Here is a 72,089-nt window from a genome sequence, read left to right as displayed (position 1 = left end):
CATAGACTAAGAACTTGGGGCAGTACTGAACAATTTAGAAAATTTTGGGTACAAACAATTGATGTAATTTAAATGTTAGACTGATTAGCTTCAATATAGTAGAGGTAGAAAGATACTGTTTACATGCCTGGATATTTTTCAAAGTGTTTAATTAAAATTTTTGCCCTAAAATTGGAATGTGACATACACATATCAATTCCACACAAGGAATTTATCATATGCCTCCCCTCAAAAAGAAAGGGATCAAGAGATAGGCGGAGAAGGAGGACAGGGAGAATGGGGTTGAAAAAGGAATTAAAATTTGTTATGCACATGTATTAGCAATCCACAAGGAATGAAATAATATAAACTTTATGTACTATACTCATGTACAAACTAAAAAAATTCTAAAAAATTATGTGATATAATAACTTTCAATATGAATCATTTGCTGGAGAACTTTGGGTATTTATATACCAAGGGCCAGGTTTTCCAACATGAAAATAAGAAATATCAGTTTTTTCCTATAAGTTCTAAAATCTCTTGTATGGAATAGCAAAAGACTCTAAGTAGCTAACCTAATTTTCAGCCAAAGTACAAAGTGAAAGTATTCCACTACCAAATCCTCAAATCAACGCAAAACTATAGTAATCAAAACAGCATTACAATGGCATAAAAACCAGCACATAGACCAGTGTAGCAAAACAGAAAGAAATGAATCCAAGCATTTATGACTGTTTTTTAATAAAAGTGTCAAGAGCACACAATGAGGAAAAGAATAGTCTGTTTAATAAAATGTGCTAGAACAATAGAATTTCAATGCAGAAGAATGAAATTAAACCTTTATCTCACACCACGTAAAAATATCAGCAGGCTAATTAAAGATTTAGAACTAAATGTCTAGCATTACTGGAAAAAAATAGAGGGAAAGCGCCTTGACACTAGTCTAATCACTTTTGTTTTGTTTTGTTTTGTTTTTTTTTTTTTTTTGGATATGATCCCAAAAGTATGGGCAATAAAAGCAAAAACAGGCAAATAAAATTATATCAAACTGAAAAGTTTCTGTATAGCAATTGAAAGAATCAAGAGAATGAAGAGGTAATTTATGGAATAGGAGAAAGTATTTGCAAATCACATATGTAATAATAGTCAAAATATAAAAGGAAAACAGATAATTCAGTAACTAGAAAACAAATAACCAAAATTTAAAAAGAGTAACAGAATTGCCTAGACATTTGTTTAAAAATACATGTAAATGGTTGAAAGATGCATAAAAAAAATCACTCAATATCACTAATCATCAGGGACATTAAAATCAAAATGAGATAAAACTTCACACATGTTAAGATGGCTCAAAACAAACAACAACAACAACAACAAAAACCCCAAACTAAACAGGAGATAACATCTTGGCAATGATGTGGAGAAATAGGAGCTATCATATACTGTAAGTAGGTATGTAAGTTAGTGTAGCCATAAAAAATACCATCTAAATTCCTCAACAAATTACTGTGAGAATTATGATAGGATCTAGTTATCCCATCACTGAGTACATATCCAAAAAAATAAAACTAATATGTTAGGGAGATAGTTACACTTGCATGTTTATCATGGTATTCTCAAAAGCTACAAAATGGAGACAAATAAAACTTCCATCAATGAATGAAGAAAATGTAGTTCACATGCTCAGTGGAATATTAGTCAACCTTAGAAACAGAAATCATGGATGAATCTAGGACATATTATGTGAAATGAAAAAAGGAGGCACAGAAAACAAAACCGCATGACCTCATTCAAATGTACAAGCTAGAATGTTAACTCAGAAACAGTAGAATGTTGGTTACCAGGAGGAGTTGGGAAATGTTGGGTAAAGATAAAATTTCTGTTAATAAGAGAAATAAATCCAAGAGATCAACATGGAGATTATTATTTTTTAAACATGTTTGTAATCTTTAATATATATGTACAAAATAAAACACAGAGAAATTAATAGTTTCTTTGAGGGAAAAAAAATGAGTCATTTTAGGATCCCACAGAGATCGATGCTTTCTTCAATTCATTTTTCATTGGTCTTTCCATAGCATAGCTCTGTCTTTTACAGACATTCTACCTCATAACATAGGTTAAGCTTTTGAATTGGTAAAACCTAAAAGAGCTACTGAGATGCTCTGGATCTCCCTGGCTTTCTTTCTTTTTTGTTTTTAATTTTATTTAAAAGGAAAAAGAGAAAAAACAAAACAAAACAGTGTAAGGGTACAAGTAATACAGAACTACAAACAAACAAACAAAAAAAACCAGTAAGAAATCACCAATTAATAGATTACACATTATCATCTTAGAGATAGTTGCTCAAGCCACAGGATCAAAGCATACAAAGTAGACATTCAAACAGTGAGACTACAAACAGTTGTGTTCAATGATCCAACCAAAAACATTAATATGGTCATCTATCTTAACACACCTAAACACACTTGCAGTTGTATCCTTTAGAGCACTTTTTTTCCCCTCTCTTTTTTACATCCAAATTTACACATTTTGGCTTTTATTACTCCCATAGTTCTTATTACTTTTTTGGGGGAAGAGAGTAAAACCAAATATGACAAAACAAAGCTGTCAGTCAAAACCAAGGATAGACATAGCACTTGATGTAAAAACAGAGTACAAGGTTATCAACAATGGTTACCATAATGCCTCTTGCTTCCTTAAAAAGAATTGCCTATATCATTAGGTATTATAAAGTTAAACAAAAACAGTACAGAACAAGACCAATAAAACCTAAACATTGTAAATATTACAGGACTTCAAAAGAAGATAATAGTCAAACCAGAATGGGCATCATAGTGAATCTTATTGCCTTCAAAGTAGTTGCCTATACCCTCAAACTTGGTACTATCAAATAGAGAGGAACAGAATCTAATCCGTCACAACAAGACAGTGGGAGTAATACAGCACTTCAAGTTAATAGAAAATCAAAAAAGTTACTATAATATATCCTGCTAATTAATTTCCCCTTAATTAAAAAATAATTTAAAAAACTAAATTTTTTTAATGAATAAGGGAGAGATTGCGCTAAAAGAGGACATAAAAACATAACAACACAGGTCAAAGCATGACAATTTCAGCAACCTAGTGCTTCACCACCAAATAACCCGACTTAATAGTAGTTACCATTGTGGCTTTTTCCTTGAAATATTTGAATATAACTTCGTATACTATAGCATCAAACATATCAAGACAGTGTAAAAGCATTCAAGTGGATGAAAGTATTGTAGAGTATTTAGAACCAGCTAACAGAACATGAACAATAGTTTCTATATTATCTCTTTGGCTATAACAATTTTTGTTTATACTATCACATATAATAAAATCCAGCAAGATACAACATGATAAAACCAATGGAGACAGAAGAGCCATAGTTTGGTGGGTCTTCAAAACAAGATGATATTAAATCAGCACTAGCTATTATGATGTCTTGTTTTCTTCAAAATAGCTGTTAATTTCATCACAGGCAATAACAAGCAGCCCAGAATAAAGCCATTCCAATTTATAAGTGAAAACTTTATAAGGCTTCAAGGCCACATATTGGGGAATCATGATTACCACATACTTTTATATATTTGAATCATTTCATGCACTAAGGAAACTATTTGGTATTCACACATGCGATTTTGATTTATTTCACTTATGAGTATGGTCTCAAGCTGCGCCCATCTATTTATAAAGATCTCAATGTGATCCTTCTTTATAGCTGAGTAGTACTCCGTTGTATAAAAAATACCACAACTTTTTTATCCATTCCTCAGTTGATGGACACGTGGGTTGTTTCCAAGATCTGGTTATTACAAATTGTGCTGCTATAAACATAGGTGCACATATATCACTGTGGTATGATGCTTTCAGTTCTTCTGGAAATATGCCTAGAAGTGGAATAGCTGGAACAAATAGGACTTCCAATCCCAGCTTTTTGAGAAATCTCCAGACTGATCTCCACAAAGGTTGTACCAGGAGATTAGGATATGGCAAGGTGGCTGGGGAAGTAAGTGTGACCTGTTAATTACAAAATCCCAGGACAAGTTCCTGGGAGTTTTCAAAGCACTGCATGTGGGCTTCTTGTGAGAACTAGAGCAGGTTTCTGAGAGGATGGCCCAGATCTGAAGTCATCCTAAGTAGTGGATGGCACAAAAATGACAGTCACCCCTGAGTTTTTGCCACTGTGCCCTCACACTGTAGGCTGTGCTTCTTTTCCTACTTACTCTGGCCCAAGCTTGTTCTGCAGAGCCTGTTTCTTTTCCTTCCTCTAATAAAGCTGTGTTGCCACGTGGGCTTATCTTGATCAGGACAGAAAGAACCTAGAAACCACCTCCAGAAGGAGACTGGAGTACTCCAAAATTCAGTGAAATGTCTGTAGATTTTGTGTTCCCAGCATAAAAAATAAGCACATGAGAAAATGCGTATGGAAGTTAGTTTGATTTAGCTGTTCCATAATGAGTACATATCTGGAAACCTGCTACACATGGCACTTATAGTGAGTTTTTGTTTGTCAAGTAAAATTAATTAATTAAATCGCTTCAGAAGCAAGTTGTTACAACCTTAAGATTGAATTAACACTTCTTCCATTATTAAGGTAGGCCATGAATCAATGGTTTTCCAAAATATTGATTATATTATACTTCTCTATGAAAAGGAAATATTTCTTATAGATAGTTACACTGTGGTAAAAAGAAAGAAACTAAATTAAATATACTAGCAACAACAGTAATAAAAATATTCTCCAACTGAAACCAAGCCAAATTAACAGAAGTTTGACCTTAAATACTCCTTTTAGTTATCTGTGCTTTCATCAAAACTCTGCTTTGGGTTTCTGTCCCTTAGGATCAAAACACAAAAAAACAAATCAAAACAAAGTATAGCCTAACTTAACTTTCACCTTTCTTTCAACTGTTTAGAGCCATAAATTTTAGCTAATTGGAAGGCAGTGAAATTTTATTAATTCATCCGTTGTCTCCAGAATTATTCTTCTAAAAGGATTGAAGAGAACTTTGTGATAATCTGTAAGAGCAAAATAAGACCTTGAGGGCATGAGTTAGTGGGAACCAAAGCTCCAAACTGAGAAAAAACAAAACTTCTATTACATTAAAAAATAGAAGAAGCCCTGCCGGGGAATCAGCACCATGCACTGGCCACCAGCCTAGTGGGGACAGCCAGATCCAAACCTTTCCGCATGAGTCAGCCATTTACAAACTGTCTGTGTGTGGTGGCAACAAGGCCACACCAGAAAGCAAGCCCTCCCTAGGAACCAGTGCCATGTGAGGGCCACTGCTGGAGTGGGGACAGCCAGCCCCCAATCCCTTCTGGCATGCAGGCTGGCAAACTAGAAGTACCAGTCCCTCCCCATCCACCGTAAGTGACTGGCTGATCTGGAGAAACACAGGCTGTGATAATAGCTATTGATGTGAAATGCAAGTGGATGCCTGTGGTGCTTCTGTGTTTCACTGACCTTGCAGGACAAGGGTCAGTGGTCTGGTCATCAGTTCAGAGGACATTAAAATCAGTGTGGCGTTTAGCAAGGGATCTCCTTCTGAGGGTAGTAGCCATTGTTGACTTCCTGTCTTTTTATTTTTTTTTTTGAAGTCCTATATTATTTTCATAGTTTTGTTGGGCTGAGTTTTATTCTCTTTTGTTTTGTTTTGATTACGTTAAATCCAATGCCATGAGAAGCTACTTCAAAGATAGCTAGATATATTATGGTAGCCATTTTGGATTTACTGTTGTCTGTTTTGAAGTCCTTTACTGCATTCATTGTTTTGTTTTTATTATTTCTATTTATTCTGTTCTGTTTGAGTTTTACTATGTCCAAAGCTATCTGCAGCCATTTGGAAGACAACAAAAGGCATTATGGCAACTACTGTTGATTTCATATTTTGAAGTTCTATATAATTTACACTAGTTTGTTTTGATTGGTTATATTGTTTTATTTTCCTTGATTTTATCCTTTTTCAAATAAAAAAAGAAAACAACAAGAGGGGGAGAGAAGAGAGAGAGAAGAAAGACCTAGAAAACTGACGGGATCTTGGTTTATTTTTCTGGAGTTGCTGTCACACAGAACTACTCAGTGAGTGTCTAAATGTCAGAAATTTGCCATTTGTATTTCTTCATCTGAGAAGTGTATATTCATCTCAGATGTCCATTTGTGGATTGGGTCTTTGAATTTGGGGGACCTAATTTTTTCATTTCATATATGTTCTGGATAGATGTCCTTTGCCTGAGTGACAGTTGTCTAAAATTTTTTTCCCATTCTCTGGGCTTTCTTTTCACCTTGTAGGTGATTTCTTTTGATGTGCAAAACCAAATGGCAAATAAATGTGTGGAAAAATGTCCAGCTTCATTAGTCATTTAAGAAATGCAAATTAAAATATTGAGATTCCGTCTCATCCCCAGAAAGAATGGCTGCCATCAAAAAATCAATCAATAGCAAATCCTGGCAGTGCTAGGGATAAAAAGGAATCCTTCTCCACTGTTGGTGGATCTAGACTGGTACAACCATTGTAGAAATATCTGTGGAGAGTCCTCAAAAAACTAGAATTAGAGGTCTCATTTGATGCAGTTATTCCCCTTCTTGATATTCACCTAGAAAAATTAAAAATGTCATGCTACAGTGATATATATGCTCCCATGTTTGGAGCAGGGCAATTTGTAATAGATAAATATTGGAAACAACCCAAATGCCCATCAACTGATGAATGAATCAAATGATGTGGTATTTTGTATAATGGAACACTGCTCTACTATAAACAAGGTTAAATTCAAGGCTTTTATAGGTAAATTGACACAGCTAGAAATCACACTCATAAGTGAAGTAAATCAAACTCAGTGTTTAAACTTTGTATTGTTTCCCTAGTGTAAGAAACTGGAAAAGTAAGTAAGATTCAAAATCATCAATAGATATTATGAAAGGGAAAGAAATTGTCCAAAATGAAAGAACAACTGTGATGAGGAAAAGGAAAAACGAAGGAAGGAAAAGGAAAAAACTAGAAAAGATACCTAAGATAGTTATACTACTTATATCATTTAGTTCATTAAAGAATGGTTTGTGCATATTGTTTGATCATTTTTTCATGCCTATATCTTGTAATCTGAGCAACTACTTTGAAGATAACCATATGCAATACATTAATCATTGTTAATTTCCTATGATGTTGTTTTGAAATTCTGTATCATTGTTTTTACTGTTTTTCTTTAAAATAAATAAATAAATAAATAAATAAAATAAAAATTATACACACAATAAACTGCAATAGGTAATGAGGGATAATGCTGTCACAAATGAGCTTTGTAAAAATTCTGTGCACATTCTTAAATATTTTACAGTAAAAAACTATCACTTTAAAATAAGAACAGTAACTTTGAAAATTCAAAAATATTTAAATTTAAATCTCAGAAATTTGTCAGATCTTATTATGCAGGCTGGAAGTCTGAGATCATGGTGTCAGCGGGGCCAGGTCCTTCTGAGGGCTGTCTGAGGCAGAAAAGTGGAGAACCTATTTCACACCACTGTCCCAGCTCCTGTGAGTTTGCTTGAGTCTGGCTTCTACTGCAGCTCCTTGATCTCTACTTGCTTGCATTTTCAGTATTGTTGTTTGTGTGTGTCTGTGTCCAAATTTCCTCAGTTTCTAAGAACACTTGTCATATGTTGTCATGGTTTATGTCGGTGGCCCCCAGACCTCATGCGCTTGCATTATGCATTTGTGATTGGTTCATTGTCTAGGGCTTGGATTGGGGGAGTGAGTGCTACACCGGCCTGGGGGTGGAGCCAGGATGTGATGTAATGGCAGGAGGAAGGTGTGCCTCACTCTCTTGCCGGTTTCTGCCTTGCTGTTTGCAGCCTCCGTGAACTGCGGCCCAGCCATGCTACCCTGCCTTGGAGCCAAGTGAGTATGGACTAAAACCTCCAAAAACTGTAAGAAATAAACCTTTCCTTTCCCAACTTTGGGCATCAGGTATTTTGTCTCAGTGATGAGTAAAAAGTAACTAAGACACATGTGATTTGAGATCCAACTTCTTCCAGTATTTTAATCAGTTACATCTGCAGTGACACTCTTTCTATGTTAGGTCTCATTCTGAGATCCTGTGAATCAGGAATTTAATCCAGAAACAGCAGATGGGCAGAAGAGAGCATAAGAAACAGAGCTGTGGGAATAGGTGAAAGATAATTTTAAGATTAAAAAGTCACTGGCTCTCCATCTTGGGAGTTGGTGTGGAAAGTCACATAAAAGAAAAAAAGAGATGTTAACTGAAATAATTTAGAAGACACTGTACCTGTGAACATGAAGTGACAATGAGAATGTAAGCATCTCGGGACCTTATGAGGTTCCTGAGAAGGATACTACACTCTTCCAGAGACTCAGAAATGAGTGTTAGATGCGAACAGACAGGTGGCTCCTCCTGACTTCTCTGGTAAATCATTTTAACTGATACACGATATTTATCTTTCTGGTATATTTTGAAGCCTGACTATAGAAATCTAAAAATTTTGGGTCACAACATTAAGTATAATTTATTGAATTAGCTTATGACTGAGGCAGCTGACTAGGGCAAGAGCCTGAGATAGAGTAGGATACTCAGCCATGTGGATGAAAATTGGAATAGGAATAGACAGTGAACTAGACTTTGAATCAAGGAGGAACTTCCTCAACCAGCATGGAATGCAGCCCCCTTTGTATTAAAGGGAGTTTCAGTCACTCCTGAGTTTTGAGGAATTTAAAATGCAATGAAATTTCTTGGAAAATATGGAATATAGCTCATTCCCTCCTAATGGGAAGTGCAACCACTCCCTACTAAACTCTTGTGTTCTGAGGAATTTAAAATCCAAAAAAACCAGTTACTTTTTCCTCTAAAATCCCTACTTCTTTAAGCCCTACATGTTCAAGTCCTAGGTTAGAAGCTTGAGTTGCAATTGGTCATTTTAAATTTACAGGTCCACTTGTGATAGGTGTCTATGAGATAATCAAGTGATTTCTGTGCTCTGGATCAAGCAACCATGCAGCCACCCCCTCGGGGCCCTTCCTGGATCTCAGGAGTTACTCTTATTATTATCTCCAATAAAACTCTCCTGACCTTGTCCTTTGGTTTGCAATTTCATTCCTAGATGTTTGGGACCATAAACTCAGTATATATCATGACAATAAAGGGTTACAGAAAATATCTGTGATAAAACTGCTCAAACTATGCTCTTAAGTTATACCTGAAACTTTTCTGCCAAGCAAGTTACTTACATGATGTCTCCCCTTCTTGGGCTGAAACAATATCCAATGATATAGTTTGGATATGTCTTGAATGTGTCCTCTAAAAATGTGTTTTTGGAAGCTTGACTCCCAGTGTGGCAGTGTAGGAGGTAATAAGATTTTTAAGAAATAGGGCCATCTGGGGAATAATTAGCTGATAGGGACACTACCCTTTGAAGAAGTCAGTGTAGCTCCTGTGGGACTCTGGTTAGTTCTCACTAGATGATTATTACAAAAGAGCAAGCCTGGCTTTTCTCACATCTGGCTTCCTGTCTTGCCATGATACCTTGATCCCTTGAAGAGGCTTCTGTATACCATCTGCCATGGGATCCTCAGCAGAAGCCAAGCAAAAGGAGTCACATGATTTTGGGTTTTCAGACCACAACACTGTGAACTCTAAATAAAATTCCTTGGTGTGGGTCCGAAACATAACTCAGTGGAACAATGCCTGCCTGACAAGTGTGAGGTTGTGAGTTCGATCCCCAACTCTTCGGTGTATACATTATTTGGTCTCAGGTACTGGTTATAACTTCAGAAAACAAACTGATACTTCTAGTAAAGTAGAAAATTTTCAACATACAAACTTTCAAAACATTGTTTTACCACACTTGTGAGAGTAACTTCTGCATACTGTCTTTAGTTTCCCAGAAACCTACTGTTCTTCAAATATATTCATTAGATCAGCAGTATTTTGTAATGCCCTGAATTTAATGTTGAAAGACACAAGAGAGGCTGAGGATGAGCCAAAAATAGCCGGCTTCCTCACTCCCAGTCCTATAGGTTCTACTGTTGTTTCCTTTATCTTTTTATCTTTAGCTCTATAGACTTACAATATAGCTCAAGGCTTGTTCTCTAAATCCCATCACTTATGAGATTTGTGAATTTGGAGAAAGTACAAGTGTCTTAGTTACATTTCCTGTTTTGGGGACAAAAAACCAGACACGTACAAGTTAAAGGAGGAAACGTTTATTTTAGCTCATAGTTTGTAGAGGTTTCAGTTCATAGTTGGCTGGCTCCAAGACAGGGTGACATAAGGACATAAGGACATGGCAGAGGAGAAACAGTCCACAGCAAGGCGGACAGGAAGCAGCAGCAGCAAACCTCACTTTTATCCCGTTCAAGCCACAAGCCTTTTGGGTATTACCACCCATACTCAGGATAGGCCTTCCTGTTATCCACAGCTAGAACTATGCTAAACCAATCAGTGGATCAATCTAGTTATCACACCTTTAATCCATAGTTACACATCCTTAATCTACATTCACATACTCTAGATCCAGTCACTTCTGAAAAGCTCCACCTGTGAGCATATGGAGCTCTGGGGGAACATCTAAACACAAGCCACAACAATAACATTTCCTTAAACTACTGTTTCTTTATCCTGATACAGATTTGAAGAACAGTAAATGTGCAGATGTATTTAAAGGACTCAGTAGGTATTATAAAATTTGTAGTTTCTGTTATATGATATCTAATATCATATTCTATGTGTATAAATATTAATTCTGCAGTTATACAGAAGTAGTTGTTTTGGAAATTTTTTTTTTATTCAACCCTCCCCTGTCGAGGAAGAGAAGAAATGTGAGAATAAATGTTCATATTAAAGTGGATTTAATGCTCTGCATTACATGCACAGAATTGTGCACCCACCACAACAGCCTGAGCACTCTCACTGTCCTGGCAAGAAACTCTCTGTCCATTAGTGGTGGCTCCTATTTTCCTCTATCCCTTGCAGCCCTACACAGTCACTAAGCTTTCTGTTTCTCTGTATTTGCCTGTTTTGGACATTGTGCGTGTTTTTCATGATACACTTCCTTCCCAAGGAAGCTATAAACTAAATCAGCCATCTTTTAATTTGTTCAATAATATTCCACCTAATAGATACTGAACATTTGACTACATCAATCAACAGTTTTTGCCACATGTCGGTTATTATGAGCAATGTTTTTCGAAACATTTTATGCAAGTGCTTGTGTGGATGTAAGTTTTGATTCCTAAAAGTAGAACTACTGGATCACATGATAAGTCTGTTTAAACTTTTAGGAGCTGCCAGACTATTTTCAAAAGCATGTAACAAGTTACATTGTCATCAGCAATGTTCGAAGATTCCCCCTTATCCAAATGACTGACATTTGTTGTTTTATTTTTTAAAATGTTTAGAAAAATTACAGCCCTTCTAACAGATGTGAATTAGATTTTATTGTGACTTGAATTTACATTTCCCTAATAAACAATGATGAGCCTGTATTCATGTGCTTATTGACTATTTTAATGTCTTCCCTGAAAGAAGTTTCCATTCAGATTCTTTGCTCATTGTTCAATTGGATTTTTAATCTTTAGATGGCTGAATTTTAAGTGGTCTTTATATATTCTGAAAATAAGTCACAAGCCAAATATATGACTTGTAAGTATTTTTCTCCCACACTGGGGTTGTCTTTTAACTTTCTTGCTATCATCAGTTGAAACACAGGCATTTTTAATTTTAAGAAGTCCAATTTATATTTTTCTCTTATGTGTTTAACAATGTGCCTAAGAAAACTCTGCCTAACCCAAATTCATGAGGACTTATGTTGTGTTCTAAGTGTTTTATACTTTTAGCTTTTACAGTTTGGTCAATGATCCTTTGTGCATTACTTTGTGTGTAGTGGAGTTCAGCCTATTATTTAGTGTGTAGATATCCTATGATTCTAATACGATGCTGTGATTTAAATATGAAGTGTCCTTCTTCAAACCTTGTGTACTGAAGGATTGATTCTTAATGCAGCAGTGTTTAATGATGGGCCCTAGAGAGGTAAGTGGATAATGAGAGTGCTAACATCATCAATGGATTAAACCACTGATGAGTTTATAGCTAAATAGGCCACTAGGAGGAGGGGCCCAGTTCTGAAGGGACACTGCGGTTTTGGAGGTTGTATCTTGTCTCTAGTCCCTTTCACTTTTTCTGGCTCTTTTACTTTATTTGCTGGTTGCCGTTATGTGAGCAACTTTTCTACCATGAAGTTTCTGCCTTGGAGCCAACTTATTGTGGACTAAAACCTCTGAAACTGTGAGTGAAAATAATCCCTTCCTCCTGCAGGTTGGCTATCATGGGTTGTATGTCACAGGAGTAAAAAGCTAATACAGAAAATTGGCACCAAAAAAGTGAAATTCTTGCTGTGATTATACCTGACCATGTTGTTTGAAGTCTTTAGTACTCTGTGCAGAAGTTCACAAAATTGGGGCCAAGGATTTAGCTCAGTGACACAGTGCCTGCCTGGCAAGCATGAGGTCGTCAGTTCAATTCCTGCTATCCCCTCAAAACAAAAGAAGTTTAGAAAATTCTGGTGTTATCAGCCTCAGAAGTCCTGGAATGTTGCACAGAGATTAATTGACAATTCTGATGTGAGCAGAAGAGACCAGAATCGTGACAGAGTTACAGAAAGTAAAGGCCAGTCTCAGGAGGTCTTCAAAGGAACAAGGGCTCTACTGGGCATCAGACATGAGGCCGTTCATGGTACATCCTGGCAAAGAACTTGTGTGTTCTGTTCGTGCTCTCATCTGCAAGAAACTGAATTTAAATGTGACTGGCTAGTTTGTCTGATGGAGAAATTTAAAGGGAGGATGACATTTAACCAATGACATGTATATTGTAGCAGCTAAATTAGCTGGAAACTAATATGCAGTCAAAGGACTGGGCCCTCAAGGAAGTCAGCACAAAAAATAAAGACAACAGCATTGTGGCTGAGTGTGCATATGAGGGAGGCCAGGCCTCAAAATAGAGATGGAATAGCCAGACTTCCATGCCTTGGTAAGAAAGCAATCGTAGCTTGGAGTTATACTGTAATTAGTGCCACCTGGTCTAGTAAGTCTGCTAGGCTTCTGTCCTCCAGCTCTGTGACCAGAACATCCAGGCCTATCTGTTTCCCAAAATGGTTTTGTTCTTTCCATGCACTTTTACTATGTATATATGGCTTGATTCCCTATTGGATTAATATTATCTAAATGGCTATACTTATAACCCTATAGGTTGATGATAATTTCTCCCATGTGGTACCCAGGTTGTGACAGATGTACAAATTATTCCTGACCAAGGGCCTCAGTGGCCACTCACTTGGAACTCCTCCTGTAAATCCAGAGCTGTTTATTCCCAGGAAAAGTCTCCTAAATTCTTCCTTTGGTCTTCAGCTTTGTTCCTTGATGCTGTGGAGCTATGAACTCAGCATATTTGACTCTAGCAGGTCAGGAGTTGTATTTTCCCTATGCCTTGGGACTTCTGGCTGCTTGGTCCAGATTTACACTGAAAACCAGGAGCAAAACACAGAGAGAAAGATTTAAAAAAACTTGTAGTTTGTCCAGAAGAGAAGGTAGTGTCCATTTAAGAAGGGCGTTGCTAAAGAGACTAACACCATTAAAAAAAAAATAAAGACAGGTACTTTGGATTGGGACAATGGAAAAAACATCTTGAGTGGTTCTCAGGAATTGGCTGACGTTATTTATTGAAGGCTCAAGGATGTATAAGGGTAAGCACATTTGAAAGATTCTTCGGTGAGCAGAGTACTCAGTCACCTTGTTTACAGAGGGATGCCTGGGAGATTATTTCCATAGGATTCATTTCATCACGTCCAGCCACCCAGGCATTTGGATGCTATTGTGTCATCAGGCAAGAGGGCCCAGCTACTGTTTGAGCTGGTGACAGACGTTGGCATTGTCCCCATGATGCTGGTTTGGCAGGTATGCAGAATGGAAGAATTATAGGGAATGGAGGCTTTTACCAAAATTTCAAAGGCACTTCTGGCAAGTCAGGCAATGTATGACAGGGTCAGATTCCCTGCAGATGGCCCCTGAAAAGGTTTGCACAAAGCTGTGAAAGTAATGTGAAACTGCAGCAGAGACCACAGGAAGTCAGAGATGCGAGGACTGTGAAACATCTGCTGAGGAAAATTGCAAGCAGTGAGCTGAGTCAACCAAAGAGAGAAGCTGTGTGGGTGGCAACCAGCAAGGCCACAGGAGCAAGACTGTCCCAGTCCTTTGGTGCTCACATCATTCCACCAAGTGCCCTGTTTACCAGAAATGGAGCTTTAGGAGTTAATGTTTTTCCTGCTGGGTTTCAATCTTGCTTTGGTCAAATTCCTCTTTGCTGTTTTCTTATTCCTCCCTTTGGAGTGAGCCAATTTACCCCTGTTTCTAACTTACTGTTATATGTTAAAGTATATAACTTTCTCTTGGAATTTTACAGGAGGTTATATTTGGGTCTTATAAAAGACTTTGGACTTGGAATTTTAAGATATCATGGTATTGGAACCACTGAAATTTGGCAACTTTTAGATATGGACTGAAGCATTTTGCATAATAAGGTGGAGATGAGCGTTTGTGGGGTCAGAGGTACAATGTTATAGTTTGGCTCAAAAGTAAGTTTAAATAAATCTTTCCTCCTTTAGGAGATTTTTCCCAGGTATTTTGTTAACATTGATGTAAAGCTAAGACATCACATTTGTTTAGAGCAATTTTCCCTCACTTTATAATCTTGCCCTCCTTAAAATCTGTTCATCACAAATAGGTTGATACCTGGACTACTGTCTCTACTCCATTGATCTGCATGTCATTATTCTGGGCCAATAATATCTGGGTTATTATAGCTTTAAATTTTAAAATTGAACAATGTGTGTTCTCCTATTTTCTCTTTGTTGTTTAAATGTCTTGGCTTTTCTTGGTATCCTTTCATTTCATATAAATTTAAGATAAGCTTGCTAATTTCTGCAAAAATTCACCTGAGACTCAATAGAGATTGAGTTGAAATTGTAAGCAAAACTGGGGAATTTTGCCCTTATTTTCTCACTTATTTGATTTTCTTTCTTTTCTTCAAACAGTGTTTTGCAGTTTTCAAGTTCTACTTTTATTCAGTTTATAAGTAAGTATTTTGTTCTTTTTCATACTGTTGTGAATTTAGTTGTTTCCTTAAGTTTTAGAAATTTTACTGCTTTTATCAGTTATACTTCACTAGAGGGATAGGTTTAATACAATATATAAATATTTATTCCATAGCTATATAGTGCCCACCTTTGGAACCAGAGGTAAGAATTGCAAAATGGCCATTGCTGGTGAACTGAGGGCCCAGTTGAAAGCTGAAGGCCTGGAGCTCACCGTAGTGCAGTCTGGGAAAACTGAAGGGTCTGCTCTGGAAGTCTGAAGGAAGTGTGACGAATGTCCAAAGGTGAACGTGAAGACAGAGCTCTGACAAAGATGCCAAAGAAAAGAATTCCTTTCTCTTTTTCTTCTTACTCTATCCAGGCGACAAGCCTACTAGTTTGTGCCACTCACGCCAGGTGTGCCTTCCCTCCTCAGCTTGTGCTTTCTTGTCAATCATCCAAGACATACCCACAACTGCACTCCACTAGAACTCGAGGCATTTGCTGATCTGTTCAAGTTGACATCACAATTAATTAACTATCCAACTGCTACTTGGAAAAGGACAATTAATTTTCATCACTTAATATATTGCAATCTTGCTGAACTTGTTAATTGGTTCTAATGCTTTTTTAGTGGTTCCTTAGTGTTCTTTACATATAAGATCATGACATCTATGAGTAGAGATAGCTTTAGCTCATTTCTGAATGTATTTTTTTTACCACTTTCATGCCTTATTATCTTAGATAGAAACTGTAATGCAGTATTGGCAAGAATCTTACCCTCTTCTTAGTGGAAGGCATTCAGTCTTTTACCATGAAGTATGAGGTTAATTGTGAGTTTTTCATAGATGTCCTTTATTAGACTGAAAAAAATTTAGCATATATCATTTTTATATCTAAGTTACTTAAAAATTAAACACATACATGCATATTTAATTACTCAAATAAGATTACATGGCTTCATTCTGAATGCAGATCTGTTTCCACTTTTAACTTCAAAGAAAAGAATCAATTGAACTCAGATTCTTTTGAGAAAGTAAGTAGAAAAATTTAAGGCTTCTTCTCTACTCAGTATTGTATAATTCTTTCTAACCAACTTTGTTACCTCTTTTATTCACCTGTTATCCTGATTGTCATTCTGTTGGCAATAATTTCTAATGATACAACTCCTCTAATGATGCTTTTAATGCTAATGCCTAGAGATTTTTTTTTCACGTTGTTTATTATCGAAGCCTGATAAGCTCTAGGTGAGGATTCAGGGCAGTTTCTTTAGGAAGTAAAATAGTAGTCATTAATGAAGGTTAGACATTTTAGGAAATGATGAGAAACTGATCAAATGGCTACTCCATAGGAGATTTTCTTCCAGCTTCCACTAAAAATGAGAATTCAGTTAGTATAAAAGGTACACCGATGAGAAACCACAAAACATTGTTCAGTTAATTTTAAATGAAACATATTGCTAACAGTATTTTAATTTTTATAAATAATGGGAGCTGAGAGAACTGGTATATCAATAACGTTGCCCAAAGTCAATTGGATAATTTGTATATATACATACAAGTGCACACACCGCATTCCTCTTTATTTTATTGTGGCTTATGACTTCCATATTTCCACTCTTTTTGCTGGCCTACTATTTGACAAAAAAAAATGCTTATTTTTTGTGCACCAAGCCTATTTGAAATAAGATACAAATATTTTGTGAAGTTGATTGCAATGAATCAAAGAAAGTCCCAAATGATGCATTTTAGCAGAGTTTGAAAAGAGGGAGATAGCTATCTTCTTAACATAAACATTTTTTTCTTAACATTAAATATGCAGCTTCTTAAGAAGCTTTATGAAATCATAAAGCAATGTTTTACTGTTCTATGTATTGTTGATTAAGTGAACAAAGCATCACATAATTTTTAGAAAACTATAATGGAGGTTTTAGGCCATCCAAATCGAAATTCTGGTCCTTAGAACTGACTCGGCATGGTGATGCCTGCCTGTAATTCCAGCATTCAGGAAACTGAGGCAGGAGTGTCATGCTAAATTTGAGGTTAGCCTGGGTTACAGAGAGAGTTCAAAGCCAGCCTGAACTACATAAAAGATCTTGTCTCAAAAAAAAGATCGTTTGGCTGAGTATTTCAGCAGGCAATGAATTTCACCTTCTTAATTGTGGCCTCGCCAGAATAGGAATACCATCTAGTCATATGGCTCATTTCCAAGGAGGAGTCATGCAACCTTCCAATTAATAGATGATACAGAGAAAGAAGAAAGTTTTAAAAATTACTGTTCTTGAATTATAACAAAAGCTCTTTTTTTAGTAGCTGTCTAGAAAATTCCCAGCCAACATCATAATTAGCTAGGCAAACGTAACTAGAAGAAGATTTTTTAGCATAACTACAAGATTTGAGATGACAGCCATCCTAATTTACATTTGATGTGAGTACACAGTTGTGACTCAAGTGTTAGCATATGCAGGCCCAATCTGCAAATCACAAAAGGCTGCCTTCAAGGTAGATTAGGATATTTCTTTTATAAAAGGTTTAAGAACAGGGTTTCTAATTAAGTGATCTTTGGATAGAATTCAAAGGGTGTATGAAATTGGATAATAAAAGCATTATATTATCATTTCAGTAATTATAACTGAAATTAAGTATTTTTAAAATTATGAATGAGGATAATAATCCACAGAAGTATTCACAAAACCTGTGATCATGATCTTTTACATTAAATGTTAAGGAAAAAGTACATGCAATTTATACCACAAATTTAATTTTAAGCTAAATATTACCTTAACTATTAATTCTTTAATTACATATATTTGCTTTTATTGATTTATAAATATGTGTCTGAGAGGTGGGTCTGTTGATATCACCAGACTGCCAATGGACCCATAGAACACCCATACGAACTCCTGGCATGGGGCTGAGGAAGCTCTTTATATGAGCCTCCTCTGAGGCAAAAGAAATCTGCTTCACAATATTTATTAGGTCCTTTGACCTGCATCTGCCTGGCCATTTTATATATCTCTCTTTTGATGGTTCTAGATGAGCTAATTAGGTTAACTAATGATTCAATTCAGAATCTTGGATCTGTTTTTCTCAGAGAAGTTAGATTCAAAATTACAAAAAAAAAATACAAACTTAAGTTTTTTTGTGTGATTACCCCCATTTAATTGGTATATGCTTTTGGTATGTGATTGTATTTGTTTAGGGAAATTGGCTCCCACACATACACCCATGTGTATATGGTGTATTTTGATCATTTTTGATACTCTTTCCTTATCTCTGTCTCTTCCCCTATTACCTCCCTGGCTCTCCTTCCCCTTCATCAAAAATCTGTCTCTATATTTTCTACCATATCTCCTTCTTCTTACACTTTAGCTCATTTATACTTTGGTATTCTCTTATAAGAGAAACCATGCAATACATTACTCTGGATTGGACTAAAGAAAAGTAAGTAACGCATCTGACACGTCCAGAGGTAGCACAGCTTAAGAAAGGAGATGGGTAAACTCTGGCTTTGATTCTGCACTCTGCTCTTTCCAGTGTGTCTTTCAACGTTGGACTGACAGAAAGAGGACTTCAGTGACACTTCATCACCTTGTATAGGTATTTCAATATCCAGAAGAGGAGAAGAGGGTGTCTCTCCCCATATTTGTTACTTAGAAGCAAGAGAATGCCTCATAGGAGAGTTTCCTCATTAGAGGGTCCACAAGTGCCTTTTATGTCTCATTGGCAAAAATTAGACTGTATTTTTATTTCCAAACTTACTATGGACAAAGGGTGATCATTATCATCAGTAACTCGGACTAATCTTTTCACAGTAGAATGCACATTGGAGAACCAATCTTAAAGATCAAATAGGTAGTTATCTGTATGATAAATATGAAATATGCCCAAAAGATTATGTGCTAAAGACTTAGTTATCAGATGATGAGTTTTTTTTGGAAGCAAATGGCTCATGAAAGCTCTAAGTTCATCTGTGCATTAATTCTTTGATTAAATCATAACATGATGGTGCTATTGGAGGTAACAGAAACCAGAGGTGAGGCCTAATAAAGAAGAGTGGGTCATGGGTGAGTGACATTGGGTATTGTATCTGGCCCCTGGACCTGTCTTTGGGCTCTTTCCTTCTCTTCTGCTTCCAGGTGGTCACAATGTAGTAGTTTTCGTCCACCTTGCCCTTTGTTCAAGAAGCTTCTGCCTTGCCACAGGCCTAAAAGCAATGGAACCATCTATCTAAGACTGAAACCTCTGAGAACATGAACCAAAATAGGTATTTTCTTCTTTAAGTTGATTTTCTTGGATATTTTGTCACAGTGATGAAACACTAGCACATCATCTCACACAATTTACTTTCAGAAATACAATCATTATAATTTTTAATTTTAAAAGAACACTGCTTTTAAGAAGGCATCAATAAAAAATTAAGCAGACAAAACAGGCAGGATATTGCAAATAAAATATGTTTTCAATTTTCTTACATTGCTTTACATTTCCTTATCAAAGGACAAATACTTTTGCCTTTCACTTTGAAGCTTTTAGCTCAAATTACAGTATGAATCCATTGGTTGTCTTCAAGAGGTGATCTAAAAGTGAATGTTATTCTCGGAAAGCAATGCCATGCCTCTCACTATTTGTGCTGACAGACAGATCTTGCTTACAGAGTAGCTCTATAACCTGTCACGTTAATTCTAAAGGACTCATCAGGCAAGGTTGGGATGAAATTCTCACTTTCTATATCTTGGAATATCTTCAATTTTCTTACTAATCATCAACAACTCTACAGAGTATGAAGTATCTTATTATGCTTCAGTAGAACTAAAGATAAGGAGAAGAAATATCAATTCTTCCTCCTCCATCCCCTAATACTGAGTTTGACCCCAAGGACTTGTGCATGCTAGGCAAGTGCTTTATCACTAAGCTATACCCCCAGTTTAGAGGAATGGAAATTTGACAGACAAAACTGAGAAGTATGACCTACATAATTTGTAAATCTAAAGTTTAGGGTAAAGGGTGGGATTTTTATGACATCTCGATATACTATGGACTCAAAATTTACTTGCTCAGAAAGCAAAATTTTAACACAAATGAGAAATATTATCTAATGCGTCTGGTTCCTTCACACTTAAATAAAAAAAAGTGAAAGATATGCCCTTAGAATAAATTATAGAAATAAAAATAAAATATATCTTAGGAGTACAATAAGTAAGGAAAGACATTTCTGAGAAGTTGTGCTGTAGAAGATTCAGAGAAGGAAAATCAAAACGTTTCAAGGACTCTTTTAGAGCTGGGATATGGCCACGGAGTGATCTAAGGAGAAGTACCCTAAGTTGCCAATGGTAGGGTAGAGATTGACCTGTAGGGAAAGAGGTAGTATTTTCTCTTCTCTGGACCTCCTCCATAAATGCTGAGTTCAAGTTGTTAGGCCTGTCCTGGCCTTGTCATTTGGAAGTTATAGAACTCAATGTGATAGTTATGCTGAAAGCTGATTCTAGAATTGGAAGTTTTACATGTCTAAACAAGCTAATATTTCATTTACATTTTCCCACAGCTAGTTAATTAGGGGAACAAAGGGGAAAGGAATTTATATTTTGGAGACACATGGTGGTAGTTTTTACTCTGCTTTTCCTCATATTCCAATAAGCCCTACTCTTCTTCTCTACCATTGTTCCTAAAAGTATCTCATTTTCTGCCATGCTGAGTGATACTTTGCAGGAATTTTATACCTTTCATATTCCTTAAGCAAGATTCATATTGTCTTGTTCAGAGTTTATCTAGTGTTTTCATGGCTGTCTTATCCCAGATTGTGAACTCTCCCAAGGCAAGCCTCATCTTACTCATCCATGAATTAAATTCCTAAGAACTTCCCAGAACATAGTAGTTTCCCCAATAATATTTGATGCAGATACTGTTTATAATTGAACAGTAATTGCAGAAATAATAAGTTGGTTTAAAATGAATCCCCAGGAAAGTTGGTATAACTCCTCCAATTGTATTCCTTCCTGCTTCAAGGAACATCCGTTGTGAGGTTTTAGTGGTGTAGTTTAGTTGTCTGGCTTTAAAAAAAAAATCCCCAGCAAAATGAAAAGAAAAATCTATAGTGTTTCAGTTCTAAATGCATCATCAGATCCACTAAGCTACTGGTATGCAGCTGGCATGATTGGGCTTTAGTATTAAATATCATTATGATTTTTATTCATCCTAAGGTCACTGGTATCTCAATAATTTGAGTCAAATTTAATATATCAAAGATCATGATTAATGATGGTAAGGAAACAGTATCAACTGATAAAGGCCCCAAATGTGAATTTGAGGAAGCTGAGACTAAGGAAATTCTATGAAGAATAAAGTATTTAAAATATATTTTTAGTGTGATGGAAAAAAAAAGAAGTATACTAAAATTATACCACCTATTATGATATTTCAAATTCAAATGTCTGAGTTCCTTTTGAAAGGGAGGAGCTAAAAATGCATCCATCTGCTTAAGGAATGGAGATCACAGGATCCTCTAATCATTCCATGTCAACAAGTTTCCTGCAGTCAAATCTGTTTAGTAGGAAATACAGTGGTTTTAGAAAGGTAAGAGCAAAGAATTCGGATGTGGGTAGTCAGGATCTCTTTAAGGAAATCGTGGGAATTTTCTGAAACATATCTACTGTGTACAGGAAATCATGGTTACTGCACTGAGGGGAAAAGACTGAGACAAGGCACAGCACAGAGATTTGGTGTTTGTTAACATGTGGCATCCCAGGGCTATGTTTCTGTTCACACATTCTTTTCTGAGAGATGAGAGGCAAAAGCCACCTAGGGTTCCTTGGTACAATGACCAGAAACTCAAACCTATACTATTCTGCTGTGGTCATTTGAGATCATTGTACCTGAAATAAATCTACCTGATAATGGAGTACTATTTTGACTGGCAAGAAGAAAGAATTGGCCGGAGGGTTTAGCTCAGTGGCACAAGTGCCTGCGTGGCAAGGGTAAGGCCATAAGTTTGATCCCCCAAATAAACAACAACAACAACAATAAAACTAAAAAGAAAGAAGCATGCTGATACTGTTGTCTAGAAACTTAATCTTTTACCTGTCTCAAGAGTTCCATTTGCAGGGAATTTAACTTAGCTTCACAAGTGCCTGCCTGGCAAGCCTGAGGTTGCGAGTTCTATCCCAGATATCCAAAAAAAAAAAAAAAAAAAAAAGAATCCTATTTACTTGAATGTACCTTCCAATGTGCTATTGACCCAACTACATAATTAGTGGGAAAACTGCCTTAAAAGCCAGAGGAAGTATTGTTTTTGAGCAGAAAGGGATCTTTCACACCACAGAACAAGTTAGAATATATTCATCCAGGGAATTTCTTAGTGTTCTCCGGGATAAATACACAAGCATTTAAATTTTATTGTAATGCCTATTATCAATCCAAGGTTGTTTGATGATACATAGGGCATATTGATTATTAAGAAATCAAATTTACTTTTTAGTTGTTGAATGCCATCTATTTTGTTTTCTAGACACTAACATGACATGCCTTTTCATTTAAATCTCGCTGTCTTAATATCTACCCTTATTATATGAGTGCGCAGATTTTCTTGTTCTCATTTAACTATTTTATTGGCCCCACGCCTGGTTTGTTTCTATTTCATTTTGGTAAATGTTTAAGGTGGTGGGCAGTAGGTTATGAAGGTCATTTTCTGTGAAGAAGGAACACATGGCTGATTGATTTGGGATTTTCTCTTTCTTGATGAGTTTTCAGCCCAAAAATATTGATCTGTGCAAATTAGAGATTGAGCACTGCTAAAAAGGGTTATGCTTTTTAGATGCATTGTCTGTCAGTGCTTGGGGCATTTCCCTCTTCATGATGGTGATTATTATTTCAACTCCCTTAAATCTATCAGTTTGAAATGATAATCTTTTTTCTCTGATAAAATATTTCCCTTATGTCTCAGTCTGCCCAGGGAATACAGCTAAGACTATTTAAATCATAACTTCAATGTAATAAAAACATACATTTAAAACTTTTTTGAAAAATCTCTTTCCAAGTACAATAACACAACATGGAGATGAATGGAATCCAATCTGTAAAGGGAATGAATGGAGTCCAATTTCTAAAAACAAAAAACAAGTTCAGACTCAGTTTCTCTCACTTTGCTTCCACAGCACACCTCTGACATCAGATGTGTGGGAAATTTCCTTCACTCACCAAATAAGCAGTGCTCCAGCACTGGCCCCTGTTGTGCCTGTGATTCAGTTCAGGAGGATGTTGTCTCCTTAGAGTCAGGGTCAGGTCTGAAAATCTGAGGGCTTAGTTCCACAGCACTCTCCTCCCTTGATACACATCCCTGCCACTCACAACTGTGGAACCCTGGAACTCCTAACCAATGGGCTATCAATTGTGGTTTCCACAACCATCTTCCTAGATTCAATAATTTGTTAGAACTGTTCACAGAACTCAGAAAAACGCTTGTTTTTGCTTGTTTACTGTAAAAGCTATTACAAAGGCTAGAGATAAAAAGATGCATAGTGTAAGGTACAAGGGAAGGAGTGAGCAGGTTCCATGTAATCTCCAGGGAACCAGGCTCCAGGAACACTATGTGTTCAGCTGTCCATACACATTATGAGGCCCTGTCCTTCTGGGTTTTTATAGGAAACTCATCTTGTAGGCATGATGGACCAAACACAGGCTACTGGAAATCAAGTTTCTGACTTTTAGACTTTGAGCAATAGTCCTGAAATCTCTGAGTAGTTGGTTGTTTACAGAAACACATCCTGATGGAGCAAGGGGAAAGATCACTTACTGTTCAAAACAGAGCACATTAGGATATGAAATAGTTGTCAATGCCAAGTTGTTAGTGGCAGTGTTTGTTAAAATATTTCCTATTATCTCTGTTACCAGCTATTTGAGTTATTTTTTCGTCCTTTTAGCAGATTTCAGTTGAGCAGCCTACGATGATTTAAAGACTCTCTGGGTCATTAGGCGAACAGAATAGCCAAACAACAAGGAAATGGGCATCTCTATCTTAGCTCCAAGTGGGCATTATGAATTACACTTATGGAGAATAGAAAAAAAACGCTTCTTGTTGGTATGTCATTCAATGACAAAGACTGGAGTAATACTTTACAGGAGAAGGAGAAAAAATATCACTCTGCTTCTGTGATTTTTCTTTCTTTAAAGAGATCTTTGTGTATGGTTCAACCTGGGTTCCTTCATATGCCCAGTTTCAAAAAATTATGTAAGTGTAGCAACTATAGACATTACCAAAACTGCTATAGACTTGAGAAATGATCACAACACAGTTATTGTTTTGCACTGTAAGGAGTTTCTATTCTCTTTTTCCTACATATAAATTTAAAACCCTTCTTCCCAAGAAACCCACTGTTTTAACGCAAAAGTTTTTAACTACTAACAACTCTTTGGAGAGTTTCTTGCTTAGTGATGGTTGGATAAAGATGAGAAATGACTGAGTGGAAGGGCACCAGATATGTGGCTTTATGGTTTCCAAGTCTGGAAGTAATCTCCTATTTCTTTCTTGGAGCAAGGCCTCGGGCCTAAGATAACTAACTGTGGTCTGGAGTTCATTTGAATTAAGAGTAAACAAAATTATTCTTTAATCTCTACAGTGAACTGAACCATTTCAAACTCAATTGACTGCAACTATTAAAAGGAGTCAAGTGAAATATAAGAATCAGAGAAGTAGGGACTTATGGTCATCTAATATGGGTCCTTGAGGAGCCATAGAATGGCTCCTCACAGATGCCTGAGAACATTCTAGAAGGTTAGAGAGACTGGTTCTGAAGAGCTATGACCAAATTATCAGTATTTGTATAAAAATAACCAATTCTAATGCAGTTCAACACAAACTTTCCTATTTTACTTAATAGATTCAAAGAGAGAAGACAGGACAGACAGACTTGGGTGGAGACTGGGCTAAACATCCTTCTATTTCCAAGGTTTCCTGCTCTGTCCTAATCGTCTCAATCACTGACATATCTTAGGCTGAAACAAGCTAGGAATCTGTTCAGAATCAGTTTTCATACTTGTTTAATTGTGCGCTGTGTGTTTCTGTCTAGACAGACCTATTTTAGAATCACTAAGCCTGTCATTTTCTAGGTATTATCCTAAATAATTGTTTATTTTTCTTTGCTTTTAAAATCCCTTTTAAAAGGGAAAAACTTCAAAGTTTGCCAACAGTGTTAATTCAGAGAATAATTGTAAACACTCAAGAAATCTCTATTCTTCCTCATCTCCCCCTTTAAACCTTCACATAGCCATAGACTATCCCCATATTTCCACTATATTTTTAAAAAGTTTTTGAAATTCAAAGACTGAGCACTCTGTCTTTTCTTAGAGAAGTTAGTTCTATGACGAAAAACGACACAGAAAAATAAAATAAAACTGCTGGGCCAGGAAAAATAAAAATGGAGCTTTATTTCTCTGGATCCATAATAGCCAGGCAGTTAGATTTAGTCAATCATTAAACCAAGTTAATAAAAAATAATTAACTAAGGAATCTGTTGAATGATTAGTTGAGGGGGTGCCATCAAAAGAAGTCCAAGTAGAGGCCATTTGAGAATATCTTTTATCTTTTCTTCTTTTCTTTGCTATCCTGGTTGTTCCTCTGTAATTGGGGACAGGGCTTAATATAATATCATTTTAAGACATATATATGTATATATAAATAACATATAGATACATATCAGAAATATATAACATGAAAAATGATCTTTGCCATCTTACATTCCTTAAAGAAAGTTATGATAATAGTGCTTATCCTAAAGGACTTGGCACATATTGTTCTTACATCTACTTTTCCACTTAGCAATGTATTTTGGTCATTTTCCCAATGCAGTGTGAGAAAAACTCATTTATTTTAACTGCCATAAACATGACATTTTAAAATGTGCCCTTACATATTTAATCAAGCTCCTGATCAGTGGTCATTTTCTTGCTCTTCTTTGGTGAAGTTCTACTGGTTTTGTGCTTTTGTGTCAGGAAGTGTTGGGAAATCTCTGACAACAGTATGTGTTTGGGTCCCTGGAAATTAGCCTTGAAAATCCTGCAGCCACTTTTCTCAGTGGTTAAATGGTTAATGAGAAAAGAGTGATTGGGCACCATGAGTGAAGCCAACATACATTTTTGTGGGCCAGCCAGCATTTCTGTGTGAGTGATAATTTTTGGAAACACCTCAACATTCTGTTAGATTTAGTATATGTTATCTTTAGCTCTCACAGTGTTGTGGTTTGTGATCTGGCTGCTGTCCAGCCTCTGTTCTTACTCCTTCCCTACACGCTGTCTAAGCTTCAGTCATTCAAAGTGCTGGCCGCAAGATACAGAAGCCAAGTCCTACATCTTCCTACCTCCATGTGCCGTGCTCAGTTCCACAAATCCTGCCTTCTTCTAGGTTCCAGGGGAATATGGTTATCCTTGGCAACTGGGAGGAATTGCTTCCAGAGCCCCTTAAGGTGCCCAAATCCTCCATCATTAAGTTCTTTATACAGAACGCTATAATATGTGTGAAACCTATGAATATGCTCTGATATACTTCAAATCACCTACAAGCTACTTTAAATACCTAACACAAGGTAAATGTTATACAAATAGTTGTCATACTGTATTGTTCAGGGAATTTTGACCAAAAAAACCTCTGTAACATGTTTATGCTCAGTACGAATGCAATTTGATTCATCATTGGTAAATCTACTGCCTCCCATATGGAGGGTTAGTCGAGGCCCACTTCTACAAATTATTTCATCGCCTCCTATCACCCTGTCCTACTCACTCAGCTATTTATGCCTTTTTTTCTACTCAGCTACTTTCACTGCACGGTGTCCATTTCTAAGGTAAAATATTTTTTGTCCTGTTGCAACATGTGTTAAATATGTGGCTTCTGTACAGATCAGGACTCTTCAAGGGCGCGATGGCAGAAAGAGTGTTTAAGACAGTAACTAGCTCAGAAAAGACACTGCCCAGAAACCACAAGTATGCAAACCCACCTGACTCAAAAGGCAGATACCTACAGATTCTCCTTCCATCTGACGTAGGCTCTAGATAAAAGAAACTGACAGGAAACTACTACTGTTTGAGAGTGTGTGCAGACAGCCTTAGACGATAGTTATTTCCCAAGTTGCCTCTTCTGCCCAAACTGCCATCACCTTGAACATGATATCATCCATCCTTTATTGTACACAGTTCCCACTGCTAAATAATGCTCAACAATTTACCCTTGCACCCAGTACAATAGCAGGTTCCATATGGCTCCTCACACATTTACTTTCATGTTCATTGGAAATTTAGAATGGCATTGTTCATTATATTTCAGATGTCAGCTCGGCTGGAGCCTATCCAAGGATGTGTACTTAAACTGTCAGAAAGTGAAAGGCTGACACTGGGCATGACTCATTACTGTGCAGTAGATGTGCAAAAGCATTTCAGGGGGAAAATCTGCTTTAATCAGTGCCAGTGGATGTCCATGTGATTTTTCCCAGCACTGATAACGATGCCTCAATTCAGAAATGACAGCTGCCGGGCACCAGCCATCGTGTCATTTTTGCTTCCTTGTACACCAGGCTCTAAACTCTCATCATTGATCTAATTTTTCTGTTTTTGGAGGATCAAGAGCAATAACAACATAGCATAAAATAGTACTCTTTGTGAAGAAATTTATGTGAAACCAGAGTGATTATTATGATCACATTGGAACAGCAACTTTTGCAGTCAAGTGAAGGCTCCTTCATTAAATACTGCTCATAGGGAAAAAAGCATGATTTATCCATTTCTGGAGGCTTATGTGCTTTCTAATAGTTCTTCAGTTTTGAACAGCATGTTATTATTGTCAATCAATACTATCACTCCACTTTGAAATTAAGAAAATTGAGGTTCACTATAGTAGATAATTTAATATGGTCTCCCATGAAACAGCTGGGTGGTTTGAAACCAAGATATTCTACCTCTATGGTTTTCCAGAGAAGTATTCATAACAGAAAAATCTTGGATAAAATCATTCAAGAATCCAATCTGCAAATAATCCAAAAGGAAACTCTAGAAAGGACCAAACATCAAAGTAAAAAGCTAAAAGAAGACAGCTGTTTCTAAGGTTTTCCACTTTTCTATTATTGACCCTATACATCTGGCATTTTAAAAGGGAAGGAGTCCAGGAAATGGAAGATATTTCTAACTTTGCATAAGTGCTTCACGTGGAAGCACTTTGACAAGGTGTCAAGAACTCTGTATTTTTCCATTTTGTCACTACCATAAAAATATTGCCTTTTCAATTTCTAACATATTAGTTTTACTAGTAGTTTCTCAGAAGGAAGGAACCCGATATCTGTTTTAATTTAGCTTTGAATATATAATCAAACATTTATTTCAGTGGTGTTACTGAGCATGGAAAATGTTTCTTTTCAAGGGATAAATCCTCTGAAAATTCCACTGGATAGCACGGCGACAGGCTATCATATGCTTATTCCTGGGATGCTTTGTATGAAATAGTTTTTCCTCATTTCATCTGTCTATCTATCCATCATCCACCTACCTACCTATCTGGTTTAGTTACTTTAAAGGGCAAAAGGGACTTTCTAGCTTACGGTTTGTAGAGATTTCAGTACACAGTTACCTGGCTCTAAGATAGAGTGGCTTGGAAGACAGACCTTGAGGAGGAGAAATGGTTCATGGCATGCAGAAGGTAGCAAAGCAGTGAGGGAGAGGATAAGTCTCTTTTTGTCCTGTATATTGCACTTAGGCTTCCAGGGTTAGGGCAGTGACTCAGTTGGCTGAGTTATTGATCACCGCCTTCAATCTTAGCACCCTTAATGCTAGCATTGCAACATGAGTCAATCACAAACTCTAGTTTTAGCCACCTGTGGAAAGGTCCCACCTCTGAAAAAGCATGAAGATTTTGGGGGACATCTAGACATAAGACATATGTCATTCCTTTCCTACTGTCTCTGTGTCTGTCTGTCTCTGCTTGTCTGGCTCTCTTTCTCTGTCGCTCTCTCTTTCTTTCATTCTTTAATAAATTTGAGAACTGGAAGATATGACCAGGACTGTTCCAATTTGCTAGGGATTTGAAAAACAGCATCATGAAGTCCCCAAAGATCATCAGCTGTTTAGGTTCCAGGATCTTTCAGCCCTGTAAAATCTCTTTGTTTTCTATAGTCATGTTAGAAATGAAATAAATAATTCCTGATACATTTGATAAAAAAATAATTTTAACCTAGGAATATCATACAAACCAACCTACTCATCAATCCACAAAAGTACAGCACACACTTTTTTCTTTTTAAAATAAAATAGGATTAGTTGTTTCCCTTCTGCAATACATTTGGTGGATGTCCTTGTGCCTTGAACAATGTAGAAAATTGTCAGATGAGTCATAATGTAGTTAATGTGTGACTAGATTCTTAAATTATTTCATCAAATATTTTACATACAATATTGGAAGAAAACTTACTGTAATTACCACTAAGTCATATTAGAATATCATATCAGAATATTTAAAACCCTATTTTTGTCAAGCAACATAAGTCTCCTAGGTAATTAGATTTTGAAAAAGTGATTTTTATGGACTTGGTAAGTATTAATGAACTGGTTTGAAGCCATATATTTTATGCCGGTGTAACTTGACTAATTAATGGTAATTGGTTAATGCAGTGGTGCCTCATTTCACAAATTTAATTTGTTCTACAATTTTGGAAAAGATGGCCACATTTGTAAGACGGCCATGATTGTGTTTGTTCCCCAATGCAGAGCTTGCAAACAAAAAAGGAATTTTGCCAAATGTCTCAATTGCGAACTACATTGTAAGCAGAACTGTTTGCGAACCAAGGTACCACTGCAATTATAAGACATAACTTCTTTGGAGTCAAAGATATAATTGGCAGTTGCTGAGTAGATTGTTGATAAAGTCCTCTCAGTTGAAGATTTTTTAAAGAATTTGATCTGGTTGTGAGTGTGTTTAAAAAAACTACAGCTACAGATTCCTGCGTTGCCCTTCAATGCGTCACCATCAATGCTTGTGGCTAACATTGAACACTAAACGCTGCGTTATTCCATCTAGAGAACAAGGAAACCACTAATCAGCCAGGAAGCACAGCAGGGCCACGTGACTGGTTTTATCCAGTAGGATGTGAGCAGAGGTGACGTGTTTTACTTCCTGAGTGTTTTCTTTCTGCTTCTACCAGTTTGATGAATAGGAGCAGGAAAAAAAAAAAAAAATCCCTGGAAGCCATGATATTACCTTGAGTGGAAACAGAAATAGATAGAATCTTAGTCCCTGAATCACGAGGTAAAGCACTAGTTGCTGACCCAAGGTTGTTGTCAAACCATTATGTGCGCATTCTCCAGAAAAGTAAAAGCATTATGATATGCAGAGAGGGTTATGTAAAGGAAATTATTATGGGACTTGACTTACTTGATTATGGTAATGAAAATGCTCCACAGTCTGCACACTAGACAAACAGGAAAGCTGCTGGTTTAGTTCAGTCTGAGAACCAAGCCAGTTAGTGATGTAATTGTCCACTCGAGGCCCAAATCCTGAGAACTTGGGATGTAGGAGTGGGAGTGGAGACCCTGATGGTGTAAGAAAGCCCAGAGTTGGAAGCCTCGATAGTGAAGAATTCTGATGTTTTGTGTGGAGATATGTTCCATCTCCAGAGGACAGAGTGAATTCACTTTTACCCTCCCTTTCCGTCCAGTGGAAGCCTTCAGTGAATGGACGATACAGGTCACACTGGCGAGGGCAGCCTTCTTGTTCCTTTAAGTGTTAATTTCTTCTGTAAAAATGGTCACAGACCCACCTAGAAACAATGTTTTAACAGCTGCTTGTGCATCTCTTAGCTTAGTCAAGTCTGCACCTAAAAGTATTATGGAGTACATGCTTTTCACACTTGTGTTAGAGCCAAACACGGAAGAGCTAGAAAATACAGGTGAGAAAGTGTGTCATTTACTCTCAAACCTGCCAGGTAGTTCTCATTCAGTTATTTGGCCTGATATTCTCTTGTCCTTTCTTTTTTAGGTAGCTAATCCTACACGTTTCAAACTTCATGTCTATTGTCACCCCTCTGGGAAGCTTTCTGTCCTCTCACCCAGAGATGATTTAGAGGACTTTCCTCTGTACTTCCCTTAGTGTCTGGACATGTCTGCATCCTTGTACATTAGGGAGCTTTGTAATCTGATTTTATTTATCCCGTTTTGTCTATGGCTGGCCTATCACTTTTCTTGTGGCAGAAAATTTATGTTATTCAACCTGTATCTTTAAACTCCAGTGCATTTAGTATTATATCTATATCTTATCTTAAGACTACTATTGTTGATCAATACTCTGAATTAGCAAAAGACCAAATCAGTACACTTTAAAATTCAATAATCACAAAAGATGAGTTCAAATATATAACCACAATCAAATAAAAGTGATATCAAGGCAAAATTCCAGTTAAAACAAAACAGAAACAAAAAGCAAAGTCCTAATAATCTCTATTATAAATAAATAATATATGATTCAGGGCTTCATGCAAATTAATTTTTAAAAATTTGAACTTTTAGAGACATACAAACTCAGAAGAATCAAGGAAAATGTTGTACAAGTGTAAGTAGAGGGTCCTGATCAACACAGAGATAGAATCATACACTGTTCTGTGAGGGCATAGTCACACTTTTCTTCACAATGACAGATGGTGTCACCTGAGAGAAAATAGAGGACATTAAAAAAAACTGACTAGAAGAGGGACTAAAACAGAGTTAGGAAGATCTTTTGAATATCTGGGCAATCTCACGTTGAAAAGGACTTGAATTATTCTGCTGAATGGTTGAGGATACTCACTGAAATAAACACATAAAAGTTGTAGGAGATTGACAGTACAACTCTGCTGAGACACCTTCTAACTGAGGTTTTTCAACAAGGTCTGGTGGCACACCTCTCTAATCCCAGCACTCTGGAAAGCTGAGACAGGAGTTTCAACAACTTTGAACCCAGTCTAGGTAAGTTAATGAGGCCCTGTCTCAAAGAGAGGAAGGAAGGAAGGGAATGAGGGGAGGGGGGAGAGGATGGGAGGGGAGGGGAGGAGAGGAGAGGAGAAGAGAAGAGAAGAGAAGAGAAGAGAAGAGAAGAGAAGAGAAGAGAAGAGAAGAGAAGAGAAGAGAAAAGGCTTTTCAAGCTCTAACAATTTGTGGCCGAATGACCTTTAGTCAGCATTGTGACAGAAGGGATTCTTGAGCTAAGAAGAAAATAAAAGGCATCAACTGAATGGGCATTTATCCCCCGCCCCCTTATTAAAACCTAGTCCCCAGTGTGATTATATTAATAGGTGGGGCTTTGGGGATGTGATTAGGGAATGAAAGTGAGGTCCTCAAGAACATAATTAGTACTCCTAATTAAAAAGACTCCAGAACTGGTGAGGTGGTGCATGTCTGCAATCCCAGCACTTGGGAGGCTAAGGCAGGAGGATCACTGTGAGTTCGAGGCCAGCCTGGGCTACATAGTGAGACCCTGTCCAAAAAAACAAAACAAAACAAAAAATAAGACTCCTGACAGTTCCTTGGCCCTCCCACCTCACCATATGAGGTCACTGCGGAAGGCAGCTGGTCATCTGTGAACCAGAAAAGAAGCCCTCATCAAACACTGCATCTGTCAACTGCTTCATCTTGGGCTGCCCAGCCTCCAGGGTTCATTATTAGGGTTCATTATTGTAGTTTACAAGCTACCCAGTCAATAGGATTATGTTATAAAAACCCAGGTGGACTAAAATAGTAAACTAGATATTTTATTGCCTTTTACAACCTAAATATTCTAGATGAGGTAGAATGATTCAACATAATCTTATTTTTGTAAGATGGAAAACTTTTTTTTCTTCTCTTTGTGCCTTTCTTTACCTTTTTTCTCTTCTTACACATTTGATTCCTTCTTCTCATTTTCATTTTTGCTTTCTTTTCACTTTTAGTACTTATTTAGCATACACTGTTAGGCAAAGTAGGAAACACTGTGAGTTTAACAGTAAAAATGTTAGACAAGAGTGCTACTCCTGGACACTTATCATTAGTGAGACATGTAGACAAACAAACATGTAAATATAATACATACTGAAATATGGAGGAAGTTGGGAGAGTTCTCTGGGACCACTCAGGAGAGCTTTTTAATCCAGACATAGTGTTTAAAGCCAATAAAAGAAAATCTGCTGGCTTCTTGAAGTAAGGTCAGCATTGAAGGCACTTGTATAACAGGTTCCTTGTGGTTTTTTCTAAGTGCTTCAAGAACTTTCTAAACGCAGTGTTAAATCATCAAATATCCCTATCAGAGTGAAAATTTCCCCCCTAAGAAAGGGGGAAAAGGGGAGAAAGGCAGAGGGGGAGAGAGAGGGGGGTGGAGGGAGGCAAAGGAGGAGAGAGGAGGACAGAGACAGAGAAAATATATTACCCAAGTCTCCTAGGAGACATTGCCTCTCGTGATGAGCCAGGTTTTAATTTCAAGGCTGGGTGTAAACTATCCTTGAATGTGAAATGGCTAACATGATTGCCTACTGAGCCACTGTCAGTCTAGATTTGAAGCTCATTACTGTAAATTGCTTTGGGATACCTTCAGCTTGAAAAATGCAGTAAGAAACAACATCCAACTGCAAAGGTAGCGGAATAGTGAGGACATTTTTAGAGCTCTCCTCATGGAGGTGAGGAGCCAAAGAGAATAAAAGGGACTCTGACTCTGCCACGGGAAATGGTGGTTTCTATTGAAAAGAAGGGCAAAAGCAAGATTAAAATAGTTTATTGTGGACTGAAAAACAACAGGAAACTAATGAACTGAGCTTGTCTCAATTCACTCACTTTTATTATTTGTTGTCTATTAAGATGTTTCTACCAGAAGTTGATGATGACACATGCTAATTACCTCCTGTTTGTGTTGACCGTCATGCCCTCTATAATGATCATTGTTTTTACAAAATTGCCACATGTCAACATTTCAACCAAAGAGTCCAGTTAAGCCATGTGTGACCTCCAGTAGACATAATTTGGGTTGGTTTTCATTTTTTGTCAGTCTGTCAAGAAAAGACAAGAAATCAGGCCAGCACAAGTGGAAATGACATTAATTTAGTACTGAAAATATATTACAGATGTTTTTCCTCCTTCTCTGCCTCCCAGATTTTAACCTTTTTTCTGCTGCTATAAAATACCTTTTTCTAGCTGGGTGACCTGCCCACCTTTGTGCACTAAGATTGTGACTGAAATATTTTTTACAATAGTTAATTTGTCAAGAGAGACATATTGTGTTTTCTGAGAATAAAATCTTTACTGCAAACACATTGGTATAGGTTCATTCCAAACCAAAATGAATAATTTCATCTAAAAGCACGCTGTTTGCTGTAATGGGGAAACCATGAGGTAAGAGTTTACCAGTACTGGATTTGATTCTGGATCTGGTATCAGCTGAGAAGTCTTGAGCAAGTGAGTCTCTTTGATACACTATTTCCTTATATATAAAATGTTGATAATACATTCAAAGATTTCCATTATTGCATACTCTTAGAGTTCCGTGAACTGATTTTTTAAAAAATGTTTTATTTATTTTTTATTTATTTGTATATTTAACTTACCAGCACTTATTATGGCTTCTCCATGAGACTAAAAATCATGTCAAACCCTGGCCAACATTTCTTTTCTTCTTGTACCAGTTTGGTCACTACTAGGTACTTACTGAATATTTCTAGAAAAAACAAATAGATGAATAACATTTAGAGAGGATTCTCTTATTTTTGTTTTAGATGTTTTATTCCCTAATGAAGAGCTACTGAATAACTTAGTCTAGACAAATTTCTATGAATTTCCAAGACAAGTTGTCTATGTGTGACTTGAGAATTGACAACATTTTGTCTGACTGTATAATTATGTACCAAAGTACTTACCATTTTAATATTATATTCTAGAATCGGCACTTAGTGGTTGCACACTGCCTTGCTGATTGTAGAAACTCAGTGAGTACATGCTGAATGAGACAGCGTCTGTGACAGTATCTTGATATACAGAGCTGATAGATGCTTTATTCTTTATTAACTTAAAGCTGATAGCATTTCATGTTCAAGTAACAAAAAAATTCAACTCAAATTGGCTTACTCAATAAAACTTTAAGACTCACATAATTGAAAAGTCCAAGGTAGTTGCTATTGGAGAAGGGTTCATGTTATTACTGAAGTCCAAGTGTTAATTTCTCTTTGCTACTTTCCCTAATTTCTGACTCAGCATAAGATTACCATTAAGATGATAGCAAGCTTCCTAGGACTGTGTTTATTTTATTTAACAGGGATAATGATGTTTCAGGTATTGTTTTTAGTACTTTGGACGCATAAGCTTACATAACCTTAAAAATAAGCTTTGCACATAGAAATTATCAACATCCCCATTTTACATATAAGAACATTGAGGAGCAAAGAGATTAAATAATTTGTTGCAAGATATATAAAGGGGGAAAAGCCATGATTTAAACCCAGGTAATTTGTCTTTAGAGTTTAAATGTAATGGCTTCCAACATTACATTTCCTTAGTAAAATAGAAAAAGGAAAATAAAACCAACCAACCAACCAAACAAACAAACAGAAACTTCCCTTGTGTTAGTTTCCAAAAAATAAAGTGGAAATATTATTTCCAGAAGAATGAAACAAGTATCCTCTTGGCATCTTGTTTGTCTGATTGGGTTAAGTGCTTCTCTTAGACTTCGTAGCCAGTAGTTGAAGATCATAGGTTTCCTTAAATCTATGAGAACCAAGTGTTGGAGCTGAGAGGCTTGTAAATTTTGTATAGAGAAGATATCCAAACAGACTGACACATCCTGTAGTGAGGTAAGTCAGATGACTTTTTTTGATTAAACTTTAGAAATGGGATTTTTCGATAACTATTCTGTATTAAATTTTGGTATGCAATAACTTGAGTAAACCTACAAGTAAGTTCTGCTGGTACTTGTATTTTTTTTTAAAACACCAAAGAGGAAAAAAGACAACTGAAAGAGAAAATCAACTTAAATCAGCTGCTTTTAAAAATGGTGATTTTCTATCCACCGTTTGGATTTAGGCATTATACTGGCTCCTCGGCACACAAGCACAAGGTGTCTGAACTTCCAGTACGTTCAGCTGAAGAGATAGGGCTCTGGATTAGAAAACAGGTGACCTAAGCTTGACACTCAGCTGAAATTTCTGCTGCAAATAAATGATGGACAAATATATTCTACAAACTATGGTATCAGTGAGCTAATGGGCCACTCTGGACAAATAGTAGAGAAGGCATTGTTATGTGGGGGATGTAATAGAAGTCGTTATTTTTTGTGCCAGGAAAAAAAGACACTAAAGGGCCATGATGAGTCTATAAAATTAGTCAACAAGAGAAATTTTCTAGAATTATTTGATCTAATTACACCAGAGGATTTTCTGGCTGTTTCTGTAAATGTCTTAAGGAATAGCCTGCTCTGCAAAATAAGCTAGCATCATTAACAGGTTGTGCAATGCAAAACTCAGAGCCAAAAAAGAGTTTAGAGACTCTGGACAAAGAGCAAATGAAGCACAGGGTATAAAATGAGCAAATCAGACATATAGAATTGTCACGTTGATGAGAATAGAAACAAAGAGAGAAACCAAAACACTGACTTTGCAAAAACTAAAATACAATAAAACAAACCCAGAACCAAATAATAAATGAAATGACCTGCTAACTCTAAATTCAGTCTAGTTTATCATTTTCATCATCCAACTATTATAGATTTATTTAGCACCTATGCAAATGCAATTTTTAAAAAAAGTATTAAATGCTATTGCTAAAGAATAATTAGCAAGATATTCTTGACCCTAAAAAAGAACTTGGCTATAGCTCAATGGTAGAGCCTTTCCCTATTCTTGACCTTAAGGTTTATTTTAAATTAATCAGCAATCATTCATTTGGAGCCCAGATATGTGAAAGCATATAACTACCCTTAAGATATGACTTCTTGTAGAAACAATCATTGTAAGCATATTTTAACACATATTTTACCAGAATTTTCCACTGGTAAATGTACCTTTCTGAGAAGTCTCTTTTCCTGGTAAACGAAATCATCTGTTCTCTCTGACAGTGTTTTTTGTTGTTGTTGTTGTTTTTTTTTTTTTTTTTGTATTTTTGAGACAGGGTCTTGTTACACAGTTTGGGCTGCCCTTGAGCTCACTTTGTAGCCCAGGCTGGTTTTGAATTGCAAGGATCCTCCTTCTCAGCCTCCCAAATGCTGGGGTTATAGGTATGCACTACCACACCCAGCTATCTGACAGTGTTTTTGAGTTGTTGTGTACTGCCTGACAAAATCATATTACCATGGAAGCTGGCTGTCTTACGAACCTGTGATATTAAATGTTAACTTGTTCGTTAATGCTTTTGACAATTATACATTTCTCTTTTGCAATACCATGTATTACTGCTCAAAATTTTACTATTCTCCATAAGATCTATCTTATTTTCTATGCTTTTTTTCCTATCCCATGTGTCTTAGCCTCCTACTTCTCAAACATGGGCTTCCCTCACATTCCTTCATTTGTCTGTTATCCTTAATTGTATTTCCTAGATTTCTTTTCTTCTTGCCATCTTAAAAGAGAGTGACAATGCTGAAAATCTCTTTTGCTGTTCATTTATTTTGCTAAATTATGCTTTAGGATATATATTATTTTCTACCTTTTAAAACCTTAACCAATTAACTTTTGTTTTCATTCACTATCTCCATTCTTTTGTTTTCTTAGATTCACGTCTCAGCTATCTAAGAAAATGTTTGGATTTTCCCGCTTGTCTTCACAGCAAGATTTTGAGGTCTTTGTCTAAAGAAAGGTTTCTCAATATGAGCAATGTTGATATTTTGGTTCAGATGTTTTGCTGTGGGGGCTGTCTCGCATATTGTTTGATGTTTAGCAGCATCCCCAGACTATACTTGATAGATGTTAACAGCATTTACCCAGTTGTGTCAATCAAAAGTATTTCTAGGTATGGCCAGCAGTCCCTGGAGGGCAAAAACCATCCCTGGCAAAACCATTGCTGTAGTTTGTGGTTTCCATTTCTTTACATCCCAATTACTTGTCAGGGCAGACTGAGCAATACAACTTCTGTTCTAGCAACTCAAGTCAAAATGTACATCTACAGAACACCAATATTCTGAAGGCCATACCAATAGCTACTTTCAGTCTAACCTATTGACATTTTATATTGGGTTTTTGAAACCTCCTCCTTTAGTGGCTTCCAAGGATTACTCTTAGAGTCCTCCTTTGGGCTTGCTTGGTAATTTCCTTTCTTCTACCTTAGTTTTAAATTTCACAGTGCTTATTTCTCCTTGAAGCGTCAGGTCCACTTCTAAATGGAATGAATTCAGGTGAATGATTCCACAAGCTTAACTCCATCTTAATGCCTTCTCGGAAATTCGATATATACTTACAGCTAATAAATAATAATATGCAGTGGTGGCAAAAGTTGTACTAACAGTGTAACTTCAAGTGTCAGATAGTTGTCAAACTGTAAGTCTGCTAGTTAATATGTATCCTCACCCACCTCCTGCAGTAGTAGGGACTGAACCCAGGGCTTCACACATGCTATGCAAGCAGTCTACCACTGAGCTAGATAAACCAAATGTATACTAGTTAAACACAAAGTCCTCAGAGGTTATAAGGTTACTTTCAAAATCTAATGAAAGTCTCTAAATGACTTCTCCCACAATTCCCCAGTCAGTCTTAGCTTCACGTCACATGAGAATTTCTTTTTGTTACTAAGATGTAAGTGATTTCCTGACTTATCTTTGTTCTTGCTCTTTTCCATGCTGCGAATGATAGCGGAATACCCTGTGGATTGCTTCCCTACATATGTATTCCTCCATCTTCATAATGGGGATTTCTGTGCGGCTAACCAAGATTTCTCAGATCCCCTTGAAGTTGGGGTCTGGGCGTGTCTTAGAAACAGGTGATTGGGACATATGCACAAAGATTTACAGGTCAAAAAATGACTCACCTTCTGTTAGTTCTATTATTTCTATATTAAATAATCATCGTGGAGGTATTTAGTTTTATTAAAATGCAGCTGGCCTAGGGCTTAACGTGGGGTTGTCAGATAAGGCAGAATCTAGACATTCATGGCAGGTTTATCATCAAAGAGCTGGAATGGCCCCAGAATTTATTTTCTCTGTCTTTCTCCGATTCTTGATGGCAACAAGCTGTTTGGCATTCTTTCCACCAAATCCATGATAGTACTATGGAAGCTGATCTGGAAATCTCATCCTGCAGCCTGATCATCCAGGCTCTGCAAGGTTTCCATGAGTACTAGATTCTTGTATTGTATGACTTTCAGCTTAATGTGTTTCAAGCACTTTGATCATCTGACCAAAGTAAATGATGACCAAAAAAGGGTTTGCTTTCAACTTTTAAATACTCTTCTCAATCTAATTTTTTTCTATATTCGGTACTTGTAATAAGTATTTATTGCTTTGGTAAATACAACTTTTGCAGTGCTTACACATGTACAGGTAAATCTAGCTCTCTGGGTATGTATGATTTGTACAAAGGGACATTCAGAGACAATGACAACACATACAGGTTGAAGAACCGAAAAAGCCTCATAGTAAAGATGGTCAAATGCCTATGAGTTGCTCAACATCAGCAGCTCAGCAAAACTGAGCTACTACCATCTTCTATAACTCAGGTTATTTTAAATCCGTAGTTCATTAAATCAGTCGGTGGCCGGTTTTCATGTACATATTATCAAAGTGTTATCCCTTTCTTCCAAAAGAAAAAGTTGCATAGGAAATAAAAACCCCAGATAACAGTACCTATCCTCCTCCCCAGCCTCCTCCCATAAACGGCCTCCCTCACTGGCGGGTGTGGTGAGATCCTGTTTGCATTCAGAATCAGCAGGAAGAGAATTTCTATCTTTCTTGGCAGATTGTGCTATTTATTTCACTCTTTAAAGAGAAATGTTCTTATTTACTTATGTTAGGTTTTGAGCACAGCTCCACCAGGCACTGGCTCTTTGAGTTCTGCCTCTTTCTTGATGTTTTAATTCACCATCAGCTGACATGCGTTTCTTAGCAGCATGCAGGTTAAAAGGCCGACCTCTGCCTGGAGCTGCTACTAATCAGACTCCCTGGTTTGTCGCAGCATTTTAATTCCCTCCACTTATTTATTTATATATTTGTTTATCTTTTTTTCCTGCTTAAAAGTTAACCATGGCAGTGTGTACTTGCCCACAATTTAGGAAGTAAAAATTGAACAAATACATATCTCCCTTTACTCAACAGATGATTCTTTTAACTGTATTTCTCCTCCAGAGTCTCTTGCATTACTTGGGATTCACTTAGACATTGTATTAAGGCAAATAAAATATAATGTTAATAGCTAGTATTAATTGAATACTTAATAAGTTCTAAATGAATCACATTCAAAAAAACCCATTATGCTCATGCAAGTCCTATGAGTTAGCTCCCAGTTTCACAGCTGAAGAATCTAAGGTTTAGGCAAGTTAAATGAGGTTTCAAATGAATATAAAGAAATTCCAGGTTTGTGTGTATGAACACTGATATTTCTCAGACCACCTAACTCTGAAGGTAAATTGTTCTGCTCACAGCTTTAGAAAGAAGTGTCTGCCATAATTTGATTATATTCTTAGCAATGTGGGTTCTTGAGATTTGAGCCAAGTACTAACCACCAGTACCAAGAGGGTTCCGAGGAACTCGTGTTCATAGTTCTCTGTCAGACCAAAGAGGACTTCTATTTCCTTCCTTTCTCACTTTTCAAATGCCCCTCTGCCAAACCTGCTTACTGCTATTTCTTTTTAGTGCTATTCTAAAATTTAGGTCTTGAATCAGGGGAATATTGATTCTGCTTGCAAAAGTTCACATCAGCAGTGGAGACTTGGGAAGTGAGAGCCCAAGCAGTGCCAGTTTTGAACAAGTATCAGAATTAGTGATTGAGTGTAGGTTAAATTCAGGTGCAGGCCCTAGTAGAAGACTTCAAGAGGGAATACAAATTGATATATGACTACTATTACTGAAACCAGAGAAGATTAGTGAGACACAGAGCTAGAAGTTATGGAATTAAATCCCAGTGAAGTCACTGAAGAACTTTGCTATCTCACATGCTCTTTCAATGTCGTTGTTTATGAATCAAATAAGCTTTAGGAGTAACTCAGAGGATGCCCACAACAAACGGCTTAGGGGAGAAAAGTAGCTCAGCCTATGTCTCCCTTGTTGGCAAAGTAGTACCTGGGACATAGTAGATACTAAATAAATATTAGTTGGAGGGAAATGTATGCATTCCAAAATGGAAATGCTTGTCTGTTAAAATCAAGGTCTGTTAAGTCAAATTGAGGAAGTGTGGATTACTCAGAACAGTCTCCCTTCCTTGATTTTAATTCTGAGTTTAAAATTGCTTCTATCTGTTAGTACTTTAGTGCTATTTATGGCTGGCAAGAGAAGATTTATTGGTTTAGAAAGAGAAGACATGCACACCTCTCTATACAGAAGCACGTAAGACTTCCCCAGACATCAAATAACTTTAATGATGGTTTGATGAGTTAAGGGTAAGTGAACCAGAAATTTATTGATTCAATTTTCCTTTGCAATACACAGGGTTTAAAAATTCAGGGAAGAGCTCAGTGTGAAGGTAGTAAGTTTAAAAAATAGAAAGCAAAACGTCACTAAGCTTTAGTTCAATGATTTTCACCTAGCTCAGAGTAGGAATGTCTATAAAATTGACATTCAATACATTTCTTAAAAGTTTGACTTAGTTGGATTGAAGTTATTATCAAACCCTGTTCAATTAATGGGTTGATAAAACCAATAATAGCTAATATTCATTTAAGATTTAGTATGAATTGGGCACAATTATATATACTTCAAATACATTACTACTTTTTATGTTCACAATAGTATTAAAGTAGATTCTGTTATTGAAATTTTGGAGGTTAGATTACTGAGATACAGGGAAATTAATAAATTTGTTTCCAGTCAAATAATTAATAAACTGGAGAAACCTAGAATTCAAACCTAAGTAGTCTAATTTCAGTGCCATAGTCTTTGAAATTCTTGCCTTAGATGCGCTGTGCAATCCTTCCAATTGGATATTCTATGAATAACTAACTGCTTATCTGCTCTATGGGGTTGTCAGAAATATTGGTTTACCAATTTGTGGGACAGATCCAGAGCACCTAACTAAATATGTTTCAACAAATATTTAGAGAGACAAAATGAAGTAGCCATGGGTACATGGAAGGTGGGTGTGGGTAGTCTAAACTAAAATCTGAGCTAATCTTCAGCATCGTCCCAGAATTTTCACTGGTGAAAGTATGGTTATTGGCATATGACACTGATCTCTTAGTGAGTCAAATATAGTGAGAGTGGAGATGATTTTGACTTCCTCTACCTAGGTGGGTATGATGTTCTTATTTAAAAATGCTCTGACCTCTGTGAAATACCATTGTTTTCAGTGAATTCAAATTTGAACTTTGTGATCCTCAAATATAATAAATATACTTAATTTTTAATCCTTACCTGGAGATGTACTAATTGGTGTTACAAGGAATAATGAAAATTATTTAAAAAGACAAAAAAGTAATTATTTTATTAAATTGTAATACAGTAATAAAAATGAGTATTATTAGTCTTTGGTTTTTTGACCTGAGGTCTTACCATGGAGTTTGGGCTGCCTTTGAACTCACTATGTAGCCTAGGCTGGTCTCAAATCAAGAAATCTTTCCACCTCATCATTCTTCATGTTGGGATTATATGTATGTGCTACTGCATCCAGCTAAAATGGAATATTATTTTTTCCTTTTTTTCAATTTTATTTAAAGAGAGAAAAAAAGCAAAACCAAAAAAGGGGTAGTAATAATACAGAATTATAAACAAAAATAAACACGAAGGAATCTCTAGTTGGTAAATTACATACTGTCATCTTAGAAATAGTTGTTCAAGTTACAAAATTAAAGCATACAAAGTAGACATTCAAATAGTTAGACTGCAAACAGTTCTGTTCAACAATCCAACAAAATCTTAGTAATATGGTCATCTGTCTTACATACTTAAACATACATGCAGTTATATCCTTTAGATCACTTTCTTTTCCTCTTTTTTTATAATAGCAATTACACATTTTGCATTTTATAACTCCTACAGTTCTTACTACTTTTTACACTAGAGGTACAATGTGATATTTATAAATATGATGCTTATTTATTTCATTAATGAGTACAGTCTCAAGTTGCCTCTATTTACCTATGCAGGCCTCACGAACATCCTTTTTAATAGCTGAGTAATATTCCATTGTGTAAAAATATCATATCTTTTTCATCTACTCTGCAGTTGATGGGCATTTTGATTGGTTCCAAGATTTAGCTATTACAAATTGTGCTGCTATGAACCTGGGTTCACATATATTACTATAACATGACCTTTTCAGTTTTTCTGGGAAAACACCCAGGAGGGTAATAGCTGGGTTGAATGGAACTTCCAATCCTACTCTTCTGAGAAATCTCCATAGTGATTTCCATAGTAGTTGCACCAGTCTACACTCCACTAACAAGAGAACAATGATCTTTTTTCCCTGCAGCCTCACCAGCATGTGTTATCAGCTGTTTTCTTGATGGCAGCTATTCTTTCCGGAGAGAGATGAAATCTTAATGCTGTTTTAATTTGCATTTCTCAGATGGCTAGTGATGGTGAACATTTCTTCATGTATTTATTTGCTATTTGTATATCTTCATCTGAGAACTGTATGTTCCTCTAAGATGCCTAAAATGGAATATTCTGACACATTAATCATACTAGCATGCCTGTTTCTCAAAGGTGAACATTCCTGGTGAAATATATGAAAAGAGCAGAATAAATATGACCATATTAATGTAAAACCAACAAAATATCAAATGAATCAAACACGGGTAAATGTTTGGGGAGAAAATTAACAAAAATATTGTTAGCATTTGTCAGTAGGTAATTGTTTAATGACATGCATCTCCCAAATTTCTTATAATGGGTATATATTTTTATTATTCTAAAATATAAATCCAGTTCAGTAATATGTAAATATTTTTACAAGATTCTCTGAAATTTTTAACAATATCTTTTCTAACATACATAATTTGTGTGAATGCCCCAATGGTGCCATAACATACAGTAGAATAAACATGCAATTGTGCAGTATGAGGAAAAAAATATAGAAAGAATAGTACATTATGAATCAGATGATGAGGTTTTTTGGATTTGCTATTCACTGGTTCTGTAACCTTGAAAAATCATTTAACCTCTCTGAGCCTCAATTTCTTCATCAGAAAAGTAGAGATAATCATATTTGCCCTTTATACCTATGAGAGTTGCTGAGGAGATGAAATGTATACAGAAATGCTTTGGAACACTTAAAGTAATATACAATGGACCTTATTCTTATTAGAGAGCTATGGTTAACTATGTAAATCTTTGAGAGCAATGTAAGAATATAGGAGTATCAAGTTACATATTACTTAACACTGATTATGACTTTTCAAATTGCCTTGACCATTAGTGGATAGTTTCATCACTGAGGGCTGTCAATGAAGGCTACAATTTACCAAGCTCTTGTGCAATTGTTGATAAATTGAGAATTGAGCTCATGTGACAAATGTGGGGGAGACTTCAAGAATAACACTGAGAATAACAGACAGAATGGATCTTTGGAGCAGAATAGGATGCCAGGAAAAGAGGACCATTACATGGGCAAACAAATGCTTTCTTTTCCATCATGTAGTAACCTATCACTGCAAGCACAGAATCTCACCATGCATGATTAGTGCTATAGGCACAAGTGGAAAGGGCTTTCGAAATGTGGAAGAGGATGTGGCTGCCCCTGCCTAGGAATGTTGAGGAAGGCTTCTTACAGCAGGCAATAGGGGGTTATGCAGAGTGCTCTGTGGGGAAGAAGAGCAGCCGTGAGCATGCCCTGTTTGTAGGATTACCTGAGCCTGTGTCGGCATCATGCAATTAAGTGGGAGTGGCAGGCGATGGGACATGAGCCTGGTAATAACTGGGGCAGTGTGAAGTGCCTTATATGCCTTTAACAAAAGTCTGTATTCAGTGTAAATTTACTGCCCGCAGCTGATGTTCAGCTCCTGGAATTGTGTGGTTATGCTCAGCCTTTAGAAAGATAACACCAGCAGTAAGTCAGTTAATGTTTGAGACTGAAATTTATCTGAGGGTTGGAGGGGGGCAGAAGCCTCACAGATAAGAGGTGAAAAGAATCTGAAGGATATATCAAAGTGGACATAGGAAGAGAGTGAATGAAATATTTAAAAGATAATTGAGGGGAAATAAAATCAAGTTCATATTTATAAATTATTACTACATGCCAGACATGTGTGTTGTGCTTTTCATGGGTCATCTTCTATTTTTCCTAAACCATTGTGACATAAGAATCATTATGATGGTGATTTTACAGATGAGGGAAAACAAAGCCAGAGACTTTCTGTAACTTTACAGAAGTCAGAGTGGTGGAGGTAGCTCATAAATCCAGGCTGCCTAAATGTATTTGTTAGGCGTGAGGATAGACTACTAGAGAAATGTAGCAGGAAAATGAAGGGTCCAAGGGATCTTTCGTGGCTCCAAATTGGGATTGTGGGTGGGTGGAAAATGAATACAGGAGAAAGCAAAAGGGGGATGTGTTCGAGAATGTTGGTACTGTAACTGGTACTGAAGCCATTAAATATTAGATGGCTGGGTAGAGATTCTGAGAGAGAAGTGGAGGTACTAATTCAGCATCAAAAATAGATACCGGTTGGAGATAAACAGTTAACTAGTTCATTGGAAATTTAAACTATTACTAAAATGGCTGTAAACGAGCAGCTATATTAATTGAAAGAAAGAACAAAGGGACAGAGATAGAGAGGGAAAAAAAGAAGGAGAAAGGCTGGCCAGATAGGAGAGACAGAGGGATGGGGGAGGGAGAGAGGGAGAGAGGAAAGGAGGAAGAGAAGGAAAAAAGGAAGGAAGGAAAGAAGGAGAGGGAGAAAGGAAGGAGGGAGGGAGGTAAGAGAGGGCAAGGAGGAAGGGAAGGAGCGGGGAATCTGGAGCATGGCACATCATGGAGCTCAGAGATGAGGCACCCAAGGCGAGGATGCACTTTTTAAGCTACATTGGAGGTTACTGGGCCCAAGGGACCCATTTTCTTTTCTTGAGTCAGAAGAGAGGTCTAATGAAATGTAAGCTCCATTATGAGCAGGCCTGGCTGATCTGAGGCTGGCAAAGAAAAGAGCTTGCTAACTCCTGTGCTGAAAGTAGCTTCTAAAACGCCGTGATATTTGTTGCAATCCATTATTTTCTTCACACAAAAGATCACTGCAGTTCTATTTGAACTCTGTATTTGATCAGTTAATGAAGAAATCCAGTGTTTATTCTGAGACGCAGCTAAAGCCACATCTTGACTTATTGACTGCTCAAGCTTTGACATAGCAAATTATATACCTCCATAGCACAGGCAGAATATGTTTCTTTGAGAACAGTTACATCCCCCACTCCCTAGTTGCTCGCTATTGATTCTGCAAAAAGCTACAATATCTAAAAACAGTGAAACCAGTCCTCATTTACATGGGCCAAGTATTTTAAACTCTGTGCACTCTTTCGGGGTAATATTCTCCATTGTGAAAGCGGTTAATCCTTTCTGAATTTTAACAACCCCAAAAGCATCTCCATCAATTTCATGAGAGAAGGAGCGGTAAGGGCACTTTCTATAAACCTTAATTTTATAATAGAGTTCTGCAGTTCAAATGGGCTTTTTTGACCCAGCTAATTTAATTGTCTTTGTTATTTATAGCTGAACTGTAAATAAACTTAGTCTGAGAATGTGCTTGTGAGGTTTACTTTCAAAACAGAATTTTGGATGACCCTTCAGTGGTGGCATTTCCCCTTGTTTCTGCAAGGGTATCCAGTTTTCCTCATAATCAAGATAAGAAAGTGACATGAAGTGTTTATTATGGCAAAATAGAAAGCATCAAAGTGATTTCCAACCCGAGAGCCATGATCCCTCTCAGATGGTCTAAGACTGGCTCCAGGACTGCTTTCCCAGAGGAAAACAGACATAGCTCAGCAAATTCAACACCATTAGATATAATTTTCTCTGCTCCATCTGACTCAGCTCTCCCCCAACTAGAGGAAGGTGTGGTTAGGAAGTATCCCAGGGAGGAAGTCTCTGCAGAGAAAGAGTTAAACAGAAACCCTGGAGGAAAATAAGGTCTCTAAACTAAATGGATCAAAGACCTAAATATTAAAACAGAAACACTAAATCTGCTGGAAGACCAAGTAGGTAAAAATCTTGAAGACATATAGCTAGGCAGAGAATTCATGAACAAAAAACCAAACTGCATGGGAAATGTTTCCCAGAATCAACAACTGGGATCTCATCTTACTAAAAAGTTTTTGCATGTCAAAAGAAATATCCAACAGAGTGAAAAGAAGACCCACACATTGGGAAAAAATCTTAGTCAATTGTCCCTCAGTCAAAGGACTATCTAGAACTTATAAACAATTAAAATTTTAGATCCTTGAGATTCAAAGAACCCATACAAAAAAGGATATCTGAGATCAATACACAATTCTTAGATAAAGAAATACAAATGGCAAATAAATACATGAAAAAATGTTCAGCATCATTGGTCATTAGAGAAATGCAAAATAAAACCACGCTGAGATTCCATCTCACTCCAGAATGAATGGCCAGGATCAAGAAAACTACCAACAACAAATGCTGGAGAGACTGTGGGGAAAAAGGAACCTTTCTGCACTGTTGGTGGGAGTGTAGACTGTTGTAACCACTGTGGAAATCATTCAGAGGTTCCTCAAAAAGCTGGATTGGAAGTCCCACCTGACCCAGCTATTCCAATTTCTTTCATATTCTGGAATATCCCCAGAAGAATTAAAAACATCATACCACTGTGATATATGTTCACCCATGTTTATAGCAGCACAATTTGTAATAGCCAAATCTTGCAAGCAACATAAATGCCCATCAATTTAGGAATGGATAAAAAACATGTGGTATTTTTATACAATGGAATACTACTCAGCTATAAGGAAGGATCACGTTGAAGCTTTTATATGTAAATGAGTGAGACTTGAGACTATACTCATAGTAAAATAAATCAAACTCACACCTATAAATACTGTCTCCCTAGTGTAAGAAACTGGAAGAGTAAATAAGATACAAAATCTTCAATAAATATTTTAAAATGGTAAGAAATTGCTCAAAGAAATTCATGGAAAGAGAAAAGGAAAGGAAAGGAAAAAGATATAAATTTGTATATACACACTTAAGATAGCTAAGATGATTGTGCTAGTGATTCCACTAGTTCTTGGAACAAAATAACTAATGCGTAGGATTAGATCAATTTGCATGTTTATATCCGATAATCTGAGTAACTCTTTTGAAGATAATTATGCAAAATAACAACCTTAATTATGTTCTTGCCACCTTGTTTTGAAGGCCTATATTGTCATTGTTTTAGGGTTTTGCTATTATATTTGCCTGTTGTTTCTTGTTTTTCTTATAATTTGTTTTGTTTTGTTTTTCATTCTAATACAGAAAGCATACATGTACATGTATAGGCTTATACATGCCTAGAACTTCTCCTAAAGAGCTTACAAGAATTGATTGTATTTTGCATGATGATGTGAACAGTTACTTTGAAGAAACAGAGACATTATGGTAGCCATTGCTGATTTCCTATCATCTTGTTATGAAGGCCAGTAATGCTTTCATTCTTTGTTTTTATTGGCTTAAGTCTGTTTTGTATTATTCAATTTCAATATGTGTGAAGGTATGGACAGCTATTTTGAAGAAAACAAGAGACATTATGGTAGCCATTGTTGATTTTCCTATTGTCTGGTTTTGAAGGCCCATAATACTTTCATTCTTTTGATGGGTTTTATACTTTTTTTCATGTTTGAGTTCATTGTGTGTGAAGATATGAACAACTATTTTGAAGAAAACAAGAGATCTTATGGTAACCACTGCTGATTTCCTGTTACCTTGCTTTGAAATCCTATGTTGATTGCACTGTTTTGCTCTGATCTGCTTTTTGCTGTTTTGTTTTATTCTCTTTAAAATATAACTGAAAAAAAAAAAGAATAAGGTCTCTACCTCCTTTCATTCTGCTAAAGTTTGGCCGAGACACATGAGCTTCTGAATTTGGGGATAAACTTCGAGGAAAATGGCTAAGTGGTGCAACCTGAGGGAATGATAAAGCCCAGAACCTAAATTTTTGCATTCCTTGGGTTTTTTTTAAAGTTTGTTTGTATTTCTCTAGATACAACTGAACAAGTTGTGCCACAGTGTCATCCTGATCTGCACAAAATCCCCACTTGTTTTCCTTCCCTTCCTCTTTTCCTTTTTTTCTTCCTCCTTTCTTTGCTGTCCGCAAGCATTCAACCCACTTTCCAGTGAAAAGGCAGTCACTGAAGCATATTTGGTATGCAGTCTTTTATTTATAGTTATATAAAATACAAATTATGCATATTTTAATGGGATACAAATGGAATTATGTTCTGAACTTTCATGTGACTTCCTTGATTCACTCAGCACTCTTTTTAAAAGATCTATGTTGCCATGTCTACATTTACATGATTGTTTCTAAGTGCTCCATAGTGTGAATTCACTGTTTTACCTATCTAGTCCCCCAACTGGATAATTTGATTTTCTGCACTTCTCCAATTCAAAACATGACTTACTTAAACATACTCGTATATATTTGCTATGCAGTCAGCAGGTGAGTTTCTTATTCCAAAGGCACTGTGTGGCATTTGGTTCCTTTGGCTACAATGGTCTCCATAAATGCCCTACCAGGTTGCTTCCCATCAGCAGGACAGGGTAGTTCCTTATTTCAACAGCCTTCCAGTGCTTAGGCTTTTCTGCAATGGTAAATATAATAAGCCTAATTTCTGATGAATTTGATTATCTTTACATATGTTTACAAGCCTTTTTTGTTTCTTTGTGTGTGTGTTAATAACATGTTTATGTCTTTAATATGTTTCCCTATATGGTTCTGATCTTTCTTTTGTTGGCTTGCAAGAATTTCTTATGTATGTTATATTAACTGTCTTATAAAATTTTGATATTGCAAACAAACTTAAGTATGCTACTTACATATTAGTTTTATCACTAATGTTTCTTTTTGAGCATCTCTCAGATGCAAGACTGTTATTCATATCATATTCTGTTTTACACAAACATTTACTTCTGTGTAACCTTTCTGGATTTATAACAATTTAGCTTGTATATCCTTTCAAGCCAATGTAGTTGGAGACATTTAGAAGGAAAAGAACATGAAAAAGTAGTAGATAAGATTTTGGCAATGCAGACTTGGAAAGTACAAAGGCACAGAGAATGAATTTGCTTTTAGAACACATTCAATTTGCTTGCTTATATAATTTGGATTGAAATCTTATGGAGAAAGGGCAAATGGATAATTATCCCAGTTCCCCAAAGTTTCAGTGTTCTAGCTGGAAGTCATGCTGAACATAGTAGATGCTATAAGTAACACTTTGTGAAACTGAATGAATTTATTAAATAAAGATTACATAAGTTCTCTTTTCAACCCAGGTACACCAGTTAGTCTGTGCCCTTGAGATGGATTCTAGAATGCCAGAGAAGAAAATCAACAATTTGAAAACATAAATCAAAAAGACATATGAATTAGAGAAAAATTATTCATATATATCAGATTAATATATTAATTAATTAATATTAATATATATTAATTAATATATATTAATACATAATATATAAATTAATATATATTATATATCAACATTCAATTACAGGGAATCTTTAATCCACTAAATCTGTTGAAAAGTAGGCTCCAAGAGGAGGTTCCCAGAACAAATCTGAAAACAACACTGCAGAATTGACCTACCAAAGCAATGACTGCTTTAGATACAATAAAGAATATAAGGGATAATCAGGAAGTATAGCAACTAGGAAGCAATTGGCTCAGTTGTGGGTTTTGGACTACACTTCTTTGGAGTAATTAAAGAGCTACTCTCCAAACGACTGGCTCCAGAACTGCACTATCACAACCACAAACACTGCCAATAAAATGGATATCTCATCAAGCTCCAAATTCCCACCAAAATGCAGACTCGCTACTTGGACTGGCTTCTGCTGTTGCTGAAAGACTAAAATGTTTCCAAGCTCCTGCCAATGAGCAAAAATAGTCTTCCACTTCTCTTTTACCTGCCAGTTCTTGCGTGGGTGTACCTACATTGAGTGAACCATCCACTTGTAGAATCCAAACCATAAGATAGTTGTGCAATAAGGTACAACACAAAGAACTTAGAACAGGGTTGACTGAATCAGTATCTACCATTCTCTACATGGTGTATAACCTGCAACCAAGCAAAGCAAAATTTTAAGCATCTCCCAAAAACTGGTACAGTGGGAAGATTCTTAAAAATTACCAATGGATAAAAGGACAGTAGGAAATCCACTGTGCTTTCAATTTATATTAGTTGTATATGTCTAAATATCATGATGCTGTTCTTTCTTTGGTGTGAATTATTTTAATATGAATATGTAAAATTATTCATGTATTCAATAAGATAAAAACATATCAAAAGTTTCTATTGCTTCATTCAACCTGAGTCCTTCTTGACTTTTTTTTCCTGTTTTTTTAATCACTCAAAACTTCCCAAAAATGAAAGTTTTCAGAAATCTGAACATCAGACTTAAAGAGGACACAACATATTCCATAAGAATGATTTTATAGTCATAGAATTTAACAGTTCTACATAGAGAAGGTCTTGACATCTCCATCTCTGTGAGTGCTCTTTTCTTTTTTGTAGGTTTTTTCCTGATAAATTTATAATACTTTTCTCCCAATCAGATAGAGGCATGCAGATTATCGCAAAAACATACTTTTAAAAATGAAAATTGAAGGGTTATTTATAGAAAGACACAGGCCACCCATACAAAGATTTAGGGAGATAAATGCTAAGTAATGTGGGCTGAATGATGGCGGTGACCTCTATGGAATCTTGCCTAACAGGCTAGGAGCACAAATGTTTGGAACAGTAGGGTCAATTTTTCAGTGGCCTGTGTAAAAAACTAACTGGAAATTACCATAATCCTAAGTCCTAATGTGTACAGAGCAAATCAGCCTCCAGGACTCGCACACTTCATGGCACTTTGCATGGTTGATGAGCTGAGGGTCCTTCAGGACTTGAGAAAGAAAGAAGTTAATCTTACTGTAAGACTTACTGCACTCCGCATCAGCTACCCTTAGAGAAAACCTTTCTCATGTTGAAGAGCCCAGAATTCTCACAATCCTCAGATGACAGAGTGGGAATAGACGTGGTGGTGGGAAGAATGATTGCATGCCCAGAAAATCTTAGCAGTCGAACTTGAGTGGCCCTGGTCATTCGTGCCCCACTACCTCATTACACAGAATGTGAGAGGTTTTCCTGTATGCAGTCTCCTCTAACTCTCTCCAGACCCTGGACAGAAAGACAGAGCTTTCTATACTCATCTGATGGGCAACAAAATAAAACTTAGAGAGATTTTAAAACTAGTCAAGTTTACATAACTCAGAAGTGATAGAAACAGAATGGAATCAAATATTCTGACTTTAAGACCTGTAATTTCCCAGTGCTGTGGTTCTGTTCTGCTAGTCATCCTGGTTGGGACAGAAAAAGCAAGGAAAACTATATTACAAAGTTGAATTTAGTAAAAAATATTCTGACAGTGAGGGATTGAATTGTCTTGTTAAGTGCAAGCAGATTTTTGAAATCTGAATTCAACTTTCTTGACTAGGAATTTCCTTAAGCTATGAGATCATAAAATAATAAATTTTTAGAAAAACATCAATGTCAAAGCTATGGTTGATTTGTTCAATTCAACTAAGTGATAGTTATTTAGATGATAAAAAATGTTTAAAATTTGGAAAACACACAGTCAAGGTAATTATTTAATACTGTAATAGCTCAATAATCATTGCATTTTCTTTTTTTTTTTTTAATCTTTTAACTAATGGTATTGACTCAGTGTAGGGAATCAAACTTCAGACTTCTAGAATTGTATATTTATGTTTCTGAGTGAGTTATGTATCACTTATCAAACTGTATATTTCTATAACAACACTGAATTATGGATCTTGGTTTTCCTACTCTCTCTTTTACTTCTTGTGTTAGAAGATTTATTTGGATTTTTAATTTGCTATTCATTTATTCACTCATTTTGTAGTTTCAAGTACTTAATAGTTGATGGGTAGTGCATGGTTGTGATAGTGAAAATATAATAGCATTACTGCAAGAGAAAATTTGATACTGTGGAATTGTAGCTGAACCAGAGAAGTTTGATACTTCTTTCTGGCACTAATCAAAGGTTCATAGGAAACTCAAAAGAGAATACTAAAGCAAAGATATCATTGGGATGATACTCAGGAAGTATGTCTGGTGAAATGAAAGCAATGTTTCATTAAAGTTAAGCTATCAGAATCTTTAAAAAAATGAAAAACAATTCAAATGTTCTTATGTGGGTGAAAGGATAAAATTACTGGTTGCATCCACAGAATGGAATATTACTTGGCAATAAAAAGACATCAATTATTGATTCTTGCTGTAGCAAGAATCTTGCTACAGCAAAATCTTGTTACAACAAGAATCTTGTTGTAATGTGGAAGAGTGTCAGTGAATTATGCTAAAAGAAATAAGCCAAACTCAAAAAACTACATGCTGCCTGAATCCATCTGTATGTTATTTTGAAAAAATGAAATCTATTTTAAAAAAGGGGGGGTAGATTATAGGTTGCTAGGGTCTGGGGTTAAGCAATGCTTGACTATAAACCATGAGAGAATTTACAGAGGTGATAAAAGGCGTTTTATAGCAAGAAGGTGGGGTACTTGTATGGCTGTGGACTGTGCTGAAGCTTAGAATGACATAAAAATGATGACATTTCTTGTATACAACTCTACCAAAAACATAGGCTTGGGGTCAGGAGTTCCATTTGCTAGGTTCAAGTCAAATCTCTCTTCTGTTTATTTGTTGTATCTGGGCAAATGACTTTGCTTATTGAGCCTTATTTTAAAGGCACCATTTATAATACAAGTATTATAATAATATTCACCCCATCAAGTTGTCACAAAGATTAAGTGAAGTAATCTGTGTGAGTTTCCAGACACAGTGCCTGAACTGGATTCACTTTCAGCAAAATGAAATCACGAGTCCTCACAAATGACAGCCACATCTTTTCTGCGGCTGCCTCTGTTGCTGTGACATGGATCCTGCTAGCGCCCTCTCATATCCTCATGCCACCTGGGATTGGAATAGCCACCTTGGTCACGCCACCACCCCACCCCGCTACTTTTACCAGCTGCTGGTACTCATATCTGCTCCTTACACCTTGTTTCTTAGTGGCAGCCACATACTGTGCTTGTCAAGGCCAGAAAGAAAGAGATGACAGCACACAATTCAATCATCACTCACTACTGATTTATTCATGATGCCTGACTTTTTCCTCATCCAAAATATCAAAGAATGTCATTTATAAACAAAAATAAGAAATTCGCAGGAGAATCTAGGCCGCTGCTTCTGTGTAATTCATTTCAAAGCATTATTAAGTTCTGAAAACTATTCTTAGCAGAATTATTTGGTAGTGTAGAGAGTTCAGTTAGTTTGGAGGTCAAAAAAATGGAAATTTCTTTCTTCCAATATCAAGGCTAATGGTGAGGAACCGTGGCACGGATTCTCTAAAACAAAGGATAGCACCCGGATTCTCTACACGGTGTACTACTTCACTTTGGAAAGCATTATCATTCCTTTTTCCAGCAGATTGCTTTTCTAATTATATTTTGCTTATGTCATCGACATTACTTTGCATTTTCTGAGAACTCAACAAAGGACACTGAGGATAGGAAGTAGCAAAATGACCTAGAAATGGGATTCATCTTCTAGAATGCACTATTTTGCTTCTTTGACTTGTGTACTTAAGTCCAAACCCAAAAGAAATGAATTCATCTCATAAACCTGGTCTTACAAAAGATGGAACGATGATGATTCTATAGTGTCAACATATTCCACTTTATTGACCATTCACACCTTAGAGAAAATAAGCTCATAGATGATTGTTCATGGTGATGGGGTAGGGAAGATAAGAACTTTAGCCATATGCACAGAGACAGAGATATTCACTTCTCAGGGTTTTAATGACATAGAAAATAGTCATGCATGCAAGTCCCCAAGCCAATTTTTCCTACTTATAATTGTAAACATTCAACCCTCAGATTATAAAATGGCTTGGCTTTTGCAAAAAACATAATTATAACATGCACATATAATAAAATATTATCACATAACTAAATAATACTTCTAGTCTTGGATTAAAAAAAGAGCAAGATTCTGACACTCAGCCAATAACACAATCTCACATCAGATACAAATAGCATTACTTGAGACTTTCTGGAGAGTATATACTCATGCACAAATTCATATGTGTACACACATACCAGGTCCACAGACCTTTGATCTTTTTTATAAATAGATCAATAATTTAAATCCATTAATTATCTGTAAACTGTCATGATGTAGCATTCAAGTTATTTTTTAGGTAACCAAAGAAGAATGTATACAACTGACAATGTGCTTTGATCACCACACCCAACACCACACTTTATTTCAAGTATGTGTCAGTACCCTTTAATCTTGGACAAAGATGAGTCTCTAGTAAAACTTTTCTTACAGCTTTCTTAGTAAAAGCAGATACTACAGAGTACAAAAACTTATAAGAACAGTATAGTATATTTTCTATGGTAGTCTCTAAGAATGGCCATTATTAATTTCCCTTCCCATTCTATTACCATCAGGGAGAAGAGTATATTTATCCCCTTTTTAAATATGGATAGGCAGTCTGATTTGTATAACCAAGACAATTTGGTGAAAGTGATTCTTTGGATTTCTGAGGCCAGAACTAAAAAGATAGAACTTGCTTCCTCCAGGCATAAAAACCAGGCCACCATGAAGAGGCCATCATGCTATAAGTAGGTAGTCATGTGGAAAGACCAGACTGAGAAGCATCAAATATACATGTGAGTGAATACAGGTGAGGGACCACTCTGGTGAACCTACTGAACTTATTCTGATTTTAAGCCCCTTTGTTTTGGAACGGCTTGGTATACAGTAATACATAGCAGCATTTTCCTGCCCTATTTGTCATATATGTGTCCCCTCCAACAAGAATTAAAAGAAAGTCAAACAAACATACATGTCGATAATTAAGAAAGCGTACACATTCATAAGTGCAGTAATAGCTTTCATTAAGATCTAAGTTACAAATTTTCAAATATAATTAATCTTTCATTTTAAATTAAACCATCATGACTGAAAATTTTTGTATTCAGAAATCAGCCTCCACATTTATTAGGTTTGGGAGATTCCTTTTCTGGGTGGTACCTCATTCTTCTAATATAAGCTGAAGGCAGCAATAAAATCAGAAATGCATGTAATTGAAAAGTACATCCATCTATTCATTCATGTTGTTTTCTCTGATCCACATTTAAAAAAATTTATGAGCTCACTTGAAAAATGTGAAAGAAAAAAATCAATAGAGTAACCATGATTTATAAAGGTGAAACATTCACGTCATGAATATTTCATCAAGGAAATGTGGAAGCCATCAGATTTTATCTTAGTGTATTTCTCAACCTGATGTGATTAATTTGTAAATGAACTGACATCCATTATTAATGGAGATGATCACTAGGTACATGGGAACAGCGTGAGTGCTACAGAATAAGCACTATTTTTAGGAGGCTTCTAGAGTTTTGGGAATAAGCTAGGACAAAGGTGAGTAGGTGAGAAGAGGATAAGATTTCCTTCATGTCTTGCAGAGGAATTTCAGAGTGAGTTAAATTCTTTACTCTGCAGGAGAACTTGACCAAACACCTCTTTTTCCCAAGGGTGGATCAGATGCCTCTGTCAGAAGCCAATCCAGTGAAGAACTTAGTCAACAATTATTTGTCTTGACTGTAGTTCAAGCTTTTCAAATACCCAATTGTATTCAAGCTCTTTTACTCAGCTCTATAGGCTCTGGAGAAATTAATGTACAACAGGGAGAAAGCAAAGAACATTTTGTGGAGAAATAAACTGACCACATTCAACAGACTCATAGTCAAGCAATTAGTGATACAATCAGTGACACAAAAAACATCCATCGATCCCCAATAGAGCAGAAGGCAGCACAAAGAACACGGTAAATTAGAAGCAGATCAAAAGAGAAGCATATTCAATAAAGAACTCAGGCAGAATGCTGCCAAGGCCAGCTCAGCACTGAGGTTTCAAACGGGAAAGTTACGGGGGCTGGATCAGCCAAGCTGCGCGCTGCCCTCAGTGCAGTTTTCAAAGGTGGCCCACACTGATGAGATTTCAGTCACAAGCTATTAATTTCTTTGAAGAAATCCAAAACTTTCCAAGAGTCACTGGGAAGGACGTAAAAAGGGTCAGAAGTTAATTTAGCAGCAGGGACACTCAGTGGATCTAACATGTTTCCTTGCAGAGGAAATTAATCATGGATTTGAAGGCAGTCTTTTTATGGCTCCAAATAGCAAAGTCTGTACAGGTGTTAGTACCTCCATTAGTGAACTCCTCAACCCAGAGCTAAAAGCAGTCTATTTGCATTGATGTCAGATCAGCAAAAAGCTTGAAGAGGGTGGGGGAGTAGATTTAATTATGGTGAAAGGGACATCGGGCATAATGAGAAGACTTATCAGCAGAAGGAGGCACATACATGGTGTATATCAGCCTTCCTGATTCTCCTTGGCTCCCTTCCATGGGAGGAGAGAACTGGTGGGCAAAGCATGAATATTGAGTCAGATATGGGTAGCAGAGACTTGTAAAAATCTACAAATCCAAAAATGTTCCCCAGTATTTCCCTCTTCTACTATGTGGGCAGGTAATACTTATTGCATGTATGTAAATAAATATATGTTCCATTTACAAACTCTGAGAAGAAAAATGGAATCTGTATTGTCTATTCTATCCTTGCTATTTAGTCACAAGTAAGGACTCAATAAGGAAAATAAATATAGTATATAAATGAAACTTTAAGTCTTCTAGAAATACAAGGCAGAATCAGATTTTTACTTAACTAGTTTTCTTTCTTTGATTACAGTAACCAGTTCTGTCTTTCCTTCTAGAATGAATTGACTTGGAGTCATTGTGGCAAGGAATAAAAACCAAAAAGGTAAAAACACAGCAAGACAAACAAGCTTAGGAGATGGACAGAAGTAAATTTACATTCTTATTGTTGGAGTTTCGCTAACTTTTTGAGGCTTAGACATTTCACTCCTTTGGATTTTAAACTCAGCATGAAAGTTAAGAAAGCAGATGACAGGAATGTTATTATGCTCATGTGTGCTTTCCAGGGCCAATGTTCTATATTTTTCCTAAAACGCTATGCTTTTTAGAGCAAGTTATGGAACTTATTAGTACCTTCATGAGATGAAAGAATCATAATGTGTGAGGGATAATGAATAATTTCAACTCTAAAAATAAAACAGAAAAGAATATTACTACGTATCTGGACCAACACCATACCTTTAGGAAGATAAATCAAAATATTCTGGATTAATTGGGGACCCATCTTTCATAAGCATTTCCATTTATTTCCTCAGAAGCTGATCTGGAATTGCTTAACTGACTGCCAATTTAAAAGCTCTAATCTCTCTCTCCCCTCTTTCCCTCTCCCTTTTTATGTCTGTCAGTCTTCTGTCTGTAGCTTATACACTCACATGCACACACACATGCACACCACCTCCACACCATACCAGAAAAATCCCCAGATGCAACCTTTGAACAATCAAGGAATTAAAAACACCCGCAGCCTCAGAGGTGTTTCCTGGCCCGGTTGCTAGCCAGCTGGGCCTGAGGAGGAATGGCTTCTCTCTCTCCTTCGCTCCCTGTTCACTCAGCAGCAGGTTATTCTGACTTTATTTGAGTGGTAAAGGAATTTATAAGTAAAAACTGCAATCTTCATACTTGCTAAGGGCCCTATATTCTTGTTACACACATGCCATTCTGCAGTCTGCTAATTGGAAAATTGCTTGAAGCTAAGTAGCTAAAATGGACTAAATAAAAACAAAGCCTGATTTCTTTTTGCCTTTCTTCATTTGCCTCTCCTTCATCCTTCCATCATTAACTGGCTGCCAAAATGGCTCAAATTGTAAACCTGGATGAAAAATGTGCAAAATGTCCTCTAACCAAGACACTGACAGTTTAGAATGTGTCATTTTAGACTTACAGCCTGTTATAACATTTGATTCACCTATCAAAAGGGAAAGATCTATGCTAGTTTTTTCCCGTTCATTAGGAAAATCCATTTTAAGGTCTCCAGGCGGTAAATTATTTTTAGAATTAGTTTTTATTTTATTAGTCGAGTTGCAGAGTGTCAGAATGGCACGGAAGCCGGTGGCACTTTACCAAGCTTATTAATATTGATATGATCACTCTGTGCTCTGTGCCGAGCGACACAGCTAACCTTCCAGGATGGCGAGGATTCTTTTTAAAGAGACCACACATTTTTAAAACAGATCTTCAGGTCTTTTCTCCTGGTGTGGTGAGAAGGGCATGCACAATATCTGCCTCAGTTTTCTGTGATTCAGCTCCTTCAACGAACGCTTCCTAAGCATCAGCTTAGGACTCATACTAGGCTAGACACTGGGGCTGCAAGTGGACTTCAAAATGCAGCCCCCTTGTTCAAAGAGGTCAGATGATTTTGTTTCAGACCCTGTGCTGGGAGCTGCAGAGCATTTTAAATGGTTATGCTATTATTGCTATAGTTGAGAGACTAAGTATTAGAGGAGATGAAAGAATCACTCCATTATAAAGACCCCCAAAGGGGTCAGTGAAATGAGAGATTATGTCATTAGGAAACAAGTCTTCAAGGACAGATGAGTTTGAGTAGGGCTTGGAAGGATAAATGTATTCTGCAAGATGGATATTAGGAATACAGGCAGAGTGCAAAGGACAAGTAGATGTTCATGGGGGAATAATACAAGGAAAGAGATGCAAATCTAATCAGAAATTAGTTTAGAGAATCGCAACTAGATGCATTTAAACAGTAAGGGTGTGATTAGGGATATATTGTGACTGATAGGAGAAATTGGCTGTGGCCACGTGACTGAAGCTAGAATTCCAAATGGAGTGATCTGAAATAAATTTCCACAAATCATCTACATCTTCAATCAAGGAATCAAATTTATTTGTAACAACAGGTTTTGATACAGGTTTAGTTTAGTCATTGTATAGACAGATTTTTTAATTTATTACATAATTCTGAATCTACTACTTTATTTTAGAGTAACTGAAACTCAAGTTGTCATTTTTGGTATAACCTACAAATCAAATAATAGTAATTATGCAAGGTTTGGTCAACATTCTCAAGAGTAAAAGAGAAGAGGACATTTTGCAATTTATATTAAAAGTAAAATCAAAAATTTCTTAAAATTTACTTAGTGTGATCAAATACATTATTGACAGCACATCATATATCTATAACTGATATTTCAATAGGAAAATTCTGAAAGCTTTCTTGTGGCATGAAAGAATAAAAGATGAGGTCATTTGTACTGAGTTACTCAAAATTATGGTTTTAATCCACAAAAATCTTGGACCTAGTCTCTAATCATGGGCTTTCTAATCACAGTGAAAATTCAAAATTCATACAAATTATTACAAGTTCATTTTTGTTTATTCAAAAATTCTTTCTAGGAATAAGAATACTGTTAGTATTCAGGACAGACATTATATCAATTAAATGAACTGAATACAGTATAACAAACCAATCATAGAAACAGAACTCCTTTACCTTGTAAGATGTAATATGTAAAAAGCAAGGATATGTTAATGGTTCACTCAGTTCTCATCATCTCCTAAATGCTAGCTAAAAAATTCATTAATATTTATTTTCCCAAATGGTTTCTCCTTTTGTCTGATGCACTAGAAAATCATTTCTATTTCCTTCTTTCTTCTTAGGACATGCTTAAAATAATTGCAAGAAGGAGGTGTCTAGGAAGGTGTCAAAAAACTGAGAAGGAAGGATAGACAGAACGATGTTTCCTTAGCTGACCTCCACCAGGAGCCATGTCCTGCTTTGTAAGTCCAGTCCTCTCTTTGTTGGCTGCCTCATTGTCCTTTTTCCAAGTTACAAATAAATAAATAAACACAATGCCTATCCCTTTCCATCTGGAATACATATATTAGTTATATCATAAATGGAAAAAGTCTTCCTCACAAAAGGTAGAGAATATATTGAATATGGCCCAATAGAAGATGAGGCTGGAATGGAAATTATTAGCAATCATGGTAAAGGGCATAATGTATGTGACAAGGAAGGTTGTGGAACAACATATGCGCAGTACAGTCCCATTTTGTCTGGATAGCAAGGTGCCATTGCCAAGTTTTGTTTCATTTTGTTCCATTTTTTCTTTGTATTTCTCCTTTTGGTTTTCTCAGTGGTAGCCTTGGAGCATCCCTTCCCCGTCAATGCTACTTTCCCATACCCATGAAGAATCAGATACAAAGAATCAAAATAATCTTATTAGGCAGAGATTTGTTCTTTGGAGATAAATCTACATGGTCAGGTTTTCACTTCTGAAATGCCAGATAAAACAAAAGATCAGGAAGAAAAGACAAAGAAAATGGCAAATAAAACATTAGGGGAAGTCTTGCAGGCTGATGATAGACATGTTATTCACATACAAATACCTCCTGACTCTTTCTATGGAAAAGAATATATTTTATTCATGATAAATCAGGAGTGGCCATGTGACTGGCTTTAATAAATAAAATATGGGGAGAAATGCCATCATATTAGGAAAAACACTTTGATAATGAACTCATGGCTTGCCAGGTCCCTTTTCATTCTGCTTCCACCAGGACAGATACAGGATGCTTTACAAATCTGCATGCCAAGGTGACCTGGAATGCACATAATTAATGTGGTAGTTAAACTTGTCAACTTGCCTGGATTAAGAGATTCACAGAGAGGTTCACAGAGATTAGATCAGCAAACACTATACTCATCAGTGGATTGATCCATTGATGTTCATAGTTGAATGTGGACTTAGGATGCAGGGCTCTGTTGGAGGTAGGTCATGGGAGACCTGCCTTTGGAGAATATATCTCTTGTTGGTCCTCTTCTCCTATGCTTTGGTCCCCAGCCATGATGCACTGAGCAGCTTTGCTAGGCCATTAATGTTCTTGCCTTGAAGCCTGGTGATCACAGACTGAACCCTCTAAAACCATAAACCAAATTAAGCCTCTCCTCCTCCTTGGGTGGTCATTTTCTACCTACAAAAGTAAAACTATTACATAGAATGAGTGAAAAAATCATGCAAAAAATATTGTAAATAACAGACATTTTTGGCTTCTTTGTTACCACAGTATTGGAGTAATCTCCATTGGAGTAATCTCCGTTTCTATACTGACTCCCTACTGAATGTCCTAAGCTCTGTCTTCTAATTGAGTCTCTATATTATTGCCTTCTTTCTTAGAGAAAAACTTGGAAGCATGCAAGTAGCAAACCCATGAAGGTTTGTCTCAGCACTTACATTCTTACATAGAATACTTCTTAAATATAACAATTTAATTTAAAAAACACCCATTGATGAGACTGTGTGTCAAATATCAAGTGAAATTCTGAAAAGGGATGAAAACATGAATAAAATTTAAGTCCTCACTGTATTAGTCTACTAAGGCTTCCATAACAAATAGCCAGAGTGGGTAACTTCAACAATTGAAAGTATTTTCTTGCTGTTCTGGAGGAGGAGCAGAACTCCATCCTTAAGGCACTTGCAGTGGTTGTAGCATCCATGGCTTCTCTCTTAGGCCTACTTGGCTCAGTCCTCTGAAGATCAAAGTGTTGTCAGGGTTAATTTCTTTTGTGGCATCTCTCCTTGCCTTGCAGATTCCTATCTTACTGATGTGTCTTTCACATAGTCCCTTTACTCATTGCTTGCTTTCTTTATTCCTTCTCTTAGAAGGATATTGTTTATAATGGATTGAGAGCCACGCCAAGGATGTCATTTAACCTTTATCTTCTCTTTAAAGACTTCATCTCAAAATGAAATCATATCCTTAAGCACTGGGGTCAGAATTTCACCTTATGCATGTTGGATATGTAGACATCATTCAGCCTATTATGCTCATTTTAGATTCTCCCAATCTATTTGAAAATGATGCATGTGAAGAAATAATTATGAATTGATGTTTACTGTAGGATGTACATATAAATCTGTTTGAGAATATAGATGAAGGGCCAACTAATCTTCATTTAGTAAGAAAATAGTTGATATATGTCTTGGTTACTTTTCTCTCCTTGCTGACATCCAAAATGAAGTTAGGAAAAGTTTATTGAGCTTACAGTTTGTGAAGGTTTCAGTCCTTAGTCAGCTGGCTTGAAGATAGGGTGGCACAGCTGAGGGACAGTTGTTCATGATGGTTGCAGCCAATACCAAAAACAATAAGAGTAAAAGGGCAAAAAAGCAAAAGAGAGGATCGAGAGAGAAGACTCTTTCTGTCCTTTATATTGTATGTAGGCCACACTCATACTAGTGGTGGATGTAGCACTTACAACTATAATCCCAATATGGGACCACGAATCTCTCAAACTCTAGAAGCCCAACCCTATGACTGCGTGAGGCTTTTGGGGGACATCCAGACATAAAACATAACATTACACCCCTGATGCCCCACAAAGACTCACGCACATCCTTTATGCAAAAGGAATTTAGTTCATCTCTAAGAGTTGCAAAAAGCCTAACAGTTTTAGCATTGCTGGACAGTCCAAATCCTAAGTTTCCTCCAGTATATAAAACAAACTTTAAGTTATAAGCCCTTGTACAAATGAAAAGTTAAAAACTTCCAATAGTCAATGGCACAAGATAAACATTTCCAATCAAAAAGGTATAAATGGGAATATAAAGGAATGGGACCAAAGCAAATCCAAAATCCAGCAGGGAAAACATTAAGTCCTATATCTCCATGTAGAACATCCAAAGAAATCTATAGTAAGCTCTGAGCTCAAAAGTCTTGTGTAAATCCATCCTTAAGGCACTTGCAGTGGTTGTAGCATCCATGGCTCCTCTCTTAGGCCTAATCTGCTCAGTCCTTGCAGCTCTCCTTAGATGATGTGCATTCTTGACTTTTCCAAACTTCTGGGTCTCCACTGTACTTTTGGCTTCACCCTCACAGCTTCACACACTACCCTTTTGGGGGCTGCCTAAGCTCCCAGCCCTTTGAAGTTGGGATGGAAGCCATCTTAACCTCAGAACTCTTGCATTCTGCATGCACCAAAACCCAGCATCATGTGGATGATGCCAACATCTGCTTCAGGCTGGAGCAGTAATCACACTTTCTTCTCTCTTGGCTGTAGGAATTGAATGCTTGGACCACTAAGCACTCTGAACGTGATTCAGAGAAACAAATTATCTACCCTGCTACCATTCTGGTACATGGTGCAGCCACTGCCATTTTGAAACCTAGTGGGCTGCTGGTGCCATTTTGGAGCCTGGTGCAGGCACTATCACCATTCATTAATATAGTGTGACTGCCACCATTCTAGAACATAGTACACTGTGTCTTTCTCCTCAAAGAAAAATCTTTCACTTTTGCAATTTTGAGGCTACAAATGGTGGAAACTTGATGCTTCTTGTGATGTCCTCAGATCATCTTCTGTCTTTTCCTGTTCCTTCTCAACAATCAAGATCTTCTCTGCTCTATCTTTGCAGTGCACAGCTTGATTGGAGCTTATTTTCTGGCCAAACTCATGATGCTTTAAATTATTCTACTGGGCTTTTTGCTCTTGATTCTCAACATAAATCTAGCTAAAAATCCCTATTAGTAGCCATGCCACCACTTCAGCATTAGAGAGCCTTAAAATTTCTTCACCCAGATTAATTAGCCCTCCACTTTTAATCTTAGTCTTGGCCAAGATCTCTGGAGATGTGAAAATCCAGACAAACTTTCTTCCAATCCATTACACATATCATCAGGAGTCCAAAAACCAATGTCGTCCTTCCCAGCAGAAAATTCCAGAGCTTGGTGTTTACCAGCCGAATTTCTATCAGCCTTCTGGTCTTCTGATCTCTGACTAGAATATCCCATACAGTAGAGTCTAAGATACTATAGCTTTATTTTTTCAGCCAGCATCTCAACCTTTCCAAATTCTTCCTACAAGCCATCCCCATGGTAAGTCACAGCAATAATCCCACTTTAGTGATACTAAATTCTGTCTTACTTTTCTTGTTGCTGAGACAAATGTCCAACACCCAAAGTCAAAAAAGAGGGAAAACTTTTATTTAGCTCACAGTTTGTACCTCTTTCAGTCCATAATTGGCTGGCTCCAAGGCAGGGTGATTTAACAGAGGAGAACAGTCATGGCAGGTGGAAAGCAGCAAAGCAACAAGCTGGAGGTGATGGTGGTGGTGGTGGAAAGACTCTTTCAGTCCCTTATATATCGTATCTAGACTGCTGGGATTAGAGCAATGCCAAACTAATCAGTGAAATTGATTTGGTAATATACATCCTTAATCCCAGCATCATACACTAGATTCGGCCACCTCCAAAAGAGCCTAAGACTACATGAAGCTTTAGGAGAACATGTAGACACACACTGTAACAATAACCTTATGCTTGGTGTCCTAGAGGTCTTAGTTCCATAGAGAAATTTGTGCCAGGAAGCTAAGACTACTCCATGATCATTTTTGTCTCTTTATGTTTCACAATTTACAAGCTCAAAAGGGAATTATGATGTTTGTTGAGAAGGGTTCTTGATTCAGACTACTAAGAGAAAATCAGACTATTATTTCACAGTAGAAAAAGGGAAGAATATATTTAGAGTACAGAAGACCTCTCAGATACTTCCTATTATTACTATGCCCTGCTAGTTTTGTTGTGTTTCGTTTTGCTTTGGTTTTTGAGACATGATCTTACTATATAGTTCAGGATGACCTCAAACTCTCAATCATCTTCCGGCCTCAGCCTCCTGAGCACTGGGGCTATAGGTGTGTACCACCATGCCCAGATAAAATGCCCTTTTATTAAGGTGAGTGGGAAACTACAATAATACAATCTAGGCAGGATGACAAGACCCAGAACTTTCAGGAGTGAAGATCATCTTCTATCTTTTCCTGTTCCCTACAAGGAAAAACAAAATAAAATAAAACAACCCTGCTGAGGTCCTTGCTGAAGTCTAATGGAATATATATTAAGTAGTATGAAAAGTACTGTAGTTTAAATACTATGACCATGTTATGAATTATAGAAACAAAATCATAAATGCTCTTTCCTATTTTGTTAATGTGCTTGTGCATGTATACAAAGGTATTAAACAGGTATCTTTGTATTCTTCTTTTGCTACATGTTGACAGACTTAATACTGGTTCTTAAGAATTACTCAGTCTAATTGCTAAATCTACGCTATGATGTTTACATTATGAAATGGTAGATGCTTAAGCATCATCCAAAGAAAAACTTTGCCTTCCATTCTGAAGAGGGAATTAGTGTTCTTCTGTTTGCATGCAGAACAGTTGTATCATATTAAGCATAATTATGAATTTATTATTTTATTTGGAGTCTAAATCTGGTTTAAGGAAATGTGTCTGTTTATCAAGTTGTGAGAAGGTTGATTATGAAAATGAGTTATGTCAAATAGAATGGATTAAGAAATACCTAGAACTAGAGCACAGTTCTGTATGCGTGCAGGTGATTATCTTGCAAACTTTGAACTGTAGAGGCAAGACCCACCCCGGATGTAGGTGGCATCAACCAATAGGGTTTTAGCCTGGATAGACTAAAATGGAAAAGAAGTTGCTTTTCTTTACTTTTAGGGAGAAAATCTGTTTCTCACCATTACTTTTGGACATTTGTCTTCACTTCCTTCAGGGAGACTCTTCAGCTTTCCAACACAGACTCTTTTCTATGCAGACTTGACCAGACTCTGCAGTGAGCTCCAGGCTTTCAGCTTTTGGTTTATCTGCTGACTCTCCAGCATGCCGATGACCATTTTATATTCTTCCACCTCTGACTGCTGGTCATCATTCTTAGCATAATTTATATATCTTTTGTAAAAGTCTGTTCCTTCAGTTAACCCTAACTGACACAGTACTGTATTGTATGATTTTTATCAGAAACAAAGGTTTCATTAAACCATGATTGATACTGCACAAAAGGAACTCAAGCACCTATCTTTGAATGAGTAAGATATTCATTTGAAGATAAATATGTTGGTAATGATACAAATCAATGGACTTCACTCATGTCAAGGATAAGCAAAGGGAAGAGGTGAACATACTAGGAAATTTCACACAAAGCCCAATCTCTGTGCCTTAAGGTGCAGGGGGTATTGTCAGGATGCAGGCAAATGGAATGGTTTATTCATAATTTTGCCATTCTTCTCATCTCTCCCTCTAACCTCCTCTTAAAAGTTTTCCTTCCAGTACATCCCTGAACCAACCTTACCAGCATCAAAATGAGACACTGTGTACATATATACACAATACACACACATATGCACAATACACACACAGGACGATCAAAATATATGGTGAATGTTTAAATTAAGGAATTTATTACAGTAAAAGATATATCATATTATTCCTCCTCAAAATACTCCCCCTCACTACAAACCACATATATCATCATTCTTGATACTTTCTGAAACAGTTGTGGAAGTTCTTTCCCATGAGAGTGTTTACAAGTTTTGATTAAAAGATAGATAGATATATAGATAGATAGATACAGTGAATGCTGCTACCGAGTGCCAGCCAAGAAAAAGGAAGGCTTGTAATAGCATTACAACATGTCTTCATCTACCTTATTCACCAGATCTTCCACAACATGATTTCTGACATTTCCCCTAAATCAAAATGACCATGAAGGGTAAAGGTTTTGAATCAATTCAGGATATTTAGGAAACCATGACACTGTTACTAGACATCTATTTGAAAGGATTTTCAGAAAAGTGCCTGTGGGAGAAATATTGTTATGGCTTGTACCTAGACGTCACCCTGAAGCCTCAGGTAGTTATATGTGGGGTTTTTCAAAAGTGACTGGGCTGCTGGGTTCAAGCATGCACCACTGGGATTGATTCATGGTGCAATGCTATGATTAAGGTGACTCTCCCTACCTGCAATAAAGGTGAATATGGTTTAAGGAGAGCAAGAAGGTCTTGTCAATTGCTTGTTGTTGCTGCTTGTCTTTTGCTGTCTCTTACCTACTCTGCAATGCCCCTGTGCCACACCACCTTGCCTTGGAGCTAGCTAGCTGATTATGCACGAAAACCTCTACAAACTGTAAGCCAAAATAACCCTTTTCTTCTTTAACCTTCAGTGTTGGGTAATTTTTTTCTCAGCAATGAGAAAAGTAATTGAGACAAATATGCTTGAACCAAGAGGGGAGTAGTTTAGGTGGAATTAATTTCCATGTGGCTATTACTGTAATAATATTTTTTAAAAATTTAAGCATTCACTGTATTTTTAGCATATTTTGTATATTTCAGCATGCACTACATATACAGAGAATATACAGTTTTTCTTAACTCTATAATTTATCTTTATAAAGAGAGCTGAGACATGAATTTATAGTTTCTGCTCTGTCTCATAAAAGTTGCAAAGGCCCATCACAAAGAGGTATTAGATTATGTAAAACTAACTGCTTAGAGTGGAAAGTAAGTGATACTGAAATATAGGACACGATTATAAAATTAAATAGTGTGATAGAGAATTTGCTTTCTTGAAAATGTAATTACTTAAACTTTTCCCAATTGAGAAAGTGGTGTTTTTGTTGGAAGAGAGTGAACATTTACGCTATGACAGATGCCAAATAGAGCAGATCAAAAAGCTCTGACATGAATTGATATAATGTAGATCTTATTTTTATGATGTAATTGTGAATTATGTACTTTATTCATTGGCAATTAGAGAGCAGAACAGATGGAGAAGGTTTAGTTTAAACTGATGTGTCCATTAAAATAACCGCCACTGCCAAGTGCCTATTCATGTTTATGACTATAGCAAATTTGCTCTGTTAAAAAACAAATGGAAAATAAGGACTTATTGTCATTGTGTTGGAGTCATCCACCTAATGATGGGAGTAAAAATCCTCTATTAATGTCAGATCTATCTATTACCCTGTTTTGCTTTTCAGATAATAGATATTTGTTTTTAACTGGACATTTTGGTTGCTATAGAAATTCAGATGTTGGCATCTCTGTTTTCTCATAATTTCAGCATTACTGTTGAGAAGATCAAGCTAGTCACCAAATGAAAATAGTAATTTGACTATTAACTTACATGCATATCTTTTAGTTTATTATTGAAAAGACAAAGGGAAGCTTTTAAAAAAGTGTGAATATTTCATGTTTCTATTTTCACTAGACTTGTTTGGTTCTGGGCCTACTATATTTTCACCACCTTTGTGAATGGCACTGAGAACTATTTTTCTGCTTTAATCTGTACTCATGGATGTGAGAAAGTAAAGAACAGTAGTCCAGATTTTTCTTGTGTTGTAATTGGATGTAACACATTTAAGGCACTACAATTGGGATCAGAGTGAGACAGATCCTCTCATATATTATTGGTAGTGATGCAGATGATAAGCCCCTTTAGAAAGATATCTGGCAATGTGTATCAGAAGCCTAGAACATTTCATTACCATAAATTAAATCCTATGATTCTGTCCTGTGGAAAGAATAAAACATAAAAGTACACATTGGTACAAACAGGGTAAAATAAATTGCAAGTCTTTTTGCCTAAAAACAATCACTGCTTTCAGTACAAAATGGTAAAAGGAGTTAAGCTAAATAGGCTATAGAGGAGATGGTTATAATGGAAATTATAATATCTTCGCACAAAAAACTACTGGGTAGAAAAACTATTTTTATAAAGAATGTATAATAATTTGGGAAAATGCATATATTATAATGTGGAATACAAAAATAGGACATGAAGAATACCAACAAATGAAAGCAGTTAATGGTTACTGAGTGCCTTTTTAGTATCAGGTATTCCCTTAAGTTCTTTATAAAAATAATACTATATAACATACCCACTGAAGTGAGTAGTAGAAGATCTGTTGTGTCTTGGGTTTGAACCCAATTACTCAGATTTCACAGAATCTCCTTTTAATTTGCCCCTTCAGCAAAGTAACAAATACATAAAGATAATACCAAACATACACAGCACACACACAGCCAGGATTAACAGTAGTACTTGGTATTTCCCATGATAGTATTGTTAATCCCCATGCTGGAATCCTAGGTCATCTGTGACTTGTTTTGAAAATAGAATGCAGTGGAAGAAATTCTCTGTGGCTTTTGAAGCTATTCTTTGAGAGGCCATTTGGCTTCCAGATCTGCATTACTGAAATGCTGCCCCAGGTGCTTATCTGGAGAAGAGAGTCTACCCTGCTGGAGATGGAGACCAAGAATCCAGCTCTTCCAGCCCCCGGCAGGATTAACTGCCCCATAAAGGAGTGCAGCCACTTTGGACCTTCCCAGCAACTGAACACAGTCACATGAGTGAGTCCAGATGAAACACACACAAAAACACCAGCTAACCCATATCATCATGAAAAATAACAACTCAATATTGCTTTAATCTGCTAAATTTTAAGGTGGCTTGTCATATTGCCATAGATAATAATGGATGAGTTTCAAATACTATCAGATGCCTTTAATATAAACTATAGAAATATGTATCACTTTTCAAATGAAAAAAACCAATGAGTACTTATTCTACAAATTACTTAACTTTTTTGAGAACAGAACCTGGTATCTTAGGAATAGACTCACGAGTCTGCATAAGCTTGTGGCACTACAGTGGAAAGTCTTTCTAAGTGAACTGACACTGTTCGTATGTCATTTTGTGGTCAGGCAAAATAAACTCTGCTAGCACATAAACAGCATGGAAACTTGTACATAGCTGATGGGAAGTTCAGTGGTGAGGTAAAGAATAGGAATTGTGGATGACTAGAGAAATTACTCTAACCTGAAAGGAAGAGATGTGGATTCAACTTTCCAGGATAAACACTTAGCTGGACACCTTTTACCTCGGACCTGTCTCTGACTACCGCCTCTATAATTTCACTGTGGGCCTCTCACAGAAGAGACAGAAGCACAAATCAGTTTGCATGTACTTATCCTCTGGCAAGGCTTCCACTCTCACTGAGTCACAGCAGAACTAAAGTTGTCATCAGGCTGAGCAAGGCAATTCTCAATAGTGAAGTTAGGAAGTCAGTATTTTACAAGAGAATTGTGATGGGATTAAAATGCCAAACTGAAAAGCCAATTTTCAGTCAAGTGACATTTGTTATTGTGGATTACTTCCTCTCACAAGGAAGTTTCTCCTCTGTTACCTGCCATAAAATGTTCTTACGGCTTTCTTTGTGCCTCTCTGGCAGTTGTTTCTGTGTCTTTCAGGTACTCTTCTTTAAATAATCATAATTTTGGTCTCTATTCTTTTCACCCTATATACTCTCTTTGATTGATATAAATCCCCATGTGTATGTGTGTATGTGTGTTACAGTGTGTGTGGGTGTGTGTGTGTATTTTGTTGTAGTACCTCCCTCTCTACTTGCACTTTGGGTTCCTAAATCACATCCAGTTTTCCACTAAATATCTTCCTCTAGACCTTTATCAAACACTATAATCTGTTCACCATCAAACAAAATTTAAATTATGCTTTTCCCAGACTGGAATTCCCAGATTGGAATGTGCCTCACACCTTGTTGAATTGGTGTCTATTGCACTCACCTAGGAAAATCACTTTTATCTTCTTCCTCCAGTCAACCATTCCTCACCTTACAAAACTCAGCTCAGAGGGATTTGCTTGCGAAGTTCCTCTGTGCAGGTGTGTAAATTGTTTCTCCTTCCGTGGTGCTTAATGCATAGCTCTATCATTATATTTATCACAATGCTGTAGTCCCTCTTTGTTTATCTGTC

The 72,089-nt window shown here is 36.6% G+C and overlaps 1 long non-coding RNA gene across 1 annotated transcript; it reads left to right on the top strand.

Annotated features, from left to right (window-relative positions):
• The first annotated feature begins 15,103 nt into the window (after positions 1-15,103).
• LOC134471555 (uncharacterized) lies at positions 15,104-61,332 on the top strand. The gene is made up of 4 exons (XR_010040998.1): positions 15,104-15,147; positions 18,682-18,744; positions 58,288-58,334; positions 61,124-61,332. It is a non-coding gene; the product is annotated as an uncharacterized LOC134471555 (long non-coding RNA).
• Positions 61,333-72,089: the final 10,757 nt, after the last annotated feature.

Source organism: Cavia porcellus, unplaced genomic scaffold, assembly GCF_034190915.1.
Source record: "Cavia porcellus strain 051 isolate PalLab524CR breed Dunkin Hartley unplaced genomic scaffold, mCavPor4.1 scaffold_1, whole genome shotgun sequence".
NCBI lineage: Eukaryota > Metazoa > Chordata > Mammalia > Rodentia > Caviidae > Cavia > Cavia porcellus.
Note: the sequence above shows the minus strand (reverse complement) of the source record. Positions and strands in the feature narration are given on the sequence as shown.